The sequence below is a fragment of the Hydractinia symbiolongicarpus genome, chromosome 1, assembly GCF_029227915.1.
Source record: "Hydractinia symbiolongicarpus strain clone_291-10 chromosome 1, HSymV2.1, whole genome shotgun sequence".
NCBI classification, from domain to species: Eukaryota; Metazoa; Cnidaria; class Hydrozoa; order Anthoathecata; family Hydractiniidae; genus Hydractinia; species Hydractinia symbiolongicarpus.
This window is the reverse complement of record NC_079875.1, coordinates 19,157,187-19,229,275: the sequence shown is the minus strand read 5'-3', so window position 1 is coordinate 19,229,275 and position 72,089 is coordinate 19,157,187. Positions and strand designations below refer to the sequence as shown.

General features: G+C 36.6%; 4 protein-coding genes across 9 annotated transcripts in view; 2 read left to right on the top strand and 2 right to left on the bottom strand.

Annotated features, from left to right (window-relative positions):
• LOC130645273 (uncharacterized) overlaps positions 1–4,517 on the top strand; it is a 20,301-nt gene extending 15,784 nt beyond the window's left edge. For all 4 annotated transcript variants that reach the window (XM_057451232.1, XM_057451224.1, XM_057451214.1 and 1 more), the window contains exons 9-13: positions 1–105; positions 346–487; positions 2,671–2,816; positions 2,984–3,104; positions 3,626–4,517. The exon at positions 1–105 is cut by the window's left edge and continues 98 nt beyond it. In XM_057451232.1, coding sequence (XP_057307215.1) covers positions 1–105; positions 346–487; positions 2,671–2,816; positions 2,984–3,104; positions 3,626–3,930 — 819 coding nt within the window. In that variant the 3' untranslated portion in view covers positions 3,931–4,517. The remainder of the gene's footprint in view (positions 106–345; positions 488–2,670; positions 2,817–2,983; positions 3,105–3,625) is intronic.
• A 20,235-nt stretch (positions 4,518–24,752) lies between these two features.
• On the bottom strand, positions 24,753–46,564 carry LOC130645231 (uncharacterized). Of its 3 annotated transcripts, none has more exons than XM_057451155.1 (14): positions 46,411–46,564; positions 39,831–39,981; positions 38,915–39,150; positions 37,926–38,156; positions 37,136–37,328; positions 30,817–30,870; positions 30,607–30,720; positions 30,261–30,416; positions 29,588–29,731; positions 29,205–29,404; positions 28,826–28,955; positions 28,543–28,703; positions 26,119–26,230; positions 24,753–26,031 (listed from the first exon to the last, which is right to left on the bottom strand). In XM_057451155.1, exons 2-14 carry the CDS (start codon positions 39,928–39,930, stop codon positions 25,769–25,771), a joined length of 2,094 nt encoding a protein of 697 aa, XP_057307138.1. In that variant the 5' UTR covers positions 39,931–39,981; positions 46,411–46,564; the 3' UTR covers positions 24,753–25,768. The 3 variants fall into 3 exon arrangements, with proteins under 3 accessions (XP_057307138.1, XP_057307154.1, XP_057307145.1); XM_057451171.1 differs by lacking the exon at positions 46,411–46,564 and adding an exon at positions 45,799–46,386; XM_057451162.1 differs by lacking the exon at positions 46,411–46,564 and adding an exon at positions 41,063–41,221.
• LOC130645263 (uncharacterized) lies at positions 31,161–34,175 on the top strand. The gene is made up of 2 exons (XM_057451194.1): positions 31,161–31,495; positions 31,654–34,175. The coding sequence occupies exons 1-2, from the start codon at positions 31,181–31,183 to the stop codon at positions 31,822–31,824; spliced, it is 486 nt and encodes a 161-aa protein (XP_057307177.1). The 5' UTR covers positions 31,161–31,180; the 3' UTR covers positions 31,825–34,175.
• A 9,298-nt stretch (positions 46,565–55,862) lies between the features above and the next one.
• LOC130645253 (ATP-dependent Clp protease ATP-binding subunit clpX-like, mitochondrial) lies at positions 55,863–63,065 on the bottom strand. Its single transcript, XM_057451182.1, has 10 exons — positions 62,904–63,065; positions 62,583–62,819; positions 61,878–62,035; positions 60,657–60,840; positions 60,248–60,586; positions 59,704–59,792; positions 59,379–59,543; positions 58,669–58,956; positions 58,265–58,357; positions 55,863–57,354 (listed from the first exon to the last, which is right to left on the bottom strand). The coding sequence occupies exons 1-10, from the start codon at positions 63,025–63,027 to the stop codon at positions 57,163–57,165; spliced, it is 1,869 nt and encodes a 622-aa protein (XP_057307165.1). The 5' UTR covers positions 63,028–63,065; the 3' UTR covers positions 55,863–57,162.
• Between the last annotated feature and the right edge of the window lie 9,024 nt (positions 63,066–72,089).

The following is a 72,089-nucleotide window of genomic DNA, read 5'->3' as shown; positions in this document are numbered from 1 at the left end:
GGGGCAACCGTGTCTCAACATCACATAGAAAAGAGGCAACAAGAAGAGCACCAACACGCACTGATTGGGCATGCATTTCAGAAAATAGAGTGCGAGGATAATAAAGTTAGTGTCGTTCGTTCGTTCGTTCGTTCGTTCGTTCGTTCGTTCGTTCGTTCGTTCGTTCGTTCGTTCGTTCGTTCGTTCGTTCGTTCGTTCGTTCGTTCGTTCGTTCGTTCGTTCGTTCGTTCGTTCGTTCGTTCGTTCGTTCGTTCGTTCGTTCGTTCGTTCGTTCGTTCGTTCGTTCGTTCGTTCGTTCGTTCATTGCTGTTTTCACTTGTTTGTAAATGTTTCATCAAACCTTAGGAGCACTCCGTACAAGCACTGGTATCAATAGTTGATTGTGCTAGTCATAATTTGATGCAAAGTAAACTGAGCGGATTGGAATCCAGGCTAAAGGTTGATATGTCAAACAAATTTGAAAGAAACAAAAGAAATAGCAGGACACGTGAGTAAAAAATACTAGTAAAAATTTAAATTATCCATGTTTCTTGACACAATAATCAACCGCACATTTCCTTGCTACGTGTAATGTTTCTAATGCATCGTTAGTTTACACCATACATAAAAAGGAAAACAAGAAACCGCGGTTGGTTTGAAATCACGCATCGAAAAAACATTTTATTCTACGTGTTTCGGCCAAGAATAGAAAAATGTTTCGCTAGGATACCAATCTGGATATTAATGAAAGGGTAATTAGCAGTATTTAGTTGCATCAATTCCATGAAATTCTGTATAAGGGGCAGATAAATAAAATTAAATAATTTAAGTTAAACCAAATTGTTCATAAAAATAATTAGAACATGGTGTCAAAGGAGAAAGAAAAAACTAGTGAAGAATAAAGTCAAACTCTAACATGCAGTTTGAATAAGATTTTCAAGGGGCTGTTCATACGGGAAATATTTTCTTGGTTAGTCGGGACGTCAAACTTCTGCGTGCTTTATCATCTCGGACAGGTGCTAGCGCGTGTGAAAAATTCAAATAAAAACATGAACTTTTATATTCTTCAAAAAATTCGAAACTTTATGTTAATACAACATTATCCGGTTAAAACACAACAAGTTATCCGACAAATAAATTCTTAGCTACGTTTCTTAACTACATATCTCTAGCTTTATACAGTTGACTATCTATAACTCAAACCCCCATAACTCGAATCTCTCCTTAACTCGAACGATTTCGCTGGCACGGTGGGAATTTTCTAATAAACTCTCATAAAAAACTATATATTACTCGAACCCCTATAACTCGAATCTCTCCTTAACGTTTTTTGGTCTGTTCGGGTATTTATAATTCGAATGTCGCAACATGTATCTAGAACTTTATATGACACAAGCAGTTTTTTTGCATTGTTTTGGCTCTGTTAACGTAAATAGAGTCTTAACTGATTCGAATGTTTCATATCTACATGTGTGATGGGTCTTAAATGATTTGAATGTCATTTGAACAAAACGCAAACATGATTCTTTGGTGTTTTTACAAGCTCGTGAGCTTGTATTAAAACGCAAATGTGTCCTACAAGAATGGAAATTTTTGCCTCTCTGAGCACCAACACGGGAGTCGTCGTGTGTTCGAATCTCATCTTGGTAACTATTTTTACTTTTTTTTTCTTTTTTCTTTTTTAAAAAGATAAGACAAGTGTTCAAAACACTTGTTTAACTAACTAATAAATAAAGGTGTTTCCACCAAACTTTTTAAAAGTGAATGTAGGCAGAATTAACTGAATTAATGAATTTCGCAAATTTTGGGGTTTGTGGGTTTGTGGTCTTTCTTCTTCCTGTCAGTCGGTTCACCCAAGACGGACCCATCGAAAATTAAAAGTTCGAGGAATTTTCCGTTCAGGAAGGTCTCACAAACCAATTTTGAAAAATAAGTGTGTAACAAATATTATTGCGTATCTGAATAGTAAAATATGTCGTGTCTAACTTCGTAACAAAAATCGCAATTTGATAGACAGCTTTTTGTAAACTTTATTCGCGAGGTTGTTTGCGTATATCATACGTCTTGTTTATTTTTTCAGTCCGTTCTTAGCCTACAAGATCGAGATTTTATCCTGTACAAAGAAAGATTTTGTCCCCATTCCATATAAGGGAGAAAAATCGCGCTTAATTGGCCATTTATACAAAATTTATACAAAAACTTGGAAAAACTCCCAACTCTCTATTACCCGAATCTCTCTATAACTGGAACGGTTTTCGATCCCCCGTGGCTGTTCGAGTTATATCTGTACACATCATAACAAAAATTGGTTTGTTTGTTTGTTTTCCTGTTTGTTTGTTTTTCTGTTTGTTTGTTTTCCTGTTTGTTTGTTTTTCTGAAAAGAAAAATTAAAATAGGGCCATGTTAATAAAAACAGCTAAAGATAAAGATCTTTTTCTTAACTTTATGTCAGGAAGGCACAACAACATCAGCTTTCCGTTTACACGACAAAATAGAAGAGAATTTTTGATCTAGTGACATGAGCAATAACAATGACTCGAATCCAGTGTGATAAAAAACTAAACTGCGTCGCCCCCGCAATTAAAGGGTAAACCGACATATCACACTACTCCGTACGTGTGATTTAATAATTTAACTAATAAAAGTTTGATATTTGTTAAAAGACATTTACCACTTTTTGTTCATTATCAGGCTGCTGTTGCATCACGGGACTAGGGATTTTCATAACTTTACTAGCGATCTTACTATATCAAATCACCGTACCAGGCAGCGCATACAAATTATGGCTTTGCAGAAAAGGCTCCACTGGCACATCAAAATACTGGTATTGGCTTCAGGTAAAAAGTGTTACAATAAATGTTAAAACATGTTGTAAAAGGAATTTGGAAGTGTTTTTCTAATTTTAACCTCTAAATTTAACGATTGCAAAGAGTTAGAAAAAAACATCGCTTATGAGGGTAGACATGCACAGCTTTTTCACTGAAGCATGCCTGATTTTTTTAAGGGCAATGAATTTAAAGGCGTAGAATTCGGCGGATGTGAGGAAGTATGGAAAAGAGCGATTGGTCGTTTTCATAACGCGCCAAAGCAGCAACATTTTCATCAACAACATCAATGTTTGAACGGTAAGTGATCGACGTCAACAGGGTGGTAAGAAGGTCCCTTTAACTTGCTACAACGATCTGGGAACAAGGTTGGTAGGGCTAATATTATGTAAATTGCCTTTTTAAAAGCATCTTTTTCCGATGGGTGCAAAAAGCAGCTTAATTTTGGGACAATTAGTTTCTGCATACGTAAAAATCAAGAAGGCTTGGAAGAGACACGATGAGACATGCATCTACGAATAGGACTTTGAATGTTTTTGCTAAGTTAAAACATTTTGAGTAAAAAATTATGTCTCATCTTATAGGCACTAACACAAACCGATTGGCTTATGTAAGCAAAAAGAGCAATGCTTCGCGTAAAATAAAGATTTCTTTCCGTAATCTGTAAGCTTGTTATTGCGGAAATTCCCACTTTAGACAGCCTCATACCCAGAGCTCTCTCTACCACTTATTCACAGACAAGAAGGCGGCGAAAGATTTGCCTCTTTAGGTAGGATAATGTCATTCAGTTCATCCTGTTAAGTCATTACTTTTCATTTTAGGTACGTTTCATTATTATATAAATCTCGATTCGTGTGCTGGTAAGATCAATCCAGGCGCTCGCTATGTTTTTGCAATTGACCGCGATTGTTCGCGAGTTTGGCAATTTGACGAGAAACTCGGAAGCTGGAAGAGAGATGAGAAAGTTTGTAGTACTCCAAAATGTAACGTTAAATGTTCGTTCACAAGTACCACAGCACCGTCAACAGAGACATGCGATATTGACGAATCCTGTAAAAGGGATACCCTAAACAATACGTCCAAGTCCAAGGTAAAACAAGGCGAAAATAGTTTAAATAAGATGTAAATCATTTTAAAGATGGAAAATTAACATGAGCCTTAATATATGAAAAACAGAGGTACTCGACAATTATAAGACAAGAGGGAGAGTGAAAAAAGGGGCGATCGCCCTTCCCGCCCCTCCTGCCCATCTCCCTCAATAGGAAATATCAATATCCTAAACATTGATGCTTCATACGCAATATATCGTTATATTTTCCTTTGTTTTGATATGGTAGTCCTAAAATTTGATGTGTGTAGTTTAGTCGTTCTAGAAAACTGAAATTTCAAAACTTTCGGCCCGTAGCCAACCATAGTGGGGCGGTTACTTAAGTACATAAAAAGGTTTTATGATCTCCACCTTAACAGGAAAACTTGTGGATACGCCTCTGTAATAGGAAACCTTTAGTCGACTGTTGTTTTTTGTTAGGACAGCGTTTTTACTAGTGTTTTAATGCATTAATAGGAATTCATGTATTTCTTTGTAATTGTATTTTTAATTTTATTATTATTATTATTATTATTTTTTTTGTTATATTTATTTTTTATTTCCTGTTGCATTTCTATAAAATGCACGTAGTCATTCTTTTTCTTTAAAAATGTAAAAAAAGTTTAGGAATTTAGTGTTGGGTCATCCTTAAAACTATCCTTCGCACCAGGCTCGTAGTATCAGGAAACAGAAGTGAAGACGTGGAAGCGTGATTGCAGACTATACAAAATTTGAAGTCATGTAATAAAAAGTTCTCCTACTAAAATATTTATTAAAAATTCCTTCCTTTCTCCCTCTCCCAACCTAAATAACTTCTTTATAAGCGGCTTTTGAAATGTTTCCACCTGCCCAAACTTGTTCCATACACGAACAAGTATTGATACAAACAACCACTGCTGTCATTGGCCGCTTTCACATGTATTTCGGATGGTTTGTCTCCTAATAGAAAACAACTGCTTTTAATAATGTTATGTTGGACAATCACCATGCACAAATCAAGTATACTGTCCCATATAAATTAAAAGGCTTTTCTTTTTAAAACATGAAATAAAAAAGTTATTCTCATCATCAATGGACACGAATTATAGAGTATGCTGGACAACAGAGATGTTCTTCATGTGACCGTGTCTTTTATTCGTTGACCGTGTTTACTCTGTGCACCAGTCGCCTTTACTCAAATGGAAGTAAATCTGAGCTGGAGGCAACTGTGGCAGATACAGTAACCAGAAAATTTGACCTCCGGCGCAGATACTAAATTTCTGTTTTGTATCTTTCTCATGCCCCACGTTGATGATAAATAGCCCATCTTGTTCTTAGGCTGTCATTCTTTTGCTTGATAACCCTGCATTGGCTATTACACACTTTGTACACTTTGCACAAACTGACCATAGAAAACGAAGAAAAGGGAGAAGAATGAAGAAACTTAGAAATAAATTTACCTGTTAAATTTTGAAAGTAAAAAACAGAGAAATGTTTTTTTAAAACACTTGATATTTGAGTTTGCTATACACTTTTATCATATATCACTATAATCATATGGAGTTTTTCTCCCGCCTTATTGGCTAATCTACACGATATATATATTTTTATTTCAATCGAGAAACAAGTGCAATTTTTACTTAGTCTACAATTCCACAGTGCAAAATCTGATATATTTTTCTTTGATTGGTTGAAATAGCGTGTAAAAAGCATTTTTTTCCTGATTAGTTACTACATCGCTGGCAAAGTTATTGTTTTCTTGAAAAACAAGAACTTGTTGATAAATTTGTTCCATAATTTTTTTTCATAAAAAACATGAATTATTAAGAAACAAGAAGCTCGATGGCTTAAAAATTTTCGCCATCAGCATAGATAATAAGTATATAGTGCGAGACTATTCTAAGAGAACAATAAAGTCATCCCAGCGTAAATATCTTTCGTTCTGAGGACGAAATTGATTTGAAGTAGCCCTTTTAGAAGATTTCATAAGCATTGTAGTGGAGAAAGTTTAAGCCTGACTGTGTCATGATCACTGAAATATACATTTTTGACGAGTGTATCGACTTCAAAGGTGTTGAGGACATTCTCATGGACATATGTGTGGTCAATAAGTGAACCGGATATATAATTTGGAGAGGTTACAACTTGTTTATATTCAGTGAGAAAATCAAGGAAATAGTTTCCGTCACTGAATACATTTACATTAAAATCTACGAGTATTGCCAAAATATCTTGAATAAGGTATAATGACTCATTTAGATTAGGAGAATTTTTACGATGTAGAAGTAAAAAACTAACAGCATTCTTTTGAAAGGTTTTCTTCGTTATTTTAAAAAATATTGCACCTGGAATCTTCACAATATCAATCAATTCTATAGTTTCATTATGACCAACTAAAAGACTAGAAAACCTATCCACATTGTTGTTTGGAAATAAAGTAAAGTAGTCTAGTTATGTGTCGTAGTGTGAGTTAAATGGCATCTGGGTTTCTGTCAGGCATAATAAATCACTTTCCATGAGAACGCGGTCGGACTTAATATCATTTTTATGTTTGTTGTAGGATCTTGTATTAAGCAAAGTTACTATAATAGAATTTTCACTAATTACGCCAGTATCTTTTAATGTGGTAAACTTAAAATTTCTTTTTTTGTTACGACATACCCTATATCTCTTCTCAGGAATGTTACTGCTTGCAAAAACTACAACAGGAAATGTTTCGTAACCATATTTCTGGCATTATAATAGCAAGTGCTTCTTGAACTGACATTTCGAGATGATTTCGATACGCATTCTCAATTGATTTCATTTGTACAGATAACGGATCGCCAGTTTCTAATGCTTGTGATGCCGCTTTTTTCATCGCTTCTGAAGATTCGTCTTCAGCTTTAGACAAATAAGCACACATGTAAGAAACTGCTTTATAATAATCAAGAACGCGTTGAATGTCTATGTTAGCTTCCCATGTCATCAAACCTTCAGTAAAATAAGTTTTAATAAAACAAGAATCTGGAAGCCTTCGAAAGTAAATTTAAAATCCTCAATCAGGAGATATGCTCAGTGCGTTTTTTGTAATGGCTAAACTTTGAAGAATTTCTTCAATTGTACCTGGTTGGGTAAAACTAAGTTCATTTGGATGCAAAATCTAGTTTTAATCTTGGATTCAAATTTGAATCTATGTAAGTTTTTACATTTTCTAGTATAGTCTTCCTTTAATTCAACTGTGTTTCCCTATCTCCTTAGAGATGTTAGCGATAATTGTATGGTCTGTAAAAAATTTCTCGAAAGAGTATCGAAAATTCTTTTTTTTATATTTACGAGAATGTGTTTGATATGTCGAAACTAGTTTGTAGAGATCTGGGTGTTGTCTTTATTAGGAAGCTGACATTTAACTATGTTATCCACAAAGGCAATATATTCTTTCTTATTATCGCTACGGAAAATTGGTGCATTAACAACCAATAATAAAAAGTGGATGTGTAGGCTACCTCATACCTGAAATTCAACTCTTATGCGTAGTAGTTTACTTTACCTAACGGTCCGTTGACAACCATGGTTTAAAAAAATCAATTTTAAATGGTATCTGACACTAGAATTTATTAAAATTTGCACTTTTAGCTTACATCCCACTTCCAATTAATTTATACCCTCAAAAATGTTTATAACATACCAGTTAGCCTGGTGAGCCACGAATACCCCTATCCTAACATATTCTGGTCTTTAGGTTAGCCTGTTGTATAAGTATATATACGGGTTAGCAATGACCCGCCCATACAGGAAAAATATTTTTTTGCAACTTGTTTCCTTGTTGCCTCTATTGTGTAGAGTTTAAAGTGCTGATCAAGAAAATGTATATGATCATTGTCGATCTCGCTTCTTACAAATGCTTTTTTGCCTGATGCTACCCTATGTAAAAGATCATCATCCGTGGGGTATTCAAAACCTTCCTAGTATACTCCACCTCAATACCTAACATTTTCCAAGCAGGTACGGCGATATCCGGTCGCTGATCCTGTCTTGATACAGCAATGTTGTATATTGTAGTTGATTGTAAATTGATTTTGTTTTATGCATGCTTTCATACTGTTGATATTTCAGTATCTTTTAACATACAGCTGAAATGGTCAAAAGGGTATATTCCATAGGGGGGGGGGGGTATTTTTACTACCCGCAATGGTAGTGAAAATTAGCGTCTGTCTAATCCTCTAATGCCGGAACACCCAGATCATACAGGTCATTCCGAGATAGATCGATAAGCCTGAAATGGTTCCTGAAACGTTCTACATGCCCCTCCTCCTCAAAACGATTAAAGGCGTGTATGCCATTGGGGTTGTCGATGACGACAATTTCCTCTGCCACCGAGTAGTTGTCACTGAACCACAACCTCTTCTTGCTAATATCACGCCTCTGAACACGCGTGCAATAATAGGGAAGATGATGGTATTCATCGTCATCCTGTGCACTATGCTTTCAATGGATTATGATGACGTTGTCCTTACCGGCGCCATGGACATTTGAGTATATGCTTTTGTCGAAGCCTTGCATTTTCCTAAGCCTGTGCTGCAAGCTGTCGATCCCTGTCCTCAATTTCATCCCCCAATGAGCTAGTTGTACCTATCCTCCATTTCATCATTGAGGAATACCAGAGCCGTCTCTCTTTCCTCAAGGACCCGGCGCTGCTTTTCAAGTTCGTCTTGTAATTTTTTAACACCCGCCATGGCCAGCCATCTGATGACCCCCACGGCTTTTGGTTTCCAGGAACAACGAACGATTTCCAATGCGTCGTCCAATGTTACAAAAGCGTCATACCTATTTTAGTCTCCTTTTAGTGGTTGGTTAGTAACCAATCTTATCTCATGGCGTGCAAGGGTGGAAATATCTCGATAAGACTCCGCAATCTTTTCAATACCCAGAAAGCGTCCCAAATCAGCACGTTAGAACATAGGTTGATTTTGATTATTGGATAGGGTCTCGATGGTTTCTGCGTTGAACATAACTTGCGACGACATCTTTCTATATGTCGATGCCCGGCCAGAGGATTTCACTCAAGGATTTTCCAGGTTCGGGGATGTTCGAGCCTCACATATAAGCATGCGTGATTTGATTTTTTCAATTCAGCCTTGATATCATCCCAATTGGAAATCATGTTCGTCTCTTCGTCGATTAGGCTCATGTCGCTGCGTTCATGTGGGTACCACATAAACAGGGCTTTTTTCTGTCTCCTCAAATTTTTAGGGAGAGCAGTATACGACTGCGTGAGTAGCCATAAACTATGTTTTCTGTGTCTACCCGAAATAGCTAATTCAAGCAGGGATTGTCGACGTTTGTCAAGGCCTTCATCGGCTATGACGTCATCAACCACGAAAAAACTCTCCTCCCCCGCCAGCAATGAGGATAATTTTGCTATCCATTCAAAAAGCTCATTTCCGGGATCTATAAGGAACACGTAATCATCCCTCCATAATGAGGCCCTTTTAAGGTAAGTGGCATTCCATTTCAGCTTAGGGCACGGCATGACAATATTGTGGTAGTATTTTTTATACTCATTTTCCAGGAGGTTCAGTACACGTTGTGTTTTTCCACAGCTTGTAGGGCCGGTGAAAATTGCCGTACGGGGGTCACCCACAATGACCAACATTTTATTTCAATAATTCGACCACTTCCTGTCGTGAATTTTGGGGTATATTGCCGCATATGCCCCACAAATCCATACACCCCTATGCTTGTTTTCCAAGGACCCTCGACAGGCGGGGCAGAGCTTGGTATTTCGAGCCTGGTATTCGAGGGGTGGTGGGGTGTATATTAAATTTCCCCGTAGACATTTTAATGCCTTGCGATACCTCTCGACAAGCCTTGCCTTCTCGGGGCCATCCTCGATAAGTTCGGCGTACCGGGGTATAATGTTGTACGTCAGCAGATCATAGAGAATGAGGTAATTCTCATTTTGTTGAACATCTTTAATTTCCCTATCAATAGCAAGGGGGTCTATTTCAACATCCTCAATGTCGTTTTTAACAGCTCGCCTTTCCTTCGCTTTAGCCAGGCAGGCCATGCAATTTTTAGTTAAAGTATTGCCCTTAATTTTAAACTTGTGTAGTGGTAATAGATTTTTGCACCTTCTACAACATCGAATATTCATTTAGTATTACGTCTTCAGCACTTGACTCCTTCCATAACTCATGTTTGTCCACTCTATTTAGGCTTCGACACTATACTTGCCGGCAACCATCCTTTGGATACGGCCATTTCACAACTTGCCCTCCCTGCCGCGAAGTACGCAACCATTTTGAGGACGTCTTCGGTGTCCATTTTTGTAGAGGGCCAAATTTTTTACCCGCCATGGTATAGACAAAGGTGAAACCAAGGTCCACGACCGTCTCGTACAACATATCCAAAATTTCCTTTTCCTTCGGTGTTACGTTGCTTGCACTCATTTATTATTATTACCGCATTTTGAAAATATCGATATTTGGTTGGGTTTTGCCTTGTTTCCCCTGCTGAGGCTCCGGTACGGGGTTTTGGGGTTTGTTTTTACCCCCGACAAATATATACCAGACGCCTACCCCTACAGCAATCATGGCTATCGCTCCGACCCCATAGATGTAGGCACTGTCAATCGACTTGCCAGGGGTTGCGGCAGGTTCTTGATCATCCTGTGAGGTACTTTTGCCCACGTTCTTCTGTTGGTTAGCTTTGTTCTTCCGGTTCCATTCCGCAAGCCTCTTACCTGCTGCAACACGACCCTTATTCTTCGGTGGTTTTGTTATAACCCTCTCCTCTTGCTTTTGTTCCTCTTTACTCATTTGTTATAAGTCCTAAATATTATAACAAATTACTTCTTTTTTACATCAAGGATGTTCTCGGGTTGCTGTTGATTGATGATAATGCTACACGCGCTGCTCATCTTTGTTATCTTTGGCCTCCTTCGCATCCTGTTTCCTTTTGCTCATATGCCGGGCCGTGTGTCCTGCTACAAGCAGTGGGGCTAAACACCTCCCAATAGTGCAATATACAAGGATACCTAAGTCCGTCATGCAGTCGCAGAGTTATAGGGCCTTCTTCAAGATCCTTTCGCAGCTTCTCCACGCTGTGCCCTGGCCGTCTTCTCCCCTTTTTCCTGAAGCTCACGTTGTACGTAATCGGTATGGACTTTGTCGATGGCCTCATCAGGAGCATTGTCAACAAAGCCCTCCGTACACTTCCTTGGTAAAAGTTGACCCTTACCCTCACGTAGGGCTTCCTTTAAAAATTGGCGTTTATCAATAGGCTTTTCAATATTTTCATATTCTGATGAGGTGGCTGGGTCGAATACTTGTGCGATATCGGACGACATCTTTATTATACGTCTATATCTGAGGAAGCAAAATGCGATCAGAGCTAAGGTAGGAGTATAGCGATATATAAGCATGCCTCCATTTACAGCAAGTGTGTTTGATCAACCGCGCTAGGCTACATTCTACTCGGAGATATATTCGTTCTATATTCGGCCCTTCGTTTGGTTATCTGAAACCCACATGGGCTGCATGTTGGTGTGGTGCAGTCTTTTCAATTGTTCTTACTCGTTAGGATATACCCCGTTATCCCAATACTTTAGCGGCACCTTGTGATCAAACTACCACTGCCCCCTATTCCCCCAATTCATCCCACCCCTAAATTGGGCCTGGATGTGCCTCATGAATGTTACAATATCGCACCCCATATATTCCGTGGAGGCAATCTCCGTATCGCAATTTAAGGCATGATGAATCCTAACTAGAATGAGGTTATACCGATAAGCAGGGTGATCGCATATGAGGCAAAATTGTCTATTTTTCTTATGCGGGCATTTGCCACCTTCCCTTGATGAATTATTAATATCGCGGCATTTGATGCATTGCCTTGTTCGTTGTCCGTTACGTTGGATCACCTTGAAGTTGCATAGTAGTAGGGTTTGCTTACATTGGGTGCATTTTTTACCCTCCTCCATATTGTTTTTGTTTTGTAAAGTACTACCTTTACAAAACTTTGGACAGCTTTTGGAAGATCACACCTCCATTTATTTCCTTGCAGACACTAGGCGGTAATGGCCTCTGGCAAGCGTTGTAATCTTGTCCGGTTGTACGATCCGCTTGTCATCTGCCCTGTTGAGTGCCAACTTCTTCACCTCTTGGGTATATATCTTATGGCCCTTGTTTTGAATAAGCACTTGGCTCTTGTGGATGTCCCCGCCCTCTTCCAGACATCGCTGGTAATCATCGAAAGTGATGGATTTCTTAGTGACGCACCTCTTCACACCTTTGGCTTTCGATCACCGTCCTCTTTGGTGAGGCTCTTGCACGCATAGAGTTTTGCCCTTAGGGTGACGAACTCGGTCATGATTTTGCCGCCCTTCTCAACCTTCATCAAACCCACCACCTTCTCGTTTTTCCCTATAGGAAGGGGACTTTTATCATCAGGATTATTGGCACTTGTGAATCGAATCACCCTGCACACCTTCCTCAATTCAAGCCCATGTTTATTGCCTCGCAAAGGGCTCTGATATACACCACATATCTACGCTTGTGTTTCAAATTTGATACAAGTTTCTCTACCCTATGAACCATAATGCGTTCGGGCAGGAACGGCAGCTCATTATGCTTGTCGTGTAGCTCCTTTGGGTAATCGATATCTACCTCTAAAATGTACCCATACTTGTTCCCTTTAACGAACTTCCCAATCCGCCTTTCGGTGAATGCCTCGACGTTCGATACCCATTTAAAGCCATCTGTTGGTAGGTCTTGACGCATCGCTTATCCGTATAGATTGTTCGCATCCAGATACTGCAGGTAGGAGGACTCCTCATCCTGGTTATACTGGTCCCGCATGTACTTGTTATTTGCTCTCGCATATCGGTGTACGACCTGGGTTATACCTCCTCTTATACCCTTCTCGAACATCAGGAGCATGTCAGGATCGGTGAGAAGCTCTAACCTTATACCTGTAAATTTAAGTGCAGCCTTCCATGCTAAGCCGGGTGCGGAGTAGAAATGGGCGGGATCAAGGCTGTAGTTGTCTAAGCAGACGCCTCGAAACGTCTCGAATATGTCGGCCAACAGCAGTACGTCTATTGTTAAGTAGACATCGTGATAGTCTCTCATGGTAACATTATCACCCTACGGGGTAAAGACATTCCATACCTCTTTCGCATAGGTATAGTCCCTGTCGTTGATACCCTTCATATTCAGCTTGCTGTAGAATGCCTCCTTGGGAGGTCGTTCCAGCTCCTCGAATCGCTGCCATCTATCCATGTATTCATTGGGGTACACGCCTTTTCTCAGCATCAGCCTGAGGGTATCATCCTTTTCGATGAATTTGCCATGGACGGTACGTTTGCCCTTACCTGGTCTCGATTAAGCTGCTTAGTGGTACTCGAGTCGCAATTTTTGCACCAAAACTTTGCCATGTACCGGCGTATATGCTCTGGAATTCAAGACAGGTATCTGCACACTGTTGACATTTCATACCTGCGGTGTTTGTTCCAATGAGGTTGCTTTCCAACTTATCCAGGCTTGAGGCCATGAATCGACAACTATCGATAAACCGTATCTCTATGGTCTTGTATGTCTCGCCATCACCATGCCCCAAGGGGTACCTTAATTTTAACGCTGAAGCTTATATATTTCTCCGTGTTCTCCGCTATGCATCCAATGTCCTATATGGCATTTCGATGCCTCGTCATGACGCGTTTGTTCTGCCTCTGTTAGGGGCAGCATGTCTTTCTGCGGGTAGGTATTATATAACCTCTTTACCTCATCCTCTAGGTGGTTGACAAAGAGGGTTACACAGGCCTCTCCCCTGTATACTTTTAGAGGATCTGGTACGTCTCCGTAGGCAAAGGTACTATATGTACACCAGCCGGACGGTATGCGCTTACTCAGCTTTTTGGTCTTTTTGCCTCTTGTATCGTCTACCGGGATTAGTAGACTCTCGAAGTCTGCATAGATAGCAAAGGGTACTTTGAATTGCTGTTGGCCATCCCTATAGTATAGCCATTTTTCGGGCTCCGTTGGCATTGTGATCTTGACTGCGTCGTGGTCCTTGCAGTAGCCATGGTGCTTATCTCTCGATTCAATTGTGGGAAACGCCTGCAAACAATTCAGGAAGAAATGCATTTTTGCCGTATTTTTTGAGGTCTCAATACCCAGGAGTCGCGATAGGGATTTGATGGCTGTGTAGTGGTTCTTCTTGTCATCAGTGATATACAGTAGATTTACCTGCTTGCTACGCCCGGTATGATGTGATCGCCTCAGGATATTGATCTTCTTTCCCGTCACATACAAGACGTTTACCGCAATGTCCTTGTTATTATCCTCGAATTTGTATATATTCTTGATGCTTGTAGGGAACTCTATACCCTGCCAATTGTAGTGGTCTACGTAATGTCTCAGCTTGGTGATTCTTTGTGGATCTCTTAGTAGACCAGCAATGTTGCCCCACTTAAAACACTCCTCATCATCATTTTTTGGGTTAATAATGGCCTTCTTGGAGGCTATCCACTTGGGTGCTTGTATATATGATGAACCCCTTGTTAGCCTCAATTTGTGAAAATCTCATGTTGGTGGTGAAAACCTTCTCTACCCCAATATACTCCTCATCGCCGGCCTCCTCCAGGTTCGTCTTCTTCTTCTTCCACATAATCCATAGGAATATCCGTACCTTCGCGACCCCATATCTTCTACCTGCCCTTCAACTAAGGTTTTCACGTTGGGTCTTACCCTGCATTGGCTATTACACACTTTGCACACTTTGCACAAACTGACCATAGAAAACGAAGAAAAGGGAGAAGAATGAAGAAACTTAGAAATAAATTTACCTGTTAAATTTTGAAAGTAAAAAACAGAGAAATGTTTTTTTAAAACACTTGATATTTGAGTTTGCTATACACTTTTATCATATATCACTATAATCATATGGAGTTTTTCTCCCGCCTTATTGGCTAATCTACACGATATATATATTTTTATTTCAATCGAGAAACAAGTGCAATTTTTACTTAGTCTACAATTCCACAGTGCAAAATCTGATATATTTTTCTTTGATTGGTTGAAATAGCGTGTAAAAAGCATTTTTTTCCTGATTAGTTACTACATCGCTGGCAAAGTTATTGTTTTCTTGAAAAACAAGAACTTGTTGATAAATTTGTTCCATAATTTTTTTTCATAAAAAACATGAATTATTAAGAAACAAGAAGCTCGATGGCTTAAAAATTTTCGCCATCAGCATAGATAATAAGTATATAGTGCGAGACTATTCTAAGAGAACAATAAAGTCATCCCAGCGTAAATATCTTTCGTTCTGAGGACGAAATTGATTTGAAGTAGCCCTTTTAGAAGATTTCATAAGCATTGTAGTGGAGAAAGTTTAAGCCTGACTGTGTCATGATCACTGAAATATACATTTTTGACGAGTGTATCGACTTCAAAGGTGTTGAGGACATTCTCATGGACATATGTGTGGTCAATAAGTGAACCGGATATATAATTTGGAGAGGTTACAACTTGTTTATATTCAGTGAGAAAATCAAGGAAATAGTTTCCGTCACTGAATACATTTACATTAAAATCTACGAGTATTGCCAAAATATCTTGAATAAGGTATAATGACTCATTTAGATTAGGAGAATTTTTACGATGTAGAAGTAAAAAACTAACAGCATTCTTTTGAAAGGTTTTCTTCGTTATTTTAAAAAATATTGCACCTGGAATCTTCACAATATCAATCAATTCTATAGTTTCATTATGACCAACTAAAAGACTAGAAAACCTATCCACATTGTTGTTTGGAAATAAAGTAAAGTAGTCTAGTTATGTGTCGTAGTGTGAGTTAAATGGCATCTGGGTTTCTGTCAGGCATAATAAATCACTTTCCATGAGAACGCGGTCGGACTTAATATCATTTTTATGTTTGTTGTAGGATCTTGTATTAAGCAAAGTTACTATAATAGAATTTTCACTAATTACGCCAGTATCTTTTAATGTGGTAAACTTAAAATTTCTTTTTTTGTTACGACATACCCTATATCTCTTCTCAGGAATGTTACTGCTTGCAAAAACTACAACAGGAAATGTTTCGTAACCATATTTCTGGCATTATAATAGCAAGTGCTTCTTGAACTGACATTTCGAGATGATTTCGATACGCATTCTCAATTGATTTCATTTGTACAGATAACGGATCGCCAGTTTCTAATGCTTGTGATGCCGCTTTTTTCATCGCTTCTGAAGATTCGTCTTCAGCTTTAGACAAATAAGCACACATGTAAGAAACTGCTTTATAATAATCAAGAACGCGTTGAATGTCTATGTTAGCTTCCCATGTCATCAAACCTTCAGTAAAATAAGTTTTAATAAAACAAGAATCTGGAAGCCTTCGAAAGTAAATTTAAAATCCTCAATCAGGAGATATGCTCAGTGCGTTTTTTGTAATGGCTAAACTTTGAAGAATTTCTTCAATTGTACCTGGTTGGGTAAAACTAAGTTCATTTGGATGCAAAATCTAGTTTTAATCTTGGATTCAAATTTGAATCTATGTAAGTTTTTACATTTTCTAGTATAGTCTTCCTTTAATTCAACTGTGTTTCCCTATCTCCTTAGAGATGTTAGCGATAATTGTATGGTCTGTAAAAAATTTCTCGAAAGAGTATCGAAAATTCTTTTTTTTATATTTACGAGAATGTGTTTGATATGTCGAAACTAGTTTGTAGAGATCTGGGTGTTGTCTTTATTAGGAAGCTGACATTTAACTATGTTATCCACAAAGGCAATATATTCTTTCTTATTATCGCTACGGAAAATTGGTGCATTAACAACCAATAATAAAAAGTGGATGTGTAGGCTACCTCATACCTGAAATTCAACTCTTATGCGTAGTAGTTTACTTTACCTAACGGTCCGTTGACAACCATGGTTTAAAAAAATCAATTTTAAATGGTATCTGACACTAGAATTTATTAAAATTTGCACTTTTAGCTTACATCCCACTTCCAATTAATTTATACCCTCAAAAATGTTTATAACATACCAGTTAGCCTGGTGAGCCACGAATACCCCTATCCTAACATATTCTGGTCTTTAGGTTAGCCTGTTGTATAAGTATATATACGGGTTAGCAATGACCCGCCCATACAGGAAAAATATTTTTTTGCAACTTGTTTCCTTGTTGCCTCTATTGTGTAGAGTTTAAAGTGCTGATCAAGAAAATGTATATGATCATTGTCGATCTCGCTTCTTACAAATGCTTTTTTGCCTGATGCTACCCTATGTAAAAGATCATCATCCGTGGGGTATTCAAAACCTTCCTAGTATACTCCACCTCAATACCTAACATTTTCCAAGCAGGTACGGCGATATCCGGTCGCTGATCCTGTCTTGATACAGCAATGTTGTATATTGTAGTTGATTGTAAATTGATTTTGTTTTATGCATGCTTTCATACTGTTGATATTTCAGTATCTTTTAACATACAGCTGAAATGGTCAAAAGGGTATATTCCATAGGGGGGGGGGGTATTTTTACTACCCGCAATGGTAGTGAAAATTAGCGTCTGTCTAATCCTCTAATGCCGGAACACCCAGATCATACAGGTCATTCCGAGATAGATCGATAAGCCTGAAATGGTTCCTGAAACGTTCTACATGCCCCTCCTCCTCAAAACGATTAAAGGCGTGTATGCCATTGGGGTTGTCGATGACGACAATTTCCTCTGCCACCGAGTAGTTGTCACTGAACCACAACCTCTTCTTGCTAATATCACGCCTCTGAACACGCGTGCAATAATAGGGAAGATGATGGTATTCATCGTCATCCTGTGCACTATGCTTTCAATGGATTATGATGACGTTGTCCTTACCGGCGCCATGGACATTTGAGTATATGCTTTTGTCGAAGCCTTGCATTTTCCTAAGCCTGTGCTGCAAGCTGTCGATCCCTGTCCTCAATTTCATCCCCCAATGAGCTAGTTGTACCTATCCTCCATTTCATCATTGAGGAATACCAGAGCCGTCTCTCTTTCCTCAAGGACCCGGCGCTGCTTTTCAAGTTCGTCTTGTAATTTTTTAACACCCGCCATGGCCAGCCATCTGATGACCCCCACGGCTTTTGGTTTCCAGGAACAACGAACGATTTCCAATGCGTCGTCCAATGTTACAAAAGCGTCATACCTATTTTAGTCTCCTTTTAGTGGTTGGTTAGTAACCAATCTTATCTCATGGCGTGCAAGGGTGGAAATATCTCGATAAGACTCCGCAATCTTTTCAATACCCAGAAAGCGTCCCAAATCGGCACGTTAGAACATAGGTTGATTTTGATTATTGGATAGGGTCTCGATGGTTTCTGCGTTGAACATAACTTGCGACGACATCTTTCTATATGTCGATGCCCGGCCAGAGGATTTCACTCAAGGATTTTCCAGGTTCGGGGATGTTCGAGCCTCACATATAAGCATGCGTGATTTGATTTTTTCAATTCAGCCTTGATATCATCCCAATTGGAAATCATGTTCGTCTCTTCGTCGATTAGGCTCATGTCGCTGCGTTCATGTGGGTACCACATAAACAGGGCTTTTTTCTGTCTCCTCAAATTTTTAGGGAGAGCAGTATACGACTGCGTGAGTAGCCATAAACTATGTTTTCTGTGTCTACCCGAAATAGCTAATTCAAGCAGGGATTGTCGACGTTTGTCAAGGCCTTCATCGGCTATGACGTCATCAACCACGAAAAAACTCTCCTCCCCCGCCAGCAATGAGGATAATTTTGCTATCCATTCAAAAAGCTCATTTCCGGGATCTATAAGGAACACGTAATCATCCCTCCATAATGAGGCCCTTTTAAGGTAAGTGGCATTCCATTTCAGCTTAGGGCACGGCATGACAATATTGTGGTAGTATTTTTTATACTCATTTTCCAGGAGGTTCAGTACACGTTGTGTTTTTCCACAGCTTGTAGGGCCGGTGAAAATTGCCGTACGGGGGTCACCCACAATGACCAACATTTTATTTCAATAATTCGACCACTTCCTGTCGTGAATTTTGGGGTATATTGCCGCATATGCCCCACAAATCCATACACCCCTATGCTTGTTTTCCAAGGACCCTCGACAGGCGGGGCAGAGCTTGGTATTTCGAGCCTGGTATTCGAGGGGTGGTGGGGTGTATATTAAATTTCCCCGTAGACATTTTAATGCCTTGCGATACCTCTCGACAAGCCTTGCCTTCTCGGGGCCATCCTCGATAAGTTCGGCGTACCGGGGTATAATGTTGTACGTCAGCAGATCATAGAGAATGAGGTATTTCTCATTTTGTTGAACATCTCTAATTTCCCTATCAATAGCAAGGGGGTCTATTTCAACATCCTCAATGTCGTTTTTAACAGCTCGCCTTTCCTTCGCTTTAGCCAGGCAGGCCATGCAACTTTTAGTTAAAGTATTGCCCCTAATTTTAAACTTGTGTAGTGGTAATAGATTTTTGCACCTTCTACAACATCGAATATTCATTTAGTATTACGTCTTCAGCACTTGACTCCTTCCATAACTCATGTTTGTCCACTCTATTTAGGCTTCGGCACGATACTTGCCGGCAACCATCCTTTGGATACGGCCATTTCACAACTTGCCCTCCCTGCCGCGAAGTACGCAACCATTTTGAGGACGTCTTCGGTGTCCATTTTTGTAGAGGGCCTTGTTATGCCCAAAATACCCGCCATGGCATAGACAAAGGTGAAACCAAGGTCCACGACCGTCTCGTACAACATATCCAAAATTTCCTTTTCCTTCGGTGTTACGTTGCTTGCACTCATTTATCATTATTACCGCATTTTGAAAATATCGATATTTGGTTGGGTTTTGCCTTGTTTCCCCTGCTGAGGCTCCGGTACGGGGTTTGAGGTTTGTTTTTACCCCCGACAAATATATACCAGACGCCTACCCCTACAGCAATCACGGCTATCGCTCCGACCCCATAGATGTAGGCACTGTCCATCGACTTGCCAAGGGTTGCGGCAGGTTCTTGATCATCCTGTGAGGTACTTTTGCCCATGTTCTTCTGCTGGTTAGCTTTGTTCTTCCGGTTCCATTCCGCAAGCCTCTTACCTGCAGCAACACGACCCTCATTCTTCGGTGGTTTTGTTATAACTCTCTCGTTTTGCTTTTGTTCCTCTTTACTCATTTGTTATAAGTCCTAAAACTTATAACAAATTACTTCTTTTTTACATCAAGGATGTTCTCGGGTTGCTGTTGATTGATGATAATGCTACACGCGCTGCTCATCTTTGTTATCTTTGGCCTCCTCCGCATCCTGTTTCCTTTTGCTCATATGCCGGGCCGTGTGTCCTGCTACAAGCAGTGGGGCTAAACACCTCCCAATAGTGCAATATACGAGGATACCTAAATCCGTCATGCAGTCGCAGAGTTATAGGGCCTTCTTCAAGATCCTTTCGCAGCTCCTTCACGCTGTGCCCTGGCCGTCTTCTCCCCTTTTTCCTGAAGCTCACGTTGTACGTAATCGGTATGGACTTTGTCGATGGCCTCATCAGGAGCATTGTCAACAAAGCCCTCTGTACACTTCCTTGGTAAAAGTTGACCCTTACCCTTACGTAGGGCTTCCTTTAAAAATTGGCGTTTATCAATAGGCTTTTCAATATTTTCATATTCTGATGAGGTGGCTGGGTCGAATACTTGTGCGATATCGGACGACATCTTTATTATACGTCTATATCTGAGGAAGCAAAATGCGATCAGAGCATAAGGTAGGAGTATAGCGATATATAAGCATGCCTCCATTTACAGCAAGTGTGTTTGATCAACTGCGCTAGGCTACATTCTACTCGGAGATATATTCGTTCTATATTCGGCCCTTCGTTTGGTTATCTGAAACCCACATGGGCTGCATGTTGGTGTGGTGCAGTCTTTTCAATTTTTCTTACTCGTTAGGATATACCCCGTTATCCCCATACTTTAGCGGCACCTTGTGATCAAACTACCACTGCCCCCTATTCCCCCAATTCATCCCACCCCTAAATTGGACCTGGATGTGCCTCATGAATGTTACAATATCGCACCCCATATATTCCGTGGAGGCAATCTCCGTATCGCAATTTAAGGCATGATGAATCCTAACTAGAATGAGGTTATACCGATAAGCAGGGTGATCGCATATGAGGCAAAATTGTCTATGTTTCTTATGCGGGCATTTGCCACGTTCCCTTGATGAATTATTAATATCGCGGCATTTGATGCATTGCCTTGTTCGTTGTCCGTTACGTTGGATCACCTTGAAGTTGCATAGTAGTAGGGTTTGCTTACATTGTGTGCATTTTTTACCCTCCTCCATATTGTTTTTGTTTTGTAAAGTACTACCTTTACAAAACTTTGGACAGCTTTTGGAAGATCACACGTCCATTTATTTCCTTGCAGACACTAGGCGGTAATGGACTCTGGCAAGCGTTGTAAACTGGTCCGGTTGTACGATCCGCTTGTCATCTGCCCTGTTGAGTGCCAACTTGTTCACCTCTTGGGTATATATCTTATGGCCCTTGTTTTGAATAACCACTTGGCTCTTGTGGATGTCAACGCCCTCTTCCAGACATCGCTGGTAATCATCGAAAGTGATGGATTTTTTAGTGACGCATCTCTTCACGCCTTTGGCTTTTCGATCACCTCCCTCTTTGGTGAGGCTCTTGTACGCATAGAGTTTTGACCTCAGGGTGACGAACTCGGTCATAATTTTGCCACCCAGCTCATCCTTCATCAAGCCCACCACCTTCTTGTTTTTCCCTATAGGAAGGGGCCTTCCATCATCAGGATTATTGGCACTTGTGAATCGAATCACCCTGCACACCTTCCTCAATTCAAGCCCATGTTTTATTGCCTCGTAAAGGGCTCTGATATGCACCACATATCTACGCTTGTGTTTCAAATTTGATACAAGTTTCTCTACCCTATGAACCATCATGCGTTCGGGCAGGAACGGCAGCTCATTATGCTTGTCGTGTAGCTCCTTTGGGTAATCGATATCTACCTCTAAAATGTACCCATACTTGTTCCCTTCAACAAACTTCCCAATCCGCCTTTCGGTGAATGCCTCGACGTTCGATACCCATTTAAAGCCATCTGTTGGTAGGTCTTGACGCATCGCTTATCCGTATAGATTGTTCGCATCCAGATACTGCAGGTAGAAGGACTCCTCATCCTGGTTATACTGGTCTCGCATGTACTTGTTATTTGCTCTCGCATATCGGTGTACGACCTGGGTTATACCTTCTCTTATACCCTTCTCGAACATCAGGAGCATGTCAGGATCGGTGAGAAGGTCTAACCTTATACCTGTAAATTTCAGTGCAGTCTTCCATGCTAAGCCGGGTGCGGAGTAGAAATGGGCGGGATCAAGGCTGTAGTTGTCTAAGCAGACGCCTCGAAACGTTTCAAATATGTCGGCCAACAGCAGTACGTCTATTGTTAGGTAGACATCGTGATAGTCTCTCATGGTAACATTATCACCCTGCGGGGTAAAGACATACCTCTTTCGCATAGGTATAGTCCCTGTCGTTGATACCCTTCATATTTAGCTTGCTGTAGAATGCCTCCTTGGGAGGTCGTTCCAGCTCCTCGAATCGCTGCCATCTATCCATGTATTCATTGGGGTACACGCCTTTTCTCAGCATCAGCCTGAGGGTATCATCCTTGTCGATGAATTTGCCATGGACGGTACATTTGCCCTTACCTGGTCTCGATTAAGCTGCTTGGTGGTACTCGAGTCGCAATTTTTGCACCAAAACTTTGCCATGTACCCGGCGTATATGCTCTGGAATTCAAGACAGGTATCTGCACACTGTTGACATTTCATACCTGCGGTGTTTGTTCCAATGAGGTTGCTTTCCAACTTATCCAGGCTTGAGGCCATGAATCGACAACTATCGATAAACCGTATCTCTATGGTCTTGTATGTCTCGCCATCACCATGCCCCAAGGGGTACCTTAATTTTAATGCTGAAGCTTATATATTTCTCCGTGTTCTCCGCTATGCATCCAATGTCCTGACTATTATATTTTTCACCCAGTTCCCGGATAAGCAGGTGAGCATCATACCCACTTAAATTATGGAAGATGACAGGGATGTGGCCGGGTTAAGTTACAGCTGTTATGCGCCACACCCCTATACTCCCGGTATAGTGACAATGGTCCCTGACTTTACGGTTATTCTTGCTGTCATCGAAGGGGTTCAAACATATATGGCATGACGCCTTTGTTCTGCCTATGTTAGGGGCAGCATGTCTTTCTGCGGGTAGGTATTATATAACCTCTTTACCTCATCCTCTAGGTGGTTGACAAAGAGGGTTACACAGGCCTCTCCCCTGTATACTTTTAGAGGATCTGGTACGTCTCCGTAGGCAAAGGTACTATATGTACACCAGCCGGACGGTATGCGCTTACTCAGCTTTTTGGTCTTTTTGCCTCTTGTATCGTCTACCGGGATTAGTAGACTCTCGAAGTCTGCATAGATAGCAAAGGGTACTTTGAATTGCTGTTGGCCATCCCTATAGTATAGCCATTTTTCGGCCTCCGTTGTCATTGTGATCTTGACTGCGTCGTGGTCCTTGCAGTAGCCATGGTGCTTATCTCTCGATTCAATTGTGGGAAACGCCTGCAAACAATTCAGGAAGAAATGCATTTTTGCCGTATTTTTTGAGGTCTCAATACCCAGGAGTCGCGATAGGGATTTGATGGCTGTGTAGTGGTTCTTCTTGTCATCAGTGATATACAGTAGATTTACCTGCTTGCTACGCCCGGTATGATGTGATCGCCTCAGGATATTGATCTTCTTTCCCGTCACATACAAGACGTTTACCGCAATGTCCTTGTTATTATCCTCGAATTTGTATATACTCTTGATGCTTGTAGGGAACTCTATACCCTGCCAATTGTAGTGGTCTACGTAATGTCTCAGCTTGGTGATTCTTTGTGGATCTCTTAGTAGACCAGCAATGTTGCCCCACTTAAAACACTCCTCATCATCATTTTTTGGGTTAATAATGGCCTTCTTGGAGGCTATCCACTTGGGTGCTTGTATATATGATGAACCCCTTGTTAGCCTCAATTTGTGAAAATCTCATGTTGGTGGTGAAAACCTTCTCTACCCCAATATACTCCTCATCGCCGGCCTCCTCCAGGTTCGTCTTCTTCTTCTTCCACATAACCATAGGAATATCCGTACCTTCTCCGACCCCATATCTTCTACCTGCCCCTTAACTAAGGTTTTCACGTTGGGTCTTACCATCCCTATATACCCGTCAACGTCGGCCCCTCCTATGCCAGGAATTCGGAAACTTCGATACGTCCTATTATGAGCATGCTTATGTTCCTGTGGTGTAAGATCTTTCCCCGGCCGTTCATATAGATAGTCTTCCTTGGCCTCTTTTTCTACCTCATCATGGAGTGTAGGCCTTGTGTTGGCTGTCCCGTTATAGAACCCCATCACCCTACGTTTAAAGGCTGCATAGGTACTCTTGACCCCCTCTCTTATAGGTTTTGGAAAAGCGTCTACAAGCCAATTATACCACCCCTGTATTTTATCTCTTACAACGGAACGATTTTTCGACAGTTCTTGTTTCTCGAATACATTCATCTTGGATGGAGGCAATACCCAGTTGTACCATTCCCTGATTTTACCCCGATAGTTGGACGGGTCTTGGCCATCTCCTGTCTCTCAAAGAGGTCCATATCCTCCGATGTTATAGGTCTGACAGGTTTCTGTGATATATTCCCCAATAGGGCAACCAATTCAGCCTTGCGTAGCCTATAATACCCCGTAAGTCCACGACCTTTTGCAATATCACGTAATTGTTTCACAGTATGTGTGTTCATTCTTTATTGTATGGATTTTAACATTGTCGGAAGATTTCATAGCGGTTAAAAATACTAACGCAGTTTAGTCTTTACAGCGCATGCGTTCATTTTTTATGAATACCAGGGAATTCCACCTGCGCTAGAATTTTGGACTCATTTGCTGCATTTTATGACGTCATTACTTATTAGGGAATTCCCTTTACTCATTGCTGTATGATAGGAAATAGCCATGGCTAAGCATGGCATGGTACCGCAGGATGCTCGTTGGTACTGGATTTGCTGTGACGTCAATGCATTGCACGCACGCGACTGCGCTAGAACATACATTTTATATTCTCTCATAGCATCACAAGCAACTACACAAAACAAAAAGACTTACAACAGAACAAAATTATTATTAAAAAATATGTATCTTCAGACGAGCTGTTAAAAATAAAAACATGTACATATTATTCGTCTCAAGAGAATAAACTACAAACGAAAAAGAATTTGTTTTTGTTTTTATTTTCGTCTTTTAATAACCAGTTTTGATTCAAAAACTGGTTATTTCTGTTTGTTTTTTTAATCTCAAGAAAAAACTCGTTCCCAATTCAAGAGTAAGTTTTTTCTTATTTGTACTTGGTACCAGCCAAGTTTTGTACTTACAATAATATTTTTTTACCAGGGTGGCCACTCAGTTTATTTTTAGGAAGATTGCAAGATTGCCTCCACATGAGCAAGTGAAATCAATCACTTTATCGGCAGAAAAATTTGCGGTTTTGCGGGTTCTTCAAAAATTTGCTTATCCACAAGTCCATGAAAGTAAATTTGCACAAAAAAACTATTATAGATAAAAAAAATTCCAAAGTACAGAAATCTCCTTAAACATTTATGGTAGAATTTTAGGACAGTGAGCACCTTGTCCTGTATGTTTTATCCCGAACATCTATTCAACTTCAAAATATTTAAAAGTCAGACCACTCTATTTTTATGCAACGACATTACTTGATCTGCATTACAGTGCCAGGCGCAAAAATCCAAAGCAGACTCAGCCAGGTTAGTTAAACATGTCAATATTTCAACCTACGTGGAAGAATTAACGTGCAGTTTTTACTGTAATTTAATTTGCTACAATTTGAGTCATCTCTCCCATCGGTGAATGAGCATTGTATGTTACATTTTGGATCCCAACAAACCAGCTTTTCGACGGTCCATCTGCCAGTGTTTTCACGAAAGGTGTACACGTGGGTGCAGTTGCGATCGATGGCAAACATGAGAGGATTATTTCCAATTCCAGAACATCTTTCCACGTTCAGGTAGTAGTGATAGTTGTCTAAGAAAGTACACACATCATTTATTCCATCATATTGTTAGCTTCTCTCCATCCGCGTTTAAAAAGCAGCTAAACCTACAAACTTACCTGGGCAACGATAAGCATGAATGTTGCGTTCGTCTTCGCTTAGATAAAATCGATCCTTGACTTTTTCCCACAACGCATTGCATGTAAATTCTATTCCTTTGTGACCCATTTCCTGGAAATAAATGTACCTTAATATAGTTTAGCTCACTAGCTGGGTACTTCCTGAATGAAAATTTTGTTCGCTAACTTAAATAGTTTATTGTTAGATTTCGAATTCAGTTTATGGAAAAAAAAATATTTTTGTGGCGTTCTGAATTCTATGGGAAAAAGTGAAAAGAAGAGTAGACTAATTTTTGGATATATGTAGACAGCTTCAGGTATTATAAAGAGTTGACATTCTGTTATGTTAAAGAAAATAAACATTAGGGTATATTTTAGGAGAATTAATTTTTGCAAGAACTAATTTTTGAAGTACTTTTAAATTTTTACGAGAACTAATTTTAAAATACCTCCTTAATCTGGCTACATAACAAGTATGAGTATGTATATATGTACTGAAAGGGATATAAGCTAAAGGCTATTTCCCACTTTAAGAAAATTTTCTGTGAAGTGGAATGAAAAGGAACAGAAAAGCTTCTGAGCAAGTGTAATTAAAATGTTTACATTACATGAACAGAAAATTCTCTTGTTCGTTCTGAGCAAAGTAGAATTAAGTTTAACTTTTTTCTTTGTGATGTGTACAAAAATGAGCTTAATATTAAGTGGAAATTACAAGTAGAAAATTTTCTGTTCTGTTCTGCTCCCGCCCGTTCCGTTCTGCGGAAAATGAAAACTAGTCTTAAAAATAATTCTTGTTCGAAACCATAATTTTTGCTAAAGATAAAATTGAAATAAAGACATGAAACTTGGTATGACATGTTTATTATTATCATAGTTTCTGAGTTCCTGAATTTAGATGTTTTCAGGGAGATATATAAATGACAGTATATCAATTTTGACAAAGATACATGTGCCAAAAAAAACAACATTACGAGCAATTCTCATGATTGAAATATGTCAAACAGGGTCTAGATAAGAAGGTGGGCCATGTTTGATTAATGCAACCCAGTTTTCTATTTGCTTATATATTTAAAGCAAGAAAACGTAATTTCATATCTGTCACTCCCTCACTGAAAGCTACTCTGCCAATAAAAAAATTCTGCCAAAATTTTGTTGTAAAATTCTGTTGCAGGATACCCATAAAAGAAAAGTCACCAAATTTCAGTTTGAATAAGCAAATTTTTAACATACAGCATCTTTATAAGTTGCGGGTAGGTTGATTTTACCCATCCCTGCATGAATGCGGTTAAGGTATTAATGAAATTTACTTCTCAGAGCCCCCCTTCCCCAATTTCATTAATTCTATTCTCTTTCCTTGAAAAAATTCGTCAATTATGTTGTGATTGCATGTATTGGGAGAAATTTCACTGAGGATTAAAAACACAAAATTTTTAATCCTCTCTAAAATTGCAAATTTTGCTTTAAATGTTTAGCTAGCTAAATAGTTAAATGTAGCAATACTAAGCCAAAACGCGTAAAGCTAACTGATATCAACACGTCTACAATAGGTTTTTCAAAACATACTACGTACTAAGCACATTAAAAAGCTTGTTAGCTAGCTTCGTACATGTTCTAAAAGAAAGGACTGTTGTTGTTTTTATTTCGACAGTCCTTTTTATGCCGCTATTTCCTTTCTTCATATACAATGCAGCACCAACACCGAATCAGTGATATTTTAATAAATCCAATAAGTAACACCAAAATGTTTTTCACAAATTTGGCTTGCTTTAATAAAGTTTTGTTTACAAACATAATCGACAACGGCTCCATGCGCCATTTTAATCTTAAACCGAAAAGGGCTGACTTAGAAAAAACACGTAATAATTATGCAAAAATGTGAAAGCCAATAATATTTCAATATCCAGTTAACGATACCAGGGTATTTTTCGCCGTCTTCTCTGATTTAAAAAAGACGAAAACCCTGGGGAGGAGGATGATGAAACCAAGTACTAAGATTTTTTTCCCATTAACCGCACGGACGTTTATTAAATTTTTTCGAGAATTAGGAGCGGTTATCAGAGGGGGCTGTTAAAGGAGAGGCGGTTATAAAATTATTTAAAAAACTCACTAAAACTTGTGAAAGGTGTAAAAACAACGTTGTGAGTTTTATGTAAGAATATACCAGATAAATATACCAGAAAATAGTTAATTTATATTTGCCTATATTTAATAACACAAAGAAAATTTGTTTATTTTCCAATAACCGCCCGGGTACTTATTTCCAAATTTGGTAAATATTGTATCTCTAATAACTCCCTGGGCGATCTCGGGGTTACAAATATTTTTACAGTTAGTAGTGGGCGTTATTACAGAGGGTGCTTAAAGAAAGGGAGCGCTTAAAAGAAGAAATACAATCCAAAAAATTGTTTCAAAAAGATGTCTTACTTCAGCCCACGTCCAGTATTTAGCATGATTTACACTTCCAGCTATGGAACCTTTACGACACTTGTATCGTTTGTACTCCGAACCTGGCAGGTAAAGTTGCCAAAACAAAACCAGAAATAAAGCCAGTAGGATAACCACAAGGACGGATGCAATACAAATACCTAAAATTGCGAGAGGGTGTGTCATTATAAAACATTTAAGAAAAGGAAAAAAGTAATTAAGGAAAAACAAACAAACAAAACAAACAAACAAACAAAAGAACAAACAAACAACATAACCATACATCGACGTGATCGTCTTCCGCCCACTTTCAAATTAACATGCATACTCTCTTCTATTTCAGATAATTCTTTGCGCATCACTTTATTCATAGCTCCACCCACTAGCGAGACCAACGCTTTTATCGAATGTCTCTAAAACAAAATTAATTCACTGATTACATATGAAAACTAATCACTTCGGCGGTTACATTCCAACACGAAATCACTTCAGTGGTTACATTTCAAAACGAAATCACTTCGTACATTTCAACACGGAAACATTACCAGATAAAAACTTAAACATGCAAGGTGTATCTAACAAAACAAAAAACGACACAGTCAACAGCATCAATTCTTTGTCTGCTTCAACAAGAGCAGCACGAACAACGGTAACCGACTTACCTCTGATTCTCGTGTGCATTTTTTTCTTTCCAACGCTTGGCCAATATAAGCGTCTTTATCAGAGAAGGAATGGGTCGAGTGGTATTCAGAGACAGCAATTCCGGGACACCGTTGTGAGGCGTATAGCGATTCACCAGGTTCTATAGAACCCATTGCGTTGACATCGACCAGTCCTAACATGCATACTGTGGCTGTTTTTACTAAAATAAATATTTCAATAGTCGTTACAATAATTTACTACATTTTCTCAGGTTAATAAAATATCAACTATAGTAAAAAAATATGCATAGAAAATAAAATAAAACAAAATATATAATTGATAAAAAAGAATATTCTCTCCCATTCACACTATAGTTTAAAGAAATCTCTGTAAGGTTACTAACCGTTTTCGTCTGCCGGTTTGTTAGCCTCGATATATTGAGAATTTGTTACAACACCTTTCATGTAAGCTCTGGAAGCATTTTCACCAGTTAGTTTCTCGATGACTGTCTTACCAAGCTTGTCACTAAAGAAACCAATCACTTCGCCTAAACAAAAATAACAATGATCATTTCTTTGTCATCACCATCATTGGCGGCGTCGTTATCGACTCTGTTTTCAAATTTTTCTTTTCTCTAAAACATGTCTCTAAGCCACAAAACTTATTGTTTACCATACGACGTTATTATAGGAAATGTGAATATAAATGTGGCAATAAAGACAATTCTTTTTAAGTTGCTTTTTTTTTCGAACGTATTCGCAAAATCGAAAAACAGTAATAACTATATTAACGCAATAAAAAGTGAGAAATAAGCTTATCCTAAAGCTTATCCTGCAGTGTGGTTCTTTTTACCCTTAAATACTTTAGTTGAATCTTTACTTGTGAGAGGTTTAATATTGTATTATTAATTTATCTAACGCACAATCCTGGTCATCGCGTGTCAAAAGCTCCACGTGGTTAAGAAACGATTGGTTACAGTACCAACCTTTGCATCGTTAGCTTAAAAACGCATTTGCGACACTTGCGGAGGTTAGTTACGAAATATAAAAGCGCAAAATAGTAAGTTGCGAGATTACCAGTTGAGAAGTCGGCATGAACGTTGGGGTTGACAATGAAGTGATACGCGATATCGCCGTTTTTAGTTGTTAACAAGCTACCACGAAGCTCATCAAACTCGCCAACTCTTGCCTTTAGATAATCAAACACTTTCTTCTGTACTTTCGCGTAACGTTCTGTAAGAACAAAATAAATAAATAAATGAAAAAATAATTGAGTATAACATAGACCACACCTAAGACCGCTGAGTTGATTATTGAAGTAATTTTTTGTCTTTTTCGTCGTTCCACTCAACGTTACTTGTCTAAATGTCACTCGTTAAGCAACGCGGTTATATATGGAACATGTGCAAATTGAATACCCTACCGTCAAATCGCTGAACAAACGAATTTGTTCCAGACGAGTCGGACTCGTAATAACTATTTATCGGGCTACCATTGATACTTCCCCGAGACTCCACAGAACATGGATTACTTGACACTAAAAAAAGTCAAAATGAATGAATAACTGAATAAATAAAAGAATAAATGAATGAACAAATAATGAATGAATGAATGAATGAATTTAAAAACCTACCGCTTGATTCCAACCGTCTTTTTTTGACAGCAGTATAATTCGGGTTCAGTATACCTAAATATGAAATCATTTCGTCGTAAACAAAAGTAACCATGATCTTAGTCTTTCAATACTAAAGGTCGGTTTCCATACAACCGCCTTTTGCGCCCGGTCGTAAAAGGCGCCGTGAATTTTGATCTACGCATGCGCATTATCGGAATAATGCCACCGACCTCGCGCTTTTGCATGCACTGGGGCGATTTTAATAAAGTTGAATGGGCTCTACTTTTTGCGCGCTACATTTTGTGCTTCAACTTCAACAGCCAATCAAAACGCAGAATTGTATATGAATTACGAAAGAATTTTTAATTAGATTATTTTCAAGATGGCTAGCAACAACATCGGATCTGTAATAAACTTTTATCAAAAGAAAGTAAATTTAGAGAATGAAAATATTACTTATTCAACTAAAGTAGAGCAAAATAACGTTAACGAATCTGTGAAGGCACGAAGCAACAACCTAGTAAATGAAGGGCGGAAATTGTTAGAAGCAGCCAGGCAGGAATATGATGAAGCTGTTGTTTTTAAATATGACGTGAAAGTTTTTATTAACGAGATGGAACGCTATACAGCGTTATGGAATACCTCTGCGCGGTCTCATCATGACCAAGACAGTTATCCAAAAAATTTAATAAGCCAGGTAAGATAGCTAGCTACCTGGCTCTAAAGGTTTGCCACAAAACTTTGTGTCTATAAAAGTCTAGCTATATATAAGGATTGTAACCTTTTTTACACAACTAGCAAGCTACTCTTCTGTGTTTCCTACTTATTTCTCAGCTAATATATTTTCTTTTTTAGTTGAATTCCTCAAAAGTCAGTGAAAAATCTTCGGGAAAACCTGAAAAGGTGCATTGTGAAACGTTCAAAAATGACGAAATATGGGGCAGCATACCACACTTTGTCAAAATGCAAATATTTGGCACAACTACAGTTTATTCGAGAAAATTTAATAAACAAGGAAACATGTAGTAATGTTATGAGCTCACCACCGCCAGTTGATATGTTTTCTAGTCCCGAAATTATGGAACGCCAAGGCTGTTTATACGATGATTTGATTCGGTCATAAAACACTATTTGTCGCTATTGTATTCGATCTTGTTATAAATTTATTCGATTATGCGCTAAATTCATTCGATTATGTGCTATGTTCATTCGATTATGCGCTAAATTCGATTATGCGATGAATTCATTCGATTATGCGATGAATTCATTCGATTATGCGATAAATTCATTCGATTGTGCGCTGTTTGCATGTCATAAATTATTCGATGCGCTGAATTCATGCGCTAAATTATTCAATGCGCTGAATTCATGCGCTAAATTATTCAATGCGCTGAATTCATGCGCTAAATTATTTGATGCGCTGTTTGTATGCGCTAAATTATTCCATGCACTGAATTCATGCGCTAAATTATTCGATAGTTTTGGCGCCTCAATCAAAATTAAAATTAAAAAATGGTAGCCTCTGAATTTCTTAGAAAATTAACAATTTCGCGGTAACACTTTACCGTAGTGTTACGATTAAGCGTCAGTCTAATCTTGCAAAGTACATTGAAAATTTCTGAAGAAACTATGGAATATTTATTCTCCTATAATATAAAAAAATGAATAAAACAATAAGAGCTAAAATATCAAAAATATTCTCTCTGAATAAAACAAAAATTAAGTGTCCTTTTGGAAAGGGACACCGTAAACAAAACGAAGTTTACAAGTAAACAACTACCAATTACAAAATAAGTTTTGAATCAGTGAAAAGGTAACGAAAGAAAGCATAAATGTTTGCATTTAATCTCAAGAGTTAATTCCTAATAGGCATAAATAATAAAACTGTCGACGACTTTTAAATTTGTCTAAAAAATCAACTAGAAAAGGCGAAGTCATATAAACAAAACAGAGTGTTTTCGTCTGGAAGGGAAATAGCATTACTTTCCATTGGTAATTGCAATTGATTAATGCAAGTGTTATTTGTTGGAAGAAATTAGGAAACTCTTGTGTCACAGTGCTCAGAATTGAATCAAACTCTCCATTAGACATTTCTGCAAAGTTATGCTTTTTAAGTCCATACTCTTCTATTCTTCTATAAATTGTTTTCTCTGAAACGCATTAGATATTGCTGATCTCCGAAATAAGACAGCCGTTATCGAGTAGGTTTTGTAGGACTTCTTCAGGTATTAGGAATTTTGGAGCTCCTCCATTTTCCCACTTTAACTTTTGTGGTTTAATTCCACCAAAGCTGCAAAATTTAACCCTCAAGTTCATTATAACTCCATTATCTGTTACACCTAAGATGCTTTAGAGAAAACTACCAAAGTTTTCTCTAAAGCATTTCGAAATCAGCGGTTATATTTTCTTCACTAAACTTCAAAATAAGATGTTTCAATCCAGATTTCTCTAATAACGCTCGTGTTCTTTCGTCAACCATATTAATTTTGTAATCCTTGAATTTTGATTGAGGCGTCAAAACTATCGAATAATTTAGCGCATGCAAACAGCGCATGGAATAATTTAGCGCATGCAAACAGCGCATCTAATAATTTAGAGCATGCAAACAGCGCATCGAATAATTTAGCGCATGAATTCAGCGCATTGAATAATTTAGCGCATGAATTCAACGCATCGAATAATTTAGCGCATGAATTCAGCGCATTGAATAATTTAGCGCATGAATTCAGCGCATCGAATAATTTAGCGCATGCAAGCAGCGCATAATCGAATGAATTCATCGCATAAACGAATAAACTTAGCACATAATCGAATGAACTTAGAGCATAATCGAATGAATTTTTACAAAATCGAATGAATTATAACAAAATCGAATACAATTAGCAACAAATAATGTTTTATGACCGAATGAAATCATCGAATTAGGTCGCCTTGGCGTTCCATACAAAATGGTTTCAGACTTTTCCGTGGTAGCATATTCCCCCGCAAGTGATGATACTCAAACTACACGTTCTGCAAAACGCTCAAATTTGGAAAGTAGTTTTAGCAGTGGTAGTAGTAGTAGTAAAAAATTGAAGGAACAGACAGCTGCTTAAATGGACATGCACGTCCTCAATACTCTTAAAGATATTAGCGAAGAAACGAACACTATATCCAGTGGAAAAGTTGCAGATGAAGAGGATTGATGAAGATATGCACTTTTGTAAGAGCTTTGTTCCAACACTGAGAAAATTTGATTCTCGAAGGAATAAATTGGCAAAAGTCAAAATACAACAGTTGCTTTTCAAACTTGAATTTGGAGAGACTGTATAGAGTAAACTTTATTATTTTATCATATTTTTGTATATACTTTTCATATAAATATTTCAAACATCAAATGGATCTATTGTTCTATTGACATAATTCCACTGCCAGCTAACAGCACCATTTGGAGAGTTAAAATAATACTTAAAATCGTCTCGCACTCCTTTGGCTGCTTTATTATAGTTATTCGAACCCTGTACTCCAATATCAACTAGGCCAGTGTCACCAAGTGTGTCAGTTCTCCATTCGCCATGTTGTATAAAGTCCACATCTTCGCGGTCAGTAAATCCTGGCGGGCAATAACTGCTTTCTCTGTGCATTCTTTGACTAATCATTAAAAAATTGTGCAAAGCAACAACAGCTTTTGTTATCGAGTTAACAGTATCAATTTGTAAATCCTGGCGGGCAATAACTGCTTTCTCTGTGCATTCTTTGACTAATCATTAAAAAATTGTGCAAAGCAACAACAGCTTTTGTTATCGAGTTAACAGTATCAATTTGTGCAATTATTGGCCTGCGAAAAACTTTAAACCTTGCTGCTGCAATACCGAAACAATTTTCAATGACACATCTAGCTCTTGATAATCTGTAGTTAAATATTTTTCTTTTCTGGCATGCTTCCAAGCGAGCAAATGGTTTTAACATAAAAGGTTTCAACATGAATGCATCGTCAGCAATAAATACATAGGGGTACAATTAAGTTCCCGCATTTTGGATTGGGCTAGGTGGTGGCATATTTATTTTATTATTATCAATCGCAAAGCCTAATTTGCTATTTTTGTAAACACCACCATCACTTTGTCGTCCAGCATCTCATCTGTCAATCAACGTAAACTCGTAATTTGCATTACGTACTGCCATTAATACTATACTGTGTGGTTTTTTATAGTTAAAATAATCTGAACCACTTCTTGGAGGGGCCTGCATCACCACATGCTTGCCGTCGATAGCTCCTAAACAATGAGGAAAATTCCAATTTGTTTCAAATTCATTGGCCATTTTTCGCCAGCTGTCTTCAGTGTTTGGTTCTTTTAAAAAATCCCTTTCTTTGAGTTCCAACTATATAACTTCGCAAGTTTCCTTTACTATGTGACTTACTGTGGGTGGACTAACTCTGTAGCTACTAGCAATACATGGAATCACAGTCCCGATATTTACTTGCGCGCGCATCTGAGTGATTACGTAATGCCTGATGCGCGCGCAGAAATGGAGGTAAAAATGTAAACAAACTAAGCGGAAAAGTTACCTCTATTTCTGCGCGCGCAGGAAAAACACGGCACTATGATTGAGTGTATTGTTATTTGTGCATCCCCTGTGACCAAATACCGTAGTGTTATACATAGCCTCTCACTTGGACTAGTGACATCTCTTAATTTGGATGGCTTTTGGATGTGCTGAGCCTCAAATGAAAGAAGTTCTTCAAACCTTGTTGGACTCATTCTGAATGACTTAAAAAAGAACTCATGATCTGATAGCATTAAAACTTTTACTAAAACGTTGTATAGGCCTTTAGTTCTTCTTTCTAAGAACAATCGTCTCATCCACATGTTTTGTTTACGTACTATACGACGTCGTTTATTTCTATGCCATAAGAATATTGCTAAAACTAATTTCATATTTTGTACCAACAAATATCGTCTGTGTACGGCAGCCATGTTTTGCAAAAGCATGTAAGCAAAAAATAACTGAATGAAAATGGTTTCGGTGCATGCGATAAAAGTCGCGGCGCTTTTTCCGACTGTGCGCAAAATGCAGCTGTATGAAACCGGCTTTAAGCTATGTATGCTGTTTGCCTCCAAGTTTACATGCATCCTGAAATGAATCTGACCAATGAAATTGGCTGTGTGAACGCATGTGATATTCGAAAAAGAATATGATGTAAGTGGCAAGCTAAAATAATAATTTTGTGAGCTTTTGTCATTTCCCTTTTTTAAAAAATGAATTAAACTAATTATTTTCTTCTGATGTAGAACTACACATAATATATAGCATAATATATATGTAAATTAGGACTTGGCAATTTCGCAAAAATTAGTTCTCGTGAAAATTAAACTTTATTCCAAAATTTATCCTTAATGTAGTTATTCCGTTTAAAATCAGGAAACAACTGTTCCATGAGTGTAAAAGATTATCTTACTAAACAGGAAAGCAGTTAAACAAATCAATGTAAATCCGGTTTCGCAACCGCAACCCGAACATTTATTGTTTATACTAAAGTTGTTAGTTAAAAATTATGTAGATATTAGTGCGTAAGCATAGTGGTTGCTTATAAAGTGGTTGCTTATATAGTGGCAGCTTATAAAGTGGTTACTTATATAGTGGTTGCTTATAAAGTGGTTGCTTATATAGTGGTTGCTTATATAGTGGTTGCTTATATAGTGGTTGCTTATATAGTGGTTGCTTATAAAGTGGTTGCTTATAAAGTGGTTGCTTATATAGTGGTTGCTTATATGGTGGTTGCTTATATAGTGGTTGCTTAAAAAGTGGTTGCTTATATAGTGGTTGCTTAAAAAGTGGATGCTTATATAGTGGTTGCTTATAAAGTGGTTGCTTATATAGTGGTTGCTTATATAGTGGTTGCTTATATAGTGGCTGCTTATATAGTGGTTGCTTATATAGTGGTTGCTTATAAAGTGGCTGCTTATATAGTGGTTGCTTACAAAGTGGCTGCTTATAAAGTGGTTGCTTATATAGTGGTTGCTTATAAAGTGGCTGCTTATAAAGTGGATGCTCATATAGTGGTTGCTTATATAGTGGTGGCTTATGTAGTGGTGGCTTATATAGTGGTTGCTTATATAGTGGTTGCTCATATAGTGGTTGCTTATATAGTGGTGGCTTATATAGTGGTGGCTTTATAAAAAATTTGTATTAAACTATGAATTTGCTACTTCTGACGCGAAAATGTTCGTCACCTTCAAAAGTTTTTGTCAATTCATTTATTTGCGCCGATAGTGAGATGTTGAAATAAAATAAAGCTGCAAGTTTCTTTAACTTTAAGCCTGTGCTCGAGCTTTTATTAGCATTATATACTTACCAGGCAAGTCAAACTTGTCGTTTCGCCCGACAACCAAGAACGGCTCGGTCGTATTTCTTGTTGTCACGCCGTTTCGAAATATTACTTCGATTTTAACTACGAACATATTATGCTCGCTCATCCCAGTCTTTGCTAGTTTGTACACTTCCTCATCGCCAACTTTGTATACGTCTAAATTACCTTTCAGAGTGACCTATAAATAAATATTTTACGTACGGCTAATATTAAGTATTTTAAAGAATGTGGTCCTATGAGAAAATCTCAGCGGTCTTTTATCCACAGACCCTATTATAAAAAGATTCTCAGCTTCGTTTAATTTCATGCCTGTAGCGTTTTTATAATTAGGATGGATCGCTGCAGACGATGGGTTTGAGGTTAAAGTGTCGTCTTTGATATCTGAAGACTTGTTAATGGTGAGTTCATAAAAAGCCTCGTTGAGTGATTTAGCTTGTTTATATTCATCCCTCCTTCCCAGTTCCTATTTCATAGTTCAGGGTAACTGTTATTTTGACTATTTGTTATTTTCACTTTTTCTCCACTTTGTTGTCAGGTCCAGAAAAAGAAATACTTAGATAATAAAATAGCTTTATCCCCATTGGAAAGTGCAGAAATTGTCTCCATTGTATTCTACATCTGATCATAAATTTCCGAATTTTACTGAGTAAAGCCAAACGTGCAATATTTCTATTTTTTTCGGATTTTTCATGGGTTGACAAAGGGTAGCCAAAGAAATTTAAAAGACTATTTTTCCGAAAGGTTTTTTTGTAACAACATAAAAAAATATATTCACCCCTGTGGAATTTGGTTGCTCTTGGTACCAATTGCAGTTACTTAGCAACGCTTCACCAGTGAAGAGCTTCATTTGAATTGGGACCGGATTTTGACGAAGCACTTTTACTTTGATATCTTTAATGTCTCTGAGAGCGTTGGGTCGATTAAACATGAGCATCACTTTAAACTGAGCTTCATCTTCTTTCAGTCTTTGTTGTGATGTCTGCTTCTTGTCGATCGTCATTCTTCTCTGGAAAAAACAGGGTGAATGAATACCGTCAAAAAAAAAACTCGGATGAATGCATACCGTCAAAATACCGGGTGAATGAATACCGTCAAAAACAACTCGGGTGAATGGAATACCGTCAAAAAAAACTCGGGTGAATGAATACCTGTTAATCAGCTCCTGTGAAGTCATGCATGACCCATATGTCAAGGTTTCTGTTTTACAATTGAAAGTTCATTTTAATTTTTAGTTTACCTGAATTTACCATGACTAAATATAAATTCCCGTGACTTGCGTATTTAAAACTTCTTATTACTAGAACAAAAATTTCAAGGCTATGTTCAATTTTTACTTTGATGGTTCATAGTTATTATTATTATTATTTTACTATTATTTACCCAGGATAGCCTCTTCAGTTCCTAATAGAACTGTTATCAGTCAGAGTCCTGCGAAGGAGGATCCTTAAAGCTCCCATTTGAATTACAGAAGGCGTGTAAGCACAACAACCGCTCAACTAGACAACCGTCTAAAATATCAATCCTATTCTCATGATAAACGTTAAGCAGAAAGGATCGATTTGCACTTTTACAGTCTCTGGCATGACTCAACCGGGGTTCATACTCAAGATCTTCCGTACTGGAGGCAAACGTTCTACAACAAGGCCGCCAGTCGGTCAGTGAGTTTTTGCAAAAAAATTCTCTGACTTTCTAGTGCAATTTTGATATGCTCAGGTCTCCCAGGTTTTTCAGATGGCTGGTCAACCTGATTTTTTCAGAACCTACCTGCTTTTTGTAAATCTTTTTCGGAAATTGAACACATTTAATGTCAAAGCAAAAGTTAGTGGCATCTATCGACAGGTCAGATGGAACTGGATACTCAAAAGGTAGCTCTTGTTCGTAGTTGTTATCTGTCAGATCTTCGTCATTGTTATCCATTGTTGGGTTGTAATTGATCAATACAGAATCATTCACTAAGTCATCATTCACTAAGTCATCGAAAGATGTCGGCATAAGATTTTCTGGAAAAAGAGAATAATATAATAAATAAAGAGATAAAAATATTTTTATTTTTTATTTTTATTTTTGTATGTTACGACCAATAAAAGAAAAATATTTTTGGCTTCATAAGAATAAACATGGATGATAAAAAGGTATCGAATATCTTTTGACTATCATTATTCCAAATATTTATATGATGAACCACTATAATGTCGGAAACACCGTTATCAATGTGGGTCCTGTGATAGCGTTGGAAACATCGTTATCAATGTGGGGTCTGTGAAAACACCGCTATCAATGTGGGTTCTGTGTTTGGACTCTAAGCATTAGTTATACATCGAAATTTTCTCTTATGGCATGGGTAAACCCGTACCTATGGTAAATGCACTTGGTATACCTGTCCGCGCTCTGGACTCAACCACGCACCTTGTGGTCACCCTTCCCTAACTCAACTTTATTTTGCTTTAAATTATTGGCGGCAAATGTAAGATGATTCACGCCATTGCTAAGCGGGCCCTGTTTTTAGTCTAGTTGGAAAAAATAAGAATTTTAGATATGCATGCATGAAAACTCAATCCTAAAAAAAAAATAACCCATCATGGCTAACTTATGAAATCGATTTTTATTATTCATTCTTTTATTTGGCATTTTTGTACTTTTGTACTTGAGAGATATCAAAACTCAATCACTAGGACAATACCTGTGTCGATAATTGGTTCAAACGGCCAATCCAATAGCGGATCATTGTCGCAGGCGGCGTTGTTGTTAGAAAGCAACGGAGTGCGCAAATCTTCAGACATGTCTGTTCTTTTTAAAATTGTAATAGCTCAGGTGTTACTTCTCAAATCAATCTAAATGTGAAACGATATTTAAGATAAAAACAAATATTACGGGTCAGACTTTTTTAGACTAGGTAGAAAAAGTATTTATTTTTGCAGCGTGAATTGCGTTGGTTGTTTGTAGATGAAGTTTTAATTGTTATGGACAATTGAGTCAAAAAAATTTACCTACAGAATTTAACAAACAAAAGCCTATGGAGAATACAGTTGTTCGACTTGCCGAGATAATTTTTTAATTTTCAAGAACTTTTCTACCTAAAAGGCAAGGGACCAAGTAAAAATAGTTCGAGTTTCCAAAAGGTTTCAGTATTTCAGTTTACTAGAACCAAATGTAAGACCCTGTATAGATCGAGGTCCCAATAATACGAAGTGTACGAATCGATTGATTAACACTTATTTTTCGTTCAGACTGGATTTAGCTAGCGAATGTGCATTATCTTTTTAAAACACCACCCAGAGATGTTTATTTGACAGGGGCGGTTTTTTTAAAAAACTTTAACTTAAAAGCGCGATTATTCAAATTGGGGGGAGGCTAACTACACCGTTAGTAAGTTTCGTTTCTGTGTATTTCTTACATTGCATTTTTTCAAACAGACTTCGACCTAAAAGCTTCGATTTTGTAAACAGTTTTTTTCGTATTTTTTATCCGCCACATATTACCCATTGAATAAACAAGGCGGGAAATTTGCTTGCAATATGTTTAATAATGTTTGCCAACTTTTGCTTATGCTTTCTGCGTAGTTTTGCCAACATTAAAATTTTAGGAAAAAAAGATTTTTCGAACACTTAAAATGTATTACAAGCAGTTCAAACTAATTTCGTTTAGTGTGCTGCTGTGCACAGGGTAACAACATATTAAAGTTTCTTTAATTTTGAAATGTCGTCTCCGTTACTAAAGCTCTTTAAAATTATGCTTCAATTATGGACTTTCAACCCTTGGTATGGCTATATAAAGGTGATGTTGTATAAAATAAGTAAACATTGGAATTTACAAACGGATCGCGAATTTAGATGCACCAAATCGTAAGATACACCAAAGAGAAAATTAAAGAAAAATAGAATGACAGACAAAAAATTGGAAGCAATAACATACCTTCTACACTCGCGAGAACTAAAGAGAAAGTATAGTGATTCGGCTTTTCGTGCATTCGTGAAATGTAAAGTCTCACAAAACCCACCCATATATGTTCATTCGTTTAATATCTCCAACTGTTTTTTCAGCTCTTGAAAAATAATAGACTTTTGAAATGAAAGTAAAAGTTGAAGAAGCTGCACTGAATTTCCCTTTTTAACAAACGTCATATTCTATTAATTTCATTGGGAAAAGTTTGTTTTCTAATTGGAAAATTTGAAACCTTTCTTCGTAATCTGCTTAAAATAACATAAGAACAAAACACACAAAAGAAACTCATGTGAGCTTATAAACCAATAAAGCTGGGCCAACAAGTACAAACTACGAAACTGGGCCAGCAAGTTTAACTCAAATTTTCTCTCGTCGGCAAATAATTGCCACGTAATATTTTTTGCCTGCCTGCTTTGTTAGCACGTTAGCATTCGCGTCGGCAAATTACCGCATGCCGACGTGAATTATAAAGGTTGAAAGTGGACAAGAAAGTCCAAAATTTAAAACTGGACTAGTCAAGTACAAACTACCAAACTGGGTTAGTAAGTCCAATGCGTCATAACATTTGTGGAGAGAAAGAATTTGTCTCATAAAACAGGTCACTGATAGCAATTGCTATCACTTCTTAGAAAGATTTTTAATTAACAACTATAATTAGAAAAATGACGCAATTTTGTTGTTATCGGCGCTGTTTCCGACGTTCTGAGATAAATCGGGAACGAAGTTTCTTTTCGGATTTTACACTACAATGTAACCCGACTTTTCGGGTTATGCGCATGCGCATGAGAATAGTCGGCCAAGCCTCGGTCTTTTGTCGCGTGGAAAGAATCGCAAACTTTAACTGTCATTAATATTGATTGATACAATTTTCGTTTTATGTACCTCACCGGCGCAAATAATCAAGAAAATGTTGGCGTGAAAAAGAACAGACGGACATCGACAACTGTAAAATACGCACAAAAGATGAAATCCACATTTGGCCGTGGATACCGAGAAAGTTTTTAATCCAGTTGCTGGTCACAAGTCGGTCGATGTCAAGTGCAAAGATCTGTGATGCATATGAAATATGTTTTATAAAATATGTCATGCGATGTACCACTACACCAATATAACCAATATAACCAATATTACCAATATAACAAGTTACTCCAATACTGTTTTTTTTTTCTGTTCCAATTTATTATTAGGAAGATGTGAAAAGAATTTCAATATGAAACAACTAGTCGATAAAACCCGTGAAAAAATCCACTACTAAGGCTGAAGAAAATTGAAAAAAAGTGTCATTTCGATTTTGATGACGTCAGCAACCCATCCACCAAAAAAATATTTAGAACCTTGTTTTCACGTTGCCTCTGTTATTGTGTAGAGGTTGAAACGGTGATCAAAATATTGTATAGGATCAATGTTTTCGACGATCGCCTAAGGGATATAAGTTTAAAAATTTTGCTGACGCCAGCAAGGACACGTCAGCAAAGACCTGCCAAAACAAAAAAAAATATTCTAGAAATTTGTATAACCGTTGCCTTCATCGTATAATTCTTGAAACGCTGATCAAAAAAATGTATAAGATCGTGTATCTTTGACAAACGGTTGTGAAGATATTTGGGTTTAAAGGTTTTTTGATGACGTCATCAACCCGTCGAATTAGGGGACCCAGGTTTAAGAAACTTACCGAAGTTGGTCCCAGGTGGTCCCTAGTTACCCACGCGGTAAAAATGACTGACGTCACCACCTCGTCTCCAAGTTATTTGGCCTCAAAGTTTTAAGTGCAATGTAATGGCTTTATTAATTTAAAGACTTACACCATATCACGTTCGAAAACAAATTGCCGAAGCATTAGTTCTAAGCAGAATCAAATATGGCAACGCAGTTTTTCACAGTGCTCCAGAGTACTTGAAAAGACGTACAGAAATTAATCAACGCATGTGCTGGTTATGTCCGAGGTAGATATTCTAACTACATGGACGTGTTAAATCTCAAGTGGCTACCTGCTCCAGAACGATCAGAATTATCTACCGCGAAACTGACATGAAAATCGGTTAACACACCGCAATGGCCGAGATTCGTACCAATGGAAAAAAACACTCAAACAAGTACAAGGAGAGGACATGCAAGAAACGCTATTAAATGCTCCACAAATCTGCATACGACCTTTGGATACACTACATCGTCGATTTTCAATGACTTACCCGCTAATTGCCGTTCAAGTGATAAATATGGAATGTTCTATAATTTAGCAAAAAAATATTTTTTTGATAAAGCACTTGCCAGATGAGTAGCTGTGTTAATTTTTTATTTTCTATGTAATATCAATGGTCTAATATTATCGTTTACAATTTCGTTTGCCAATTTACCTTAATTTTTGGTTCTTTATATTCTTTGATTCGTCTGACCAAATTCCTATCCAATATCTTTGGCACTGGTGAAAGTGCTTTGTATACAATAGATTTCATAGATTTTATTTTAGGATTCTAATAAATTATTTCGAAATATATAGCAAGTAAGATATTGACGTTACAGTAGTGATACGGATGTCGCGCCGTAACGTCAAATTTAACATTTCAGGCATAAGCTTTTCGGCTACATCAAAGGAAAATGAAGATATCCACTTTGCCTGTTACAGACACACACACACACTCTGTATTATTATAAGAGATTATTTTCAGATCAAACTAATTTACACAAGCCGTTCCTATTGTAAAAAAAAAAGGAAAACTTCATCTAGCAACTACATCTGAAAGGTTAATTTGACATATTATATCAGCAGAATGGTAATTTCCCATATTATAGGGAATTTGATTTGAACCGTTACAAACATTTGTGGAGGCGTATTGTTGATTTTGTAGTATGTTGTAATGATTTTACTGTCAGCCTCAAGTTGTTAAACTTTTCACGTTCTTATAACATAAAGATTAGACGTCTCTATAAGGCGGACACCTCTATTATAAAGCAGAAACCTCTACAAAGCGGACATCTCTATCAGGCGTACATCTCTACAAATCGGAAATCTCTATAAAGCGTACATCTTTATAAAGCGTACATCTCTATAAGGCGTACATCTCTACAAAGCGTACATCTCTATAAAAGGAACATCTCTATAAAGGAAGTTCAAAGTGGATACAGATATGTGAATATAGAAAAATAAAGACAGAATGCAACCCTAGTCAAAATACAGTTTAAAGTTTCCGAAAACTCTAAAAATAATTAATCACTGTATAAAGAGCTATCGTCCGATAAGAAGGAAATAGTAGAAAATTTGTAAAAATTTTTTATGTTTTTTAGACTTTTATATATTGTAAAAACGTTACCAAATTAACAGTCCTTAAATTAACACTGCATTTAATTAACACTCATTAAATTAACGCGAATTTTGAAGAACCTGCGTTAATTTCATGACTCGTTAATTTCATGAAATAAGGTATATAGCATGCCTACATTACACTCTTTCATTTAAACATAACGGACTGTTTCATCCAAAATAAAAGTGTGAAACACAAAGAATTTGTGAACGTCAAACAGTTTCCTGGAAAGACTGGAACTTCTACTTTTTGTATCATTATTAATTATCGTTCATGTACACATTTCAATAAGATTGACGTCTCGTACTGACATTGGCCATTTTCAGCATATTTAGGTTCTTCGTCGGCTTTATTACAATACTTAGCTTTTCCCTTGCAAACCTTTTTTTATTTTCATATGAGGTTATATAATTTAGATATTTTTTTTTAAACTTTGTACCTGGTAAACAACTATAATTACTAAAGTAGAAAAATGAAGTTTCCCAATCGATTAAAACAAAAGCTATAATTTTCAAACGTAAACTATTTTGGCTTTCCTGTCAGTAAAATATATTCAAAAACAAGAGAGACCAAACCGCAATACACAACCCATTCAACAACTTGATATCTTCTTGAAATAGATGCCAGTACATTATTCACATTCTATTTATAGAAAAACAACATGATGAAAAAATGACCTTCGTAAAATCAACTTATCTACGTTATAACAACAGAAAACAAACAACACTCTTTTCATTTCAGTAAGAGCTTTCATATCGCTTTCCCGTGCACTTGCTGTAAATATTTTTAATAACCAAGCTGTTACGTCATGCTAGTAGCAAGCTAAAACGAATTTTTGTTGTTAGTATTTGTGATGCGTGTAAATCATGTATTGTTTGCATCAAAAACGTTATGCATTATGTACTGGTGATTCGCCCGTGGGAAATTTCACGGGAATTTGTTCGTCGTTACTTGAACAGACAATACAGTTATTACAAACTTTTTTTATTAGAATCTTTAACTCAATTTCCAATTTCCTCCCCAAAACATCAGAAACAACTTAATCTAAAATAACCAATTTCACATTTTTCTTAAAAAAATAATGGCGTAGAAGTAATAATGTTAAAGTATAACCAATTTTTAACTAGATATTAGTCTTTCGTGATATTTTAACCACGTTAAATGTCATCACAGGTTTTCACAGTTTTAGTATTTTATTTCTTTCCTAGAAATTGAGAATTATTTAAAGCCCAAAATGTCAATTTTTTAAGAATCACGAAGGTCAAACCAAAAAGTAGGATTTTTATTAAAAAAAGTATGTTATAAAGACACAAGTTTAACCAATAAAATATGAAATTATTTAAGTTTGGTAACCTATAGTGAGAACCAAGTCTTCCAACTGTAAGAAAATTCAAAAATGCTAAATACCTTTTGCACTAGTTGTCAATAATCGATTCAGTACATCATCTATATAACCTTTGAAGAAAGTCGTTTTTTAAAAAATAACTTCGCAGTAACATGTTTTGTGGAGAATTAAAAATGGCGTAGGCTACTTAGACGCAGTTTCATGACGGTCTGTTTGGGAATTCCCACATAGCTTCGTTCGATTTGTAAAGATGAATTAGAATCGATAACATTTTTTTATTCAAAACACGGTCATTAAAGAGATCCTAAACAGGAAAAACAATTAGTTTTGACTTTATGTGAAAGAGTGGTTGGGATAATTTTAGAAAAAAATACACGCAGATCTCACTGTTTCTAAAAAGCTTTTTTCACAAAAAATATCAGCACTATGTGGACATCAATTTTCTGTATTTTACTTAAAAAGAAAATTTTATTCTAAAAAGATAAAAAATAATAAAAAATAAAAAAATTAATAAATAAATAAAAAATAAAAGCTTGTACAATGTCCAGCATATCTTGTTCTCCCATTGTCCGACTAGACGGTAATTTTACCAATTCAAAACAAGTAAGAAAAATTATTTGAATTATTTACCAGGGAGAACACACAGAGATCAGCATCTCACAAAGCTTCCCTACCTCCCTTTTGCTTCGTACACCTCATATCTGTTTAAAACATTTCCATCCCATTAACCATTAACCATTTCCATTCCATTAACAAAACAATATTTTTTTTAAAGTTTGTTTCAGTTGAAACGTTTAAAAAACAATTTATACATTTCATTATCTGCTGTCAGCATTGTGTAACACTCCACTGTAGCTGTTGTTCTATCACTATCAAAGATTTCATCTAATCATCCAATCATCTCTACGACAGAGTGCATTAATAAACTAAACAAGGAGATGTAAAAATAAAGAGGCGCATACATTTCTTTTATTATGACATTTCTTCAGAACAAACAATAGACCTATTTCCATATCCAGTTGGTCGAGATGCTGGTTGTTTACATGCAAGTTTGAAAAATGTATCAACAACATGTTGACATTTACAGCTTTTTTTAACTGGCAGTTCCACAAGATCAAAGTTAACACAGTTATAAAGGGGTATTGGTAGTGGTAGCGTCTTGCGGCCAGCTGTTGGAACATACTTTGTCTCTATGGCCGCCGTGAGTGCCTGCATACTTGGGTCTGCTGACATGCTGTTCTTTACCTCGTCGATAGTGAGGGCCGGTGGCGTTCTCGTGGTTACTACGGCATTAACTAACCTTTCAGTTTTCACCACTTGCTGCGGTTGTGATGGCGCGGATTGCGTTGTGTGTCGCGAAAGGTAATCATCTGAGTTGGCCGCGCCACGCAGTGCATATTGCAGCATGAAGTGATAACCTTGTAGCTTGATTTTGTGCTTAGTATTCATGGACGCTGTTCCATTCTTTAGCTAGAGTATAGTGGTAGCAGTGACGTATGGCCGGTAGTTGCTGTAAATTCCAGTAGTTCATATAGGTAGATGTGGTTTTTGGTGATTGCAAATTCCACTGCTGCGCTATCTATTTTGATTTGTTGCTCTTGAGGGGTGGTTGATCGGCTGTCGTATCGAACCACTTTGTACTTTCCAGTGTCTGGTTCTTAATGTTTTAGCGCGCTTGAAAGTTCCGTTTTTTTGGAACGGTATACGATAACTGTACTTTTTTGGATTGGCTTGAAGTATGCCATTACTGGTTTTTGTAAAAGTGCTTTCCTGATATAGTTAAAAGTGTTATCGCATTCTTTGTCCAGACGAATCTTGCGTTTTGGACGGTCAATGCTCTGAGTGGGGCTGTGATAGTTAAATATTCTGGTATAAGGTGTGAGCTGAAATTTGCTATTCCCAGAAATTGCAATCGTGCAGGCATTGTAGGATGCGACAGAGTGCTTCGTTATGTTTTTTCGTTGTACATCCGTATACGATGGTATCACCGTATATGTTTTGGATGTTTGATATGTTGGAAAGTGTTTGGTGGATTTCCTCGTAGAAAGCTTCTGCTGCGGAGTTCATTCCGAATGTAAGTCTGCATAATCTATAAGTGTAGAGGGTGGTTATCGTCGTAATTCAGCGTCCAGCTCCAATTGCATGTAGCCGTGCTTCACATCTAGTTTGCTGTAGTATTGTGCCCCGTTAAGCTTGTATCGTAACTCCTCTGCCATTGGGATGACTTGTCGTATACATCTGATGACTGTATTTGCAGTGGTCATGTCTACATTCATCTTTAGCTGGTTAGGGTAAACTTTAGGTGTCAACACTAATTTGGATATGCAATCGGTGGGTCCGTCGACCAGTTCAATGACTCTTGACTCCTTGAGTTCGTCTAGGATGGTATCCAGTTTTTCTCGTTTGGCGAACGGTATTTTCCGCTGTAGTTCAATTATGGCTTTGATGTCTCGGTCTATTAGAAGGTGCAATTGTCGGTATTTCTGTTTGCTAAGCTTTTTGAATACTGTTCATGTTTCTACGTTATTTTTTTTATCTTGGTTGCTTGTGGCAGGTTAGATATTTGTTTAAGGTACACATAGCTTGTTTTCTATGGCGTCAGCTTGTTTTCAATGGCGTCCGCTTGTTTTCTATGGCGTCAGTGTGACCATGTCTTTGTAATATAAGTGCTCGACATCGTTTATGGAGTCCTGATTTTTATCTTGATTGGTGTTGCGGAATTATCGTCTATGGTAATCAGGAGAATCTCTAAGTCAAATGCGGCGTATCTGTTCATTAGCGAGTGTGTCGTGTCGTTTTTCGTGACGTAAATGGTGGTTTGGTGGCTTTCTGATTAGCTCTGATTTTTGACTTGAACTGGCCGAGTAGTTTAAGTGGTGGTAAGCCATAAGGTTTTAAAGTGGTAGTACATAATCGTATTGTACTAGCATCTTGTACGTTGCCGCTAATATGATGCTTGCTTTAGCGCACGAGTCGACTTTCATGGTTACCGATTGTTCGTTCAGGTGCATGGTAACGTTGGTGCTGGGATACTGACAATTTTGATTTCTCTGTCAATGAACGTTGTCTACGTGTTGGATGTCGTCTTGAACAGTGTTGATGGGCTTCGTTGTGTTGCGCACCTTTGCTACGCACACTTTTTCTAAATATCCCTTCTTTCCGCCGTGATTGCATGTTGCACCTTTTGCTTTGCATCTGGTGGCGCGTTCTTTTCACTGCAATACCTGCATATCTCGATGGTCCTACTTTTGCAGTGATTCCAGTTCTGAAGATGTATATTCGCATATTTGGCGGGTGGTGCATCGAACTTGTTGGTCTTCCTGAAATGCAGCTCTTTTTTTAGCTCCAAGGGTCTCGCTGTTGGCACGACCTTGCCAGGTCAATGTCTGCAGTTTTTCGGAGTGTGTGTGTAGATTGAGGACGAGTTTTATAGCCTTTTCGTCATCCATTTCAGCGAACTCGCGATCATTAACTTTTGTCCTTAGTCTTGTAATCCAGTGGTCGTGCGATTATTTGACCTGTTTTCTGGCAACATTTGGAGTTTTCTAACCATTGTTTCCATCTTCGTTCGGTATTTATGCCTTCGTCAAGAAGAGCTTCGGGATCGAATACGGGAACGCATGCTTTTAAAAATTTAATTTGCGAGAGAGTTCGCTACGGCGGTATTTAAGTCGTTTGTGGCCGATACGTGGGTGCCTAGCAGTTTAATGCGGTTTGATCGCTCACCCAGGTCCGCTACGTGACCACGTATCGGGGATCTGGTTGAGCGAGACGAAACTAGCGATTTTCGTAGTCGCTAGTTTGTTGTAACTTGAGTTGTTGTCGAGAGATCAATATAGAAGGAGAATTTCAAAATCTTACCGATCTTATGGTACTGTTATTTGCTTGTACTGACTGTGGTGATTTTTTGCCTGTTTTTTTGGTTTTAACTCGGCAAAATAAATTTCACTTGCCTAAAAAAATACCAAGATGCTAACTCTCTGAATACAGAATTTAAGAATACCAAATACAATTTATGACAGAGGCTAAAAATTTGACAAAAAAAACAAAAACATTGCAAGGAAAGTTTAACGTCCAGCTTGCCCAACCAAGTCAAATAAAATTCCTAATTCTGAAATCATAAATGTGTAAAATGTAGGCTTTAAATACTTCCAAAAGTACCTTCACTTTGGAAAAAATAAACAGGGTAAGGCACCCAAGAGTTCAACTATTATTTTAAAAGCACTATCAGTAAGCCTGGCTAATTTTATTTCTACAGATGTTGATTAAAAAATAAGGTACACTCAATCACAGGAAACACAGGATTTATACTAGCAACATCACCAATTTTGGTTACCTGCTTGAAATTTACGTTTGTTTGCAAAGCTAATATCAATCTGGTTCACTTAACACCAAAGATAACAAACAAAACCATTAGAACGGCAGATACATGCTATTATCCCACATTATCGCCAAATTTTAATAACAATTTGTATGACAAATTAAACTTGCAAATATTGCAAGTAAACAAACCATATCTGCACTATTGCACTGCAAACTAAAAATTTGCTCATAACTAATCTCGTTTTCATGTTATTCGGTATTTTTAGCCATATAGAATATAAAAGCAGAAAGAACGTTTATCAGTTAATATCTGTTGAAAAGTGTTGCGCAAGTTTGCACAACATATCAGGCATAGTCAAGAGATTTTGGTGGGTATGCAGTGAATAGCACGCCTTAAATTCAACATGATTTTTTTTTCTGAGTGTGTGTGTGTGTAGGTGAAAAAAAATCATGATAGAAAATCGATAAAAAATATACCAACCGAATATGGTTTTTAAAAATTTGTGGCTATAAAAATAGCCTTTTTGACAGTTTTATAGTCTACGTCCGGGTCTTTGGTGTTATTAATTTTTTTCTGTTCAGTGCTTAAAGCACGATTTCTTAAATTCTGCTTTGCACCTTGTGTTTTTCACGTATATCTTTGACATATAAAAAAGTTCGGACTTTAGTAGAAAGAATTACCATATGCTTCCACAAGCTTAAACTTTGGCTCTACGGCATACCAGACACTCTTAATTTTGACAACACTGAAGGATTCACATCCTATGGACCATGTCATTACATATCAATTTTATTCGAGAATAAATGGTAGATTGATGATGAATTGATTTGTTTACATTTGACATAACCGCTTGAAATTTTTTTTGTTCGCTCTCCACAACCCACGATCATGAATATTGAAAATCTCTGGGAATAACCGTTATCAACTTTGCATGCTTGTAAAAGTGCGATAAAAAATGTGCGACTTGTCGAATTTGTTGGTGAAGGTAATCCATGTTTGATATTGCAGTGCCTTGTGAGACCACGTTGTAATTTGCAAATTATTTCACAATGTTTATAGCGATCAACAGTTCTATTATTTTGATGATCTTCCACCTTCGTTACAGGATCTTTATTAATACCTCTATCATCGTCAAGAAAACCACCATCAAGGTAATTTTTCTGCACTTCAACAATATTTTTTTAAATTCTGTGCAGGTTTCAGCATAGATTTAGGATGGCTTGCGGAAACAACCTTTCTTTCTTATGACTATCGTGATGCATAATGCAACGATGCTGCCATCGCGCAAGAGACAAAGGAAGACAACTGAAGTTTGGAGATAAAAATAAAGAAAGGATTTCAGTCGGAAAAGGAATATCTAGTTTGGCTTACAAAAAGAAGTACAGAAACACGAAATGGCGAAAGACCACTTGAACACAAAAGGTCATTTTTCTAATATTCGAGTATGCTATTTCTCATGTGGGCAAAAAAACCCGTCATTGGATGGAATAGAACTCGATTCAACGTAAGTTTTCTTTTTAAAGTAAACCCAGGTAATACTATCCATATACTAAATGTTTTTTTCGAGCATTTTTGGAGAGGTAGCCTTAGTACAAAATTATGATACCAACCAAACCATCTACGTTAATTTAAATTATATAGAGCCTACTGTCTATAGTATTGACAACAACACAGAACATATCAAGGATTCAGATAACAAAAAACTCTGTTGTCGGTCGAGTGACATAGGCCTGAGAGGAAAGATGTTTCTGAACGGCATAAAATTGTTTCTTTGTACTTTCTCTACCTTGAGATATCACCACCAATGTGGCCAACCGTTTTAAAGTGAAGTCTAACTCCAAAATAGACACCAAATCATCGCATTTCATATTACACAGTGGGACGGCGGCATCCATATATTTAAAACGGTGTGTCAGTGTTTTTGTGAGGGACAATTTCGACGTATTCATTGTCCTCTGATGTCGCCGAAAGGCTAATTTTCTGACGTTACGGCACAACGTCAATAAGTTGAATTTGGTAAGTATAAGTATATATTTTGCAGATTACGTTCTGTCCTCTCTCATGATCAATGTTTATATAAACGTATGTCACGTGTAATCTTTTACTTTGCTGAGCATTAAGGGACAGTTTTTAACATGAGAGGGAATAGAGAGCCATATTTTTGTGGACGATTGTAGCTATATTGTATGTACGATTGGAAATACAATTTTTTCAATCCTGCCGGTGAGCATACACCAGTGCGGCTCAAGTTACAGTTTGATTGTATTGTTTTTCTGGGCCTAAATTGTACCAAGATCGAAGACAGAGATGGGTTAAATTAATGAGGAGAACGACTGCCAAAAATACTCCCTGGTTACCAAACCCAAGTGATAGAGTCTGTTCACTTCATTTTGTTAATGGTGAACCAACACCTCAGCACCCTGATCCTTCTTTGCATCTTGGCTATGACACAGCTCCAGTGAATCTGAGACGAACACTATTCCGTCACTCTTGTCCAAAAAGGAAAAGATCGTCATCAACTGATGATGCCAATTCTTTCTTTGATGAACCTGGTAGCTGGCTGATAGGGGTTTTCAGATTAGAGAGAAGAACTTATTTTAAGGTATTGTACACTCAGTGTTCCACCAGGTGCAAGAGTTAAAGCTCAGATGACAGCAAGTGAATGTAAAAGTACAACCTTCGTATCCATGTTGAACGTGCCAACCTTCGTATCCATGTTGAACGTGCCATCAACAGAATCAAAACGTACATGTGATTCTTTAAGCTTAAATTTCCCATCAACTTTGGTTAAGTAAGACAAGGAGAATCTTGGATCTTCAGGTGAAAAAAATTAACCGAATAAGGACATTTCATTTCCAAACAAGCTTTTGGACAACAGGAGAAGGTGACTATTCGACCAGGGCTAGCACCGATAAACGGTAGATCTGTTTCTAAATACAACCCACATTCTACAACTTGAAGATCCTTGTGATGTTCACCTTGGATAGCAACAAATTATTGACTGCATTAATTTCCATTGTGCGACCATATTTTAAAGCGGGAATGTTAGGGCTGACAAATATTAAACCTTTTTTTAACAACTACCACAGATTATCAGTTGAACGATTTCTTGAGCTGCTTTTCATTTTTGTTTTAACCTCGTGTCCTTTTGAACCAGTTATAACACCTTTTCGTCATGCAAACCACAAGCTGTTGTCGCTCTGACTTATTGTTGCTGACTCTATTTTTTGAATGACCTTGTGTGTTAAGTTTTGCTTCAAATTTAAATAAAAAGACTCCTTTGAATTGGACATCAATAACACATCATCAACAGTAACAAGTTCTACAGGCTTCTCACGAGCTTCAACAATTTCTCTAAGAAAGTCAATTTTTGGTTTAGGCACTGCGGCATGTACAATGCTATCAGGTAAGGACTCCTTAAGACTGTTCGCAATATCTTGTACACAAAGCGGCTTTACTTTGACTCTAAATGGGTTGTACTGCTTTTTAGGCGTTGAAACTAGCGTCCTAGTCTGTTTTCCACGTTTACCAAAATCATCACGACTAAAAGATAAATTTTTACTTTATCTGGTTTTACTTCCTTTCGGTTTGGAAGCCATTCACAACTTTTAGCTGTACATGAAGGATTTGTAAGCCCCAACCTGACAGCTGCCTCAATACGGAATAACATGGCTGTGACGTGATTACACGTGCCTGACATACCCGCCATACAGGAACAATGGGCTGAAACAATGTTTGTTTTGTTCTTCCTGACACATATCCAAAGTTTATGTGGTGCATTATTTATCCTTTTAGACTGTTTACAATCAGCTTTTGAAAAACAATATGCTGATGATGAATCAATGCTGTGGTAACTAACATCTGCAAGCCACCCCCTGTTAAAATAACTGTAAGCTTTTGAGTTCTTGTAGTCGTTCACATCCGCACTGCCAAGCTAGTTGGGATTGAAAGCTAAGTAATTGAAAATATCAGGGTATGTTATGCAAGGCCACTGAGTAATACCATCAGTTTCACAAATCCAACCAGACGTTAAATAATTGGGATCGGGCAGTAGTACCTCACCATGTAGGAGTTTGGCTTGATATTCTTGCATCAGTTGACCTACCTCCTGTGCTGTTTTAATAAGTGGAACATTGGTCTCAGCAGCAACAAACACTCTAGCTACCAATTCAGCCTCTCTACCTGAAACCTTTAAACCACGAAGCCTGAGGAACATCTTTAACTCATCCGCATCCATTTTATTGACCATTTTGTAATCTATGGCAAATTATACCTTAAAATAAAAGCTGCAACTAAAAATAACAACCACTCTTCCCAGCTTGAGCTTCAAAACTACTGAAGGCGCTAGAAATTTGTGTACACTAACTTTCCCCCAGACCCTTTTTCCCGCACGGTCCCGGGAGATGTCGGGTTAGTGTATTCAGAGTGTGATTTGGGTATTCTAAAAAATTCATGAAACCAAAATTATTCATTATCCTTTAGATCTACGAGCTATGGAGGATGTTACTCAAGAAGCGCAGCAGCCAACAGCATCTGAATCGCCTTCATCCAGCTCGCCTTCTTCTTTTAGTTCTTCCTCAGCACCAAGTATAGATCTTTGGCACAAGCCGGGAAAAGTCTTTCCCAAAGTCCGCGTAAAAGGAGCGAGATTGTTAAGCTAATTGCTTCCAAGCACTTCAAAATTCAATTTAAAAGTAAAGGTGGAAGTACTAAGCAAACACTTTCAAACACGGAAGAAGAATGGATTTTTACATTTCTGGATCGCCCTGATATTTCACGTCAAACACCGGGGCGCAAAGATCATATTTACATCGGGAAGGTCGATGGGGAAAGGAAATACATGCAAAGGCGTTACCTACATTGGACTTCACCCAAGAATGTCAAACATTTCCTAATTACTTTGAAAGAGAACTGACGTTCAGACAATTGTATGATTTTTCTTAAGCATAAACAGTGCAAGTATTCTAGTCAAACATCATTTGCCTGTAAAATTTGTGAGAACATAGCTGTAATCACTAGCTGGATATCTTAATTTTCCTTCGATGTCACCGAAAATGTTATGTTTTTCTGACTTACACGACTTTAATGCATTTAGAATGACGTCAACGTTTAAAAGATTGGTGAAGCCATTGCATTGCAGTTATGACTTTAAGGCCAAATAACTTGGAAACGTAGAGGTGACGTATTTTGCACCGCGTGGGTAACTAGGAACAGCCTTGGACCAAATTGGGTTAGTTGTTGGGACCAAATTGGGTTAGTTTAGGCACCCAAGCCTGGGTGCCCGAATCAACCGTTCGTCAAAAGTACATGATCGTATATATTTACTTCATTAGCGTTTCAAGCTGTACACGATAGAGGAACGGTTAAATAAATTTCTAAAAAAATATATTTTTTTGTACATTTATAAGACTTGCTGACGTCATCGAAATTCGTGGCGAAATCCGAATAGCTAAATCCGGTGGCAAAATCTGAATGGCGAAATCTGGAGTCGGTGACTGTTCTCCTTTCCATTGTTCTCCTGCCTAGGTGGTTTTTTTCACGGACCTTATCGACTAGTTGCTAATAAAGTTAAAAAACATAGCTACTAGTTTAATAGTTTTTATAGATTGCTATCCAACATGGTACGCTTACAGTTATTTCTTCAATAACGTTACCAAATAAGTCAAAAAAAGAGAGAAAAATGTTCAAACAAAACACTTGGTTTTATCCATACTCTACCAGTATATAAAATACTATATTTTCCATTAACCTTATTCTTTACAAATGCAGACTGCATTTTACATAACATGAAACAAGAAGATATTAATGCACATACAATATGAAATAATGAAAAATTATTCACATCAGCAAAGCTGTAAAATACATGCTTTAATAAAATACAAAGAATCGAAAACTAAACACAATCTTTCGTTATTTTATAATACCGTCGGAACATTTGAAAAAGAAAATATTTTTACAAAAGGACGAATTTTAATACTGCAAAAGCAATATCGCAACAACACCAACTACTTATGAATGTAAACTATATAATGAAACACATACTCAATATTATTGAGGCTCACAGATGCAAATAATACACACAAATAATCATAAAAATAATACAATTTACAAACTGTAACATTATTAGTTGGTGGACCCGTTGATAAATCCACGGGTTCGTCCGTCCTTTATATATAGCATTTCGGGTTTCCATAACACGACTTTTTTCTCGCTTACAAACAGACTGGCGGCTATTATTAAAGAGATTATATATTTTTTAATTCTCGAGGTAAAATAATGCCTAAATAATAAGATGCTCTCTCCTAATAGAATCTCTCTCCTTGTTATCAATCGAAAAAAAGTATTAAAAAAATTACGCTAGGTCTTCACTAATTTTTAATTGATTAGTTCTCCTAAAAACTTTCCCCAGAATTTATGTTAAGTTGTGCTATTTTTAATTTTATACAATTTGGGGGATTTTGCTAGAGGCCTGACAAGGGTTTCCCACAAAATATTTACAACGAAAATTTTCACCCTTTGATTTGGTACTGGAACCTAATCCAGCAGGCGAGTTGACCAATCTATTTTGTACCCAAAGAAAATTGTTCACGTATTTCATAGCTAACACCTTCTGTCGTTGTTTAAAAAGAAAATTCGTGGCTAGCCTTTGAACTAATTTTATTTCAGCCTAGCTAAAAACAATGGCAGAATCACAAGTTTCACTTAAAGTGAAGGTCTAACTTTCAAATTTCTATTGTTTCACCTGGAATTTATTTTAAAAAAAAGAAAACAATCGAAAATCACCAAAACTCACTCTTTAAGCATGACTTAGTTAACGGCGAAAATTGATTGCAAGTGTATCAACAAATCTAAATTTACAGCATGCTATTTTACCCATGCAATGCTTTCGTGTCAAACTAGATGCAGCTTTTTCCCTGGCCTATTTTAATGTCTGTTTAAACTCCACAGAAGTGTCAACGTTTGTATTATCAGCAACACACTTCCAATGAACTCATTTGTATTACACTTTGCATGAAAATCTAAACATTATAGAACACAAAACCGAGGTATAAATATTTCTACTACTATAGTTTAGGTATATTGTATATTTAAACAAAAATGTTCAGTAGCTTGAACTTGTCACATTGACGTCCTCACTGTTGTTGTCCTCTTCGTCAGCAGGGCTAACAGTAGTTTCGATCGGACCAGTCACATATTCCGCTTTCTTTTTGCCAGTCACAACATCTTCGCTGATGTAAACAGCCGTTACGTCGGATCCAGGAACATCAAACATGGGTTCAAGTAAGATTTTTTCCTAAAACATATACATCGCATAAACACTGACTGTCAAGTATTCTATTAATAAAATGGAATCTTGAATTCACTGCATAATACAGGTTGCCCTTTATAGAGAAAACAGTTGGTGACATATGCTGACAGATAATCATCACTTTATTTATTAAGCACGAATGCAATGCAGAAAGGGTTTATGAAATATAAAACCTAGTCGGTAGCCCTTGGAAAAATCTAGAATTCCACCCATTTCTACCCATGGCTATTTTATTTGACTATTATTACACACAATAATAGTAATATGGATTTATTAGCAATGTGATAAACATGATTTTGTTAAAATATTTCCGAAATTCATCCAATTTGATTTGATTTGATTTGTTAAATGATATATTGGGAATTTAAATAAAATTTAGGACGGTAACAAAAATAGTTGCAAAAAAGAAATACTGGGTACTCTGTGATATTGTTATATTAAAATCGCTTTGAGTAGGAACTATTTTAATATTGCTCTCCCTCTGCGTTTTCATTTTTTGACAAAACATTCAACGGTTTGTTTTTCTCTGCTTAAGAACTAAGATTCTACTGCAGGCACATTCCATGTACAAAAATAAGCATCTTGGATGTTTAAAATCTCAATGAAAAATTAATTGAAAGTTTAACTGGTTTAACTTTTCAAAAATCAAAATTTACAAGATAAAGCATGAAGAAAAGACACGATTTTTCAACATTCAAAAATTAAACTCGATTTATCAAATGCGATCACCGCGTGAAGGGACTACATTTAGCTGACTCTTGCATGTTTTCACACACAAAATAATTGGGTAAGGTACAGTTCATTTGCAAAACTTTTCCAGTTTGCAAAATCATAATGAAAATTTACATTGAACTGATGTTGTAGAGCGTAAGAAAAAAAACTTTTAACCACGCACCATTATAGCTTTGAGTCCACGGGCTCCAGTTCTACGTTCTTTTGCTACTTTAGCTATCATTTTTAATGCTTCTTGTGAAAACTGCAAGTCAACCTGAAATTCAAAAATAGTTGATTGAAGATCAAGAAAGTAAACAAAAATACAATGGTGCTATGCCAACCAAAGCCAAATACTGTGCCAAAACACAAAAGTAGATGCTCATAACAAAGTTTCGCGTTCTTCTTACGCAGTACATGTAATGTTGCAGCATGCAAATTTTAGGCAGAACAGTGAACTGGCTTCGAAAAACACACAAAACAATCACTGTATTGGTACTGTACTAAACATGTCATACGACGATGTATCTTTTTTTTCGCGTAGTTTAAATGAAAAGAGATGTAAAGTATAAATACAAAACCATGTACATTGTCCATCTTGAATAAGTGTTGATATTGTGGTATAAGAGCATTTCTTGGTTCTGTTAAGATGCGAATCAGCGACTCTTCACTTAAAGAATTGATGGATACTAAAACAGGCAAACGTCCAACAAACTCAGGAATCATTCCAAATTCAATAAGATCTTGTGCTTCAATCTTGGACAAAAGTTCGTCTTTTTCAAGCAAATCGTCGTGGGACTCTGCCTTAGTCATTTCTTTCAAGTCGTATTGAACATTACGCAATTCCTTACTCTTCGGTGGTCCAAATCCGAGTACCTGTACACATCCAAAAAGATTGTTACACTGTTGATAACAACATTTTTTTCACATGCACATACAAGTCCATTATAAGATCTATCACTGTGTTTTAGAGATTCCTTGCTACTTGCAAATGAAAATAATCTATTGAACGACTTTAAATTTTTTTCATTTACAAAATCTGATAATTAAAATTTACCGGTGGTTTCCAACATGAGGTACCTTATAAATCCTGATATTAACTGTGCCTCTAGACAATAAATATTGTACACCCAAAACCTTGAGACCTAAACACGTCCTACTTTTCTTTCAGTGCCAATAACGTTAAAGTTGTATAATTTCAAAAGATAACCCAATTTTTAGGATGAGTAGCGACAATCATTAAGTGAAAAAGAAAGAAAATATTGTTTTCAAATGCGGGTGATCTAATTAAAAATTACCTTGTCCTGTCGTCTCTTCCTTACAATGTTGTCCAAACCATTAAATGCACCGGAAGCAACAAAAAGAATATTTGATGTATCCACTGGCACACTTTCACCTCTCATTTTTCGTGATGTGCGCTCAGGAACATTAACAACAGTGCCTTCTAATATTTTCAACAGTCCCTACAAAAATGAAAATAAACATAAAGTTTTATCAAAATACCGTATTTTATCGAAAAATATATATATATATACAGCCCTTAAAAAGCCTTGAAAAGTATGGAAAAAAACCATCAAAATTTAATACGTTTCTAAAAATTAAAAAAAAGAAGTTTTTGTATACCTGTTGGACACCCTCGCCACCTACATCACGCACTTGATGGAAGCCGGTGACACAACTAATTTTATCAACCTCATCCAAGAATACAATACCTGTGACAAAAAAATGAAATGAAATTTAACTCAAGCAGTGTCCTTTGAAATATGAGATCATGTTAGTACATATGACATACCATATAAATTGTGAAGTAATTTTAATGATATTTTATATGCTTTAAATGAGAAGTTGTATGACCATTGAATAGCAGTAAAAATATCTTTCAAAATTAAAAACTAAATAAATAATTCTTATAATAGCAATGGTAATGAAAGTCAAGAAAACAGATAACAAAAAATCAGAACAAAAATAAACAATAAACTAACTAACTGCCATTGTGAAGACGCAGTTATTAAAAAGAAAAATGTAGTAAAACATTCTCAATGTAAAAAAAATCTATGGCTTTTTTGTTAAAAGGTGTTTTCATTGCCTTTTTTTCAGACCAAACAAAATCCTATGACTTCTTCTTCTTGTAATCACCCTGAACAAACAGTTGACAAAGAAAGTGTACCTTGCTGTGCTCTATCAACATTGTAATTCGCATCTTGCAATAATTTTGTAATCACAGACTCGATATCTTCACCAACATACCCAGCTTGGGTAAGTGAGGTACAATCGCATATTGCAAATGGTACATCAAGACATCTTGCAATAGTTTGTGCCAATAATGTTTTACCAGACCCTGTGGGACCAAGAAGTAAAATGTTGCTTTTGTCAATTTTCATAGATTCAGAAGGCGAATCCAAAAACTCGCTTCCACGGGGAACATCATTAGATTCCTTCTGCTTGTCATTTGAATTTACCGAACCAGCGCCAAGCGGATGCATACTGGTGTGTAGCTGCAAAAAATCTAAGAGAAACAGAGAAGCAGTTACAACCTTTTTTTTACAGCGCCTGTGGAAAATGACAAAAATATTTACCCTTTGCTGATTTCACTTTCACGTTATTGCCACTTGGTGGTTGCACAACATCTTTTTCTACAGCTGCTCCTTCATCTTGTGGCAGGTTAACATTTAAGCGTTTGTAATGGTTATATACAGCAACAGATAAAACTTTTTTTGCAACTTCCTGACCGACAACGTATTTCGATAAATATCCATAAATCTAAATGGATAAGTGCAAGGTTATACATTGCGATACACATCATCAAACAAGTTACAAAGATCGTTTAAACATTTTCAGAATCTAATAGGTACGCATGACATGATTTGAAAAATACCAAATTGTCCATAAATATGTTTTCTTATTTAAAGGAGATCTAACGATTAATAAGAGATTGCGCTTAACTTGTATATTATAGTGTGAATAAGAAGTGTGTACATTTTTTATATTTCTGAGCCTTGCCGCCATTGTAGTAAGGACTTTTTGTTGAGTAAATTACTAAATGGTGCGACGTTATCCTACAGGGGTGTAAACAAATGCATTCCGAATGAAAGAAGAGAGGGAATGTTAAACGAACAAACTAAAGTATATCTCCCTGCAATTATCTGCGATAAATTTTATGTTTGGAACAAGAATATTTCGTTGTTAGTTTCACTGTTAAAAATATAGTTTGTGAGTGAAAGTTAATCCATCGCCTTATAAATTTTGTTGAGCTTTGTACTCCGTGTGACGTCACAAATCAAAATATCTACGAACCAAATTAGCTTTTGTTCGATAATGGTGGCAACCGTTAACTTAATTATTGCTTTTGGGGATCAAATTTAGACATGAAAGAATATGAAAATTAAAAATTTTTATGCCATGTTTTTGTGATATGTAAGAATGTTTTTATTATATATATATATATAAAAATATATATGCGTAGTTTTAATTCTTCTCCTATATGGCAAACACATGTTGACAACAATAATTCTGTCATCGTGTGTTTTTTTTTACAACCAAGATAAAATAATAAAATATAAAAATAATGAAAATGGTTATTGTGAAACAAAACAGCATAATACTTTAACAACCATTATTAGTTGCCAACATGAACTGATTGGATGCTGTATATATTACAAACTGAAAATAAGTTACGAGAGCCTAAATTATTTTAACTTTTGAAGTTTAAAGGGATGTTACAAATCAACCTTGCAATGCTTAAATGTACCATAATTTTGATTCTAATTTAAAAAAAGTTTGTGCATACAATTTTGTACCTTTCTGGGAGGGGGAGGAGCTTTTGGAGATATTGATTGATTACTTGATTCTGCATCTTGATGTCCTTTTTCAGAGAACATAGATCGTTTAGAATCAAGTTCTGAAAGTACCACAAAAAAATGATGGCATTTTTCACACTTTACAAATCTCGTCGAAGCTAAAAACAAAATAAAATCTTAATTTGAAACAGTTATACTTTACTACTCTAAAATGCGGCATTCTCATTTCACACATAAAAAAACTGAAAACATACTGGGGGAACGCAAGGATATTTTTCCATAACTAGACAGAAATGTTTTCGCAGATATTCATATTACATCAAATCAAGTATATATAGTTTCCAAAGTGAGTGTATCAATATTTTAACTTTGCACGATCTTGTCTAAATGGTTTTCAAAAAAATTTCAGTTATCTTTTGTCTGATTCTATTTTCATAATGTATAAAAACCGAGAGAAATGAATTTTTTTTTTTTATAAAAAAGCTATAAGTTTAGAGTGAAATGGTGCCAAGGTTGATTACATTTCGGGCCTATCAAAGGTTAAGTATAGCCCCATTTAGAACATCAAAATTAAGTAGCTTTACAAATAACATGAAAGCAAGATACCTTCTCAGTATCTAGAAGACACTATTTTATTTAAATCAAGACTGGATACAAGATAACCCCTATGAAATAATAATAACTTCAAAAAACATATCAACTTACAGACAAATGTTTCGACATGAGTGCACGGCTCTCCACACTTAGGGCAACACAATTGATTTCCCTTTCCTCCTCCACCACCACCACTAGATTTTCCACCATCGCCATTGGAACTACCATCTGAAGGAGGCAGACTACCACTTTTCTCTAGAGTATAGCTGGAACTGTGGATACATCTTATGGAACGGTGTGGTAAAATGATCCTGACTGATGCATACCTAGTGAACTTTCTATTTTGAGCTAAAAAATAAATAATCAAAACAAAAAAAAGAAAACTCAGGCAATATATATATTTACAAAAATACAAGGTAATTATAAACAAACCTCTTTGATATAAGTGACTTTGTTTTCCCTCACATCTGGTTTTACCCCGCGCACCAGACAATGAAGTCAAGGATAGACAAGAGGTACGACGCAATAAGAGCACTCTTGAAGATGAACTTTGCATTGTTTATAAATTTATTCTATGAAAAGAATACACAAAATAGAATCAGATACAGATGAAACAAAGGCAATTTTTACATAAAAAACTTGCAATTTTAAGGAAACATTAACTACCAAAGTAAAAAAAAAACATTTCTGAGACATTCTTCTTCAGTAAATATTGGAGTTCTTCTCCTGGAATGTTCTCCATAATAAATTATTATAGCATCTTTGGATGAACAAAAGAAAGCACGTAAATAATTGTAAAATAAAATTGTAAAATTGTAAGAAATCTGTGTTTTGTTTGGAATGAAAAAAAAAATGACCAGTAGGTTGCTTAGTAAAAATCACCGTATTTTGTTCTGGAACGATAAGAAAAAGTTCTGCTTTTTTAATTGTTGTAAAAATTATCGAAAGCAGTTGATGTTTACAGGCCTATCAATAACTGCTTTCCAAGTTCCACAAAAAGTTTTGTTAGCTGAAAATTTTGATTTCTCAACTTGGCACTCTGAACTTGTTTTTTTAATGATTCGTTTTTTATCAACACGGAACATATTAATATGGGTTCAAAAATAAAAAAATAACCTTAAATGGAATAACACCAACGAGATATTGCCTGTTCTGTTTGTACGTGCAATTATGCAGACTTGTTTCATGTCTCATTGACATTCATTTTCTTCATCTAGAAAAGGATCGCATGGCCAGGTAACAGCGGTTACCAACTACGAAGAGACAGTGTTGACGATATCTTAGTCTACGAAATTTTTATCTAGGTCAGGAGTCGGGGGATTAGCTAAGATGTACAGGTTGGCCTCAAAGAGGCCTTTGTTGGTTAATTTCTTCACAAGGAAACAAAAATGATTATTCACAAGGTGCGCCATCATTACGTTTCAAAGGAAGTTATAATCACAAGGATTTTGAAATTATCGATATTAGCCCTGGTATGGTTGTCTTTTGGGGGAAAAATAAAATAAGTAAAAGATAAAAAAAAACTTTGACAATAACAGAAGTTATTTTGAAGTAAAGATTTTCATGATTTAATTTACATTATATCGTTCAACCCCAATTTTTTGAACAATGGAATATTCAAATTCCTTGATTTTTCGAATTATTTCCTTGGTCCCTTGGTTTTCCCTTAAAATTTACCCCGGATTTTTCGAACTCCAGCTTTTCGTATTCCCCAATTTTTTCGAACCTTTTAGGGTCCCTTCGAAAGAATACCCTCGATATTTTGAACTTATTTATGGAGAATTCTGGAAAATATATATGTATTAGAAAACAAGTTCTTTGTTCTTTTAAATATGTAGTAGTTATCGCAGTGGTGAGAAAAATATGGGAAATATTTTTTAGAGTGAAATATACAAGAACTAAAAAACAAAAAAAATATGACAATATTTTTTAGAACAGGTGCGATAACTAGTTTATATTTATTACAGCATTGTCTGGCTCTATTTGGCATTGTAAGACGTCTCCAACAATAGGAGCCCATGTCTCACAATACTCATGGTAGCCCATCACAAAGGCGCTATTCCTGCACAAGCAGAATTGACAATTTTCATTGAAATAAGGAATAATACATGTTGACCTCTCAAACGTATTGTCTACGTTTAACGCTTCTGAAACTCTTTAGCCCAGTGAAAGATAAAATTCGAAATTCGAACGTTTTGAACATTAAAAAGTTTTAAGTTTTACTAAATGCTTGCATACAATTTTATGACGAAAGAAAGATGTCCACGTCGCAAAAGAAAAAAAAAATCCATTGATCTATCTATTTCTTGTTACGCCTTAAATATTTTCAAGGCATAACAAGAAATAGAAAGTGGAAAACCTAAACTATTAGTAGCTTAACCCTATTTTGACCAGGGTATATTTCCAACATTTAATGACTAAAACTTTTGACAGGCTTGTCCAAATTGAATCAAACTTGACACACATATACATAAAAAAGCAGAATGCCAGCACTTCTTCTGTGTTGTTGTTGAAGGCTTGAAATTGGTCTAAGTTACCACTATATGCTTAAAATTTAACTACTTAAGGTTCTAGAGCAAATTTTTTTTACATTCTGTTTAAAGTTTCTGACAGCTAAATAAAAATTAACATTTTTTCCGGTTTTTACATAGTTCAAATAAATAAGGGCCAAAAATTGCCCAAAAATCCAGATTAATCATGTCACCAAAATTCTCAGAAAGATTCTCCTGAACGAAATAAAGTTGTCTTGTAAGTTTCAAGTCCTAAAGATAATCCTAACGAAAGTTATTATATTTTGCCTATCATAAGGATTTCATAGAGATTTTTAGGGGTAGTTTTGAGTAATAGTAAATATCTAAAGCTCTGAGAGGTATAGGACCTAAATACTTGACATAGTTAAAAATAAAATGTGCCAAGAAACACTTATTTCCACATGGATTTTACATGCAAATAAAGACAATATAATGACCACATATTCCTCTGGAACAATTAGCTGGAAAAGAAAGAATGTCAAAGCAGGGGAACATAAAGACTTAAACTAAGCTGTTTTTAAGTGGTTTATGTCAGCAAAATTGAATAACATAATAGTCTTTCATGAGGAAACAAGTGATTTAGCAAAGGCACTTGCTATAGATGATTTTAAAGCATCGAATGGATGGATTGACAGATGGAAGGCATGGAATAATGTCATATTTAAGATGGTGTAAGGTTAAGCAAATCACACACACCAGATATGATGGCACACTGGAAGAAAACGCACCTACACCAACCATACTACCAAAGTAAAAATTTCAAGGTATCTTTAACACTGAAGAGTTTTGGTCTTTTCTTCCAAGCACTACCAAAACAAAACTCTTGAATTGAAAGGTGAAAAATGCACTGGTGGTAAGAACAACAAACTCAGACCCACTGGAATAAGTGCAGGGAGTGCTGCAGGTAAAAAAACTTACACAAACAAAAAGTTGGATAGACTCTGACATTGTCCTAGATTGGATCAACCAGTTAGATTGAAAGTTCATGGCATATGGACACACCCACATGTGCCTTTGTTTCCAAATACAACCTTTGTAACACAGCCTATGGATCAAGGTGTTATCAGATCGTTAAAAGCTAAATACCATGCCAAAGTATTTTGCAAGTACAACAACGCCATGGATTCCAACAAAGAATTGCCAAACATTACCATATTGGATGCCATGATTATGCTTGAGCATACATGGTCTACACTTCTAGGCACAACCATCATTAATTGCTTTAAATAGGCAAGGATTTCAATACAAAATCAATCGAGTTCAGCCCAGGACTCCAATGATCTGTGTCACAACTGACAGAGTGTTGAGGAATTGAGACCTCTATTGCCACAGATGAAGAAGTGGCAACTTCAATTCAGTCTTTACCAAGTGATGAGAAACTGCTGCACAAAAAATTGATGATTAAAGTGATAAAGTGGAATCAATAAAAAAAGAAGCTGAGCAAGAAGGTGCTATTCGAGGCAAGAATAAAGAATAAATAATAAAGGCAAGAAAGAAGCTCTTTTCCAAAACAATGACATTGCTAAACAATTGCGAAAGCATACTGCACAGCTCAACCAATTGCTTATGTTGTCGTCATGTAAGAAACAAGTACGATTCACAGTTATCTTACCAGTGTAACTGAAGAATAATTTTATTGAAACAAAGGTGCAATACGTATATTTGGCGTTATTTAGTTAATTTGACGCTTTTATCTAAACACCTCACTTTTCGAACCCAAAATTTTTCGTCCCTTGGAAGTTCGAAAATTTTCCAATGTGTTCGAATATGCAACTTATAATATTAGCACATATGAATGTGTTAGTCAAGTTAGAAAATGTGGTCAATAAAGATTTATCAGGAGTAAAAAGCGAAAGTTACAGCTCGTTATTGTCATCCATGGTTATGAACAAGCTCCCCGGAGATGGTTAATTGTTAGTCGAAACATTAAACAGAACACTTGAACACTAACTATGTTCTAAACGTTTACAAGGTTAAACTTAGAGCTCAAGAAACGTGTGTCATGAGCAGTCACAAGGTGGTAAGAATTTAATCGTTTTATAGGTTCATCGTTATTTGTATTTTAATCTTGTCACCACACAGTAGTTTGTGTGTTTTGCAAGGGTGCACATTAGTCTGATAAGTGCAAGGCAGTGTCAGACAGAGGCTGGAAAGGATTGGCTGAAAATGAAAGGCTATGCTTTTTGTGTTTAAGACCAGACCACAACAGTCAAAATTGTTTGAGAACAAAATTATTTATATGTTTTTTTCAAAGGAACACACAATTCTGCTATCTGTTATAAGCGCAAAAAACAAAATGAGGATTCCAACGACAATAAAAATACCTTATTGAATTATTCTAAAAACGGAATGCTCAAAATGAAGGCTCTTTTCCACCAGGGATCACAAAAATTGTTGTGTGACCAACAGAGTAAAACAAATTTTATTTTTGACACCAAATAAAACAAAAAAAATAGGATTTTGACGTTTGGTAACAAAGTTGCGAAAAACGAAAATTTGGATAAGGTTGCCATTCATTTGCAAGGGGGAAGAAGTTTTTAAGGTTGAATCTGTATGTACAAACATGATTTGTTTACCATAAAAAACCTACCTGTTAGAGTGGGAGTGTCAGAGAGATCCAGAGAGGGAGATATAGAGAACTTTTTGCATAAACTTTGTTATTTAGAGACACTGGGAACTGCTGAGAACGAAATGTCTGTTTTAAAAGATATTAGTGATATCTGTAAAACAAAGAACATGGTAGAAGACCAAGTTGCTTTTTAAGGACAGTCACACAATTTTGTATGTTATTGCAAGTTGTGTGAAAAAACGTTTAGAAAATTTACATTCACGGTTAAAATATAACCCAGAGTTGTTAAAACAGTATAAAAACATTTTTTTTGAGCAAAGGGAACAAGGAATAATTGAGGTGTCAGGATTTAGGTAGCGAAGGGAATTCTCATTATATTTTGTGTCATCCTGTAATTAGCGAAGAGAGAAATACCAGAAGGTTAGAATAGTGTTTGATACCCCAGCTAAAACTTTAGGTCCAAGTCTCATTTAAATGTTTGTATAAGGGAACTTATTTGACATTTTGAATATATAAGATTTTATTAAAGGGTTCCCAAGGTACTTTTACAAGTTGGACTCATCTAAAAGATTTTAATGATATATTTACTTTTTGTTAAAACTTCATGTAACTCCAGATATAGCTTTTTAAATGTTTATTTTTCTTGTCGCTCGACCGCCATCTTGGTTATTTTCGACCTTCTTCTTTGTTAAAAAATTTCATTCTAACTCCAGTGGCACGTGACCCTGTTACGTGTTATTTCAGTAGCGCTTTAATTATAACTGACTGCATAGCCAGAACATATACCTTTGTGCTGCAAAGTGAAACAAAAGCTCTCTACGAACAATTATTTAAACTAAAATAATTCTGTTCTTTACCAAAGATTATTTTTTTAAAAAAAATGGAAATAATTCTGCATATGTTCTCACATAGCTGAGCAATCAAAAAGGAAAAATAATATGTGCATGATTTTTATTTCAAAGGACTTTTATTTGAGACACTGGTTGTGAAAGTTACTGATCATTCAACATGTCACACATTTCATCATCATCATCATCATCATCATTCTCGGCTTAACGTCCGTTTTCCATGCTAGCATGGGTTGGACGGGGTATATTAATGACCCTCTTCCAATCTGATCTAGACTGTGTTAGATCTAAACTCAACCTCCTCTGTATCAAGTCTGTCCTTATAACCTCCTGCCAAGTCTTTCTCGGTCTGCCTTTGGGCAGGAACTATGAAGTCTCTATACTTTCTTACCCATTTATCCCCCTCTATTCTTTCCAAGTGCCCCGGCCAATTCAATCTTCTTATCTGGATAACATCTTTAATTCTACGGATACTTAGCCTGCTTCTTAGCTCATCTGACATTACACATCCACCTACAGTACAGTCCAGATGTAAGCGTACGCACACGCTCAAGTTTCACACCTTTTTCTCGGAGGCGGTAGTTGTTTGTCTTTTGTTCTTATTAATTATCTTGCGAGTCTTGTTAGTCATTAACTTGCGCGTAATAAACAAAAGATTATTGAAGAAAAAATAGCTTATTATAACTGCGCGTAACTATTGTTAAATAGTGTTAACATAACTATTCCCAATAGCATAATTGCAAATGTTATCAACTCTATCAATGAAGAGCCATTGTTTAATATTTTTATTAAACAAAAGTGGAAACTAAATAAATTAGCGAGAAGGCATTGTTGGTTGCGCGGGTTAAATAAAGCTTTTAAGCGATAGAAATTATTATATTTTAACAAAGATTGAAACTTTAATTTTGATAGAAAAGCTATTTTAGATCGTGTTTTAGAAGTTTAAGAACGAAAAACGGTGATAGAAATGTATTTTAGATCGCATTTTAAAAATTTAAAAACGAAAAACGGCGATAGAAATGTTTTTTAGATCGCATTTCAAAAGTTTAAAAACAAAAAACGGCGATAGATTTGTTTTTTTAGATCGCATTTTAAAAGTTTAAAAACGAAAAACGGCGACAGAAATTTTTTTTAGATCGCATTTTAAAAGTTTAAGAACAAAGAACGGCGATAGAAAAGCTTCGTTATATCACATTTTAAAAGTTCAATAACGAAGAGCGGCGATAGAAATGACTTTTTAGAAAGTTAAAGAACGAAGAACGGCGATAGGAAAGCTTTGTTAGATAGTGTTTTAAGTATTTTAAAAGTTATCAACTCTAAAACTAAATAGACAGCGAGATGCTTTGTTTAAATCTTTTAAGAGATAGAGCTGTTGCGCGCTAGAAAAAACAAAGACAATGTTTTTAACAATAAAATGTAGCGTGATACTTTAAAACGTCAAAAATTATATTATTAAAATTTAATTTGTTTTCGAACTCTTATCGCGAAGGGAAAAGTCCCGAACGTAGGGTTTTTCCGTTTGCGTTGCTAAACGTTGCTTTTTATAAAAAGAACTTTTAAAAGTTTCGTATGTTAAAAAATATGTTTCGACGATAAAGAAATATTACTAAAAGTTTTAAAAGTAGCATTAGTTTTTTTTTTAAATATTTAGATCATTGGATTTGTTGTTTTTAAAAGAGCTTGTGTTTTTTAAATAAATCGAGATTAAAATCGCGTTACTATAATTAGTTTCGTTGTTAAAAAAAATAAAAATTCAATGGCCTTCGCGTTTAATTTATTCTCGCGCAGAGTATTGTTTTTAAACAATGTTTTTTTACTATGCTTTTGTTTTTAACACGAAGCAATTATTGTCGCGCAATTTGAAAGGAACTCGCTATCCTATTGTTTTTTTAATAAAAGCAATTATTTTTGCAAGTTGAGCGTACGCGTACGCTTACATCTGGACTGTACTGTAACGATTCTCAAATGTATCATTCCTTTCTAAACGGTCAAAATCTTCCTGCTTCACTGCCCATGTCTCACTACCGTGGAACATAACACTTCTTACACAGGCCTCATACAACCTACCTTTTAACTCAATTGAGAAGACTCTGCTAGTCAATTTGTGTATGGTTTTTATTTCAAAAGGATATATTATGTAAGGCAAATAAAAGTAACAAAATTCATTCCACTTTTACGTCTATTCAGTAACTATCCAAGCCTTGTTGAACTTGAGTCAATCGTTTTTATAGACTTTCGCGTGGCTCACAAAGTGGTACATGTCTTACTGTATATTTAAAATTATAAATCCCCCAAAGGAAGCAAACGTAATAGGGGTTCTTTGGAAATTGAATAAAGTAGTATATGGCCTTGCTGATGCTTCAAGAGCTTGGTATTTACGAGTAAAGGAACAGTTATTTGGTTTGGAATGAAAATGTCTTTATTCGATGAGGCTTTATTTTATTGGATTCAAGATGACTGTTGTCAAGGATTGATCGTAATACATGTTGATGATTTTCTTTGGGGAGGATCAGAAGATTTTCAAGTAAAAGTCATTGCATCCATTAGAAAAATATTTCGGGTTGGGTCAGAGAATTGCAGTAATTTTAAATATGTTGGAGTCAACATACAACAATTCAATAGTTCTATTGAGTATGACCAAAGCAAATATGTGGCAAGCATGGAACAGGTTGAGATTCAAAGCACCAAAAACAAACATCAAGAACTCTCACATGAAGAGCAATCTAAGTTTCAATGTATTTGTGGTCAATTAAATTGGGTATCTTCTCAATCAAGGCCAGATATTTCTTTTGATGTTTGTCAGTTAAGCACAAAGTTAAACCGTGCAAATGTTGGTGATGTTATGAGAGCTAATAAATTGGTAAAGAAGTTAAAATTGGATCCTGATATTTGCCTAAAATTTTGGAAGTTGAAACCTCCATTACAATTAATCTTGTACGCTGACGCCTCATTTGGAAATCTACATGACAGAAGCTCTCAAAGTGGAGTTTTTGTTTTTCTTAAAGGTGTTGAGAACACCATGACACCTATAACATGGCAGTCAAAAAAGATTAAGAGAGTTGTGCGTAGCACACTTGCAGCAGAAACCTTAGCACTTGTTAATGGTATTGATGCATGTATCTGGGTGAAAAATGTAATAATGGAAATTGTGAAGACAGATCTAGAAGGTATCTTGTGCTACACAGATAACAAATCTTTGTATGAAGCTGCATATTCAACAAAAGCTTTAGAAGATAAGGACCCAAGAAAGAATAGTCTTCGGTAACTGTTTGATCAAGATATGTATAGTAGAGGGCATTGGTGAAAAGCCAATTTCTCCCCAGGACCACTATACTAAGCGAGTAGGAGTCGCTATAAATTCCTCTCATAGCAGCATAAACTGAACAACGTGCAGAAAAGAAAATAGAGGGAGATTGTTAATCTTCCATTCTAGGCGATTACTAATAAGAATCAATTGGTGGTGGGGTTTACTTGTGTTGAACCAATCTTGCTGGTGAAATCATTGTGTTTATAATAGTGGTATATATTGTGTTGTGTGTAAATCAATTGGGTTTATTTGGTGTTGCGTTATTAGGAGAACTGCGAAGATAACCTACAGGTTAGTCATACACATATTGTGAGTTTAACAGGAATCATATCAGTTTCTTATCCTAGACATATTAGAAACATG

What these genes read in the sequence shown, in the direction of transcription:
- LOC130645263 (XM_057451194.1), top strand. Translation starts at nt 31,181, where the DNA reads ATGGCTAGCAACAACATCGGATCTGTAATAAACTTTTATCAAAAGAAA. An exon ending in CAAAAAATTTAATAAGCCAG is followed by an intron (nt 31,496 to 31,653) that starts GTAAGATAGCTA and finishes TTTCTTTTTTAG; the next exon opens with TTGAATTCCTCAAAAGTCAG.
- LOC130645231 (XM_057451155.1), bottom strand. Translation starts at nt 39,930, where the DNA reads ATGTCTGAAGATTTGCGCACTCCGTTGCTTTCTAACAACAACGCCGCC. An exon ending in TGAACCAATTATCGACACAG is followed by an intron (nt 39,151 to 39,830) that starts GTATTGTCCTAG and finishes CTCTTTTTCCAG; the next exon opens with AAAATCTTATGCCGACATCT. An exon ending in CGGAAGACGATCACGTCGAT is followed by an intron (nt 28,704 to 28,825) that starts GTATGGTTATGT and finishes TCGCAATTTTAG; the next exon opens with GTATTTGTATTGCATCCGTC.
- LOC130645253 (XM_057451182.1), bottom strand. Translation starts at nt 63,027, where the DNA reads ATGCAAAGTTCATCTTCAAGAGTGCTCTTATTGCGTCGTACCTCTTGT. An exon ending in ACTTATTCAAGATGGACAAT is followed by an intron (nt 58,358 to 58,668) that starts GTACATGGTTTT and finishes TTTGAATTTCAG; the next exon opens with GTTGACTTGCAGTTTTCACA. An exon ending in GTGGACTCAAAGCTATAATG is followed by an intron (nt 57,355 to 58,264) that starts GTGCGTGGTTAA and finishes TATATGTTTTAG; the next exon opens with GAAAAAATCTTACTTGAACC.